The sequence below is a fragment of the Saimiri boliviensis genome, chromosome 14, assembly GCF_048565385.1.
Source record: "Saimiri boliviensis isolate mSaiBol1 chromosome 14, mSaiBol1.pri, whole genome shotgun sequence".
Lineage (NCBI taxonomy): Eukaryota > Metazoa > Chordata > Mammalia > Primates > Cebidae > Saimiri > Saimiri boliviensis.
In genome coordinates this window covers 50,613,983-50,683,613 of record NC_133462.1, presented here as the reverse complement: position 1 = coordinate 50,683,613, position 69,631 = coordinate 50,613,983, and the positions used below count along the sequence as shown (strand labels likewise).

Genomic DNA, 69,631 nt, shown 5'->3' with positions numbered 1-69,631 from the left:
ATGTAGTGAAAATTTGACCTGGCATTTTGGAAGGAAATACGTAGAATCATGAGACATGTTGAATATTATTTTTGGAGCTTGGAAAAGATTGAGCATTAAGAATAGCTCATACTTCCCAATTTGCTTTGATTTCCCTGAGGCACCTAGCAAGAGATTCAGTATCTTTTGGGCACAATTTTCCAAGTGCACTACTCATTAGATGCCAGTGAGGTGATCTAGATGACCTTGCAGAACCTCTCACCTTCTGTTTGTTTTTCATTCCTTCCTTCTGAGTTAACACCCTGTTGTGATGGTCACTTGCCAATTTTTCTTTGACCACTTCAGTGTAAAAGACTACATAAAACATCAAAAGAGTTTCATATTTCTAGAAATTCAGAAATGGATATAGCAAAAACTTAAATAGTTACGTTGTCTTATAGAAGTTAGCCTTGAATACTTTGTTTTTAGCTTTTTTCCTCAGAGGGAATCTCCTTATTTTATTTATTTTAATTTTTTTTTTTGAAACAGAGTCTCTGTGGTCCAGGCTAGAGTGCAGTGGGGTGTTCTTGGCTCACTGCAGCCTGGACCTCCTGGGCTCAGGCGATCTTCCCACCTCAGCCTCTTGAGCAGCTGGGACTATGGGTGTGCACCACCGCACCCAGCTAATTTTTGTAGTTTTTGTGGAGATGAAGTCTCTGTCCAGGCTGATCCTGATCTCCTGGGCTTAAGAGATCCTCCTGCCTCGGCCTCCCAAAGTGTTGGGATTACAGTTGTGAGCCACTGCACCCAGCTGGAATCTCCTTTTGAGTAATTAAAACTCAGCATTTATATAGCAACAGCTTAAAGAGGTGCATTTATTTTTAGACAGGAGATGTGTTTCTGAAGTCTGTGTAGGGGGCAAATCTTTGAAAAGTTAATTATATTTTTCCAAGGAAGTTACATGAAAAAGCTTTTAAAACAGTGGGAAAAGATTAGATAGAACTATGTTTAAATGGTAACAGTGGTTTTCTCCAGCTTATCCTTTTTACCCAGTATCTTCTCAATTTTTCTGTAATTAACAGATAACTGCATTTATAGTGAAATAAAAATATATGAGTGAAGCATTTTGAAAGCTTCAGAGAATTCTACCACTGCCCTCTTTCTCTCTTCCTTCCAGATGTTTTTTAGTCTACTTCAGTTTTTCTTATAGGAGAAAAGAGTGATTCATCCCATGAAAGTCTTTTTTTTTTTTTTTTTTTAAGCCACTTGTGTTTTTCAGTTCACAGGCTCTCCTATCCTTTGGAAATGAAAACTGCAAGACTTTGTTCTACAGCAAGCTGGGGAGGGGTGGGGGGATATTCTCATTTCAGATCTCTTTCCCTACTTAATTGGTTATATAAATTGGATTACCAGAGTCTCTTAAAACATGACTAAGATACTTACGTTTTGTGAAAATAATTTTAAATAGCTACTGAAAAATATGACAAGTGGGAGAAACTCTTCCAATCTTGATATATGGCAGCTTGTTACAGCAATTGCTTTAAAAACTTGAATTTTGCTTCTTGCTAAAACTAATCCGTCTGACTTTCCTAGCATAGTGTTTGAGAGCTGCTTATTCTGGAGCATAACAAGCCAGTCTGTCATATGTTACACCAAATTTGAAGGTTCTCCAGTACTCTTATGGGAATTAGGCAGATCTATAAAGAAATTAGGGTTGTAGCTTTAATTTAGCACTTTTTTTTAGTTGATTGATTTTATTTACTCTCTATAGAGACTTGTTCTTTTTAATTATGTAATATTCAGGTGATTTTTTTAAAAATCCTTTTTATTTCTCACTTGCAGGTCCTCAATTTGCGGAAGACCCCTCCCAGTTGCCTTCAACTCAGTTACCTTCCTCACCTTTTGGAGACTATCGACAATATCAGTAGGACTTCTTTCCTAGGATTTCTTTAACAGAATGAGTTGTAGTTCAAGAAGGATTTCAGAAGATCAAGTTACGGTCCGTTTTTAAAACCATGGGACAGCTATGGCCAATAGGCTATAAAGAGACATTTAGCACTTTTTTTCTATTTAAAGGAACAAGGAGGAAAGGGGGTGCTAAAAGATAATGCATTTATTTATTCACACTTGAATTGCATTTGTGATAAAAATAAATGTCTAAATCATTAAAGGAAAATACAGTAAGTGCTTGAAAGGTGAAGGACCAAAGCGCCAAAAAACAGTGGAGTATGATTATCATCTCCTTGGGGACTTCTCTGCCTGGTTTTGTGTGTTCTGCTATTCAAACAATAAAATGCTGGAACTTACTCTTTCTTTTAAGATAAGTTGTAGGCTTGGACGTTTCATGCTCACATACTTCAAATAATGCATGTTTTATAGTTAGTCCCTTATCTCACTTGAAGTGACTTATGTATGAGAATTATGCAGAGTCAACATGGATCATTTCACAGTGAAATGCTTTTTGGATTGAAGGATATGGTAAAATATTTATACTTTACTTTGAAAGTAAAATACACTATGTTTTGGTTTTGAGGATATTGGATACAAAACTCTCTTACTTTAGGGCTTCTGAGTCTTAACTCCTGACATCAGAAATTTCGCCAGGAACAACCTGCTTCCAATATACCCAGCTCTATATGAAGAATTCGTGAAGAGTGTTACTGGCACTGGAAGAGCTGGGAGTTTCTTGTATGCTTGAAAATAAAATACGTACTGTTTTGAATGTGTTCCAAGTCGTCTGAAGCTGATCTTCATAAAGGATATATTTAGGGGTCTGGTTGGACCTGGAAAATGGACGGGCACTTCAGAACAGGCCATTTTCCTGATAATATTGGAAGTGACATGTGGCCTATAGGAGGCATGATGTTAGTTAATTCCACATTTACCTGCATCTGTGGGAAGTGGAGAACAAATCCATGTGGGTACTGTAAACAGTTTATCTTTTGTCCCAATGCCGTACATACGGTAGGCATTAAATTGCTGATTGTGTTTGGGTAATTTGGGTTTTTTTACTGTGGTCAAATATACAAAAAATATTTATGAACTGTTGGTAAGTGTGTAATTCAGTGGCACTGAAACACAGTCACAATGTTGTATAACAGTCACCACTATGTATGCCCAAAATGTTCTCATTATCATCAATATAAACTTTTGTTTTAGAGACAGGGTCTTACTCTGTAACCCTAGGCTGGAATACAGTGGCACAATCATAGCTTACTGTAGCCTTGAACTCCTGGCCTCAAGCCATCCTCCTGCCTCAGCCTCCCACACCCCATCCTGAGATTACAGGCATGAGCCACCACGTCCAGCCTTTACAACATAAACTCTGTACCTTTAAACTTCCCATTTTCTGCCGGGCATGGTGGCTCACGCCTGTAATCCCAGCAGTTTGGGAGGCCAAGGCGGGCAGATCACCTGAGGTCGGGATTTCAAGACCAGCCTGACCAACATGGAGAAACCCTGTCTCTACTAAAAATACAAAAATTAGCTGGGCATGGTGGCCCTACTGTATAATCCTAGTTACTCAGGAGGCTGAGGCAGGTGAACGGCTTGAACTCGGGAGGTGGGGGTTGCAGTGAGCCAAGATTGTGCCATTGGACTCCAGCCTGGGTGACAAGCAAAACTCCATCTGAAAAAAAAGTACTTACCATTCTCTCTACTCCACAACTGCTAGTAACCACAATTCTGTTGTCTGAATTTGTCTTTTCTGAGGACCTTATATAAGTAGAATCATACAATATTTGTTTTTGTGTGTCTAAATGCACTTAGCATGTTTTGAGGTTATCCATGTTGTAGCATGTAGCAAAATTAATTTTTATGACAATATTCCATTGTGTGCATATGCCACATTTTGTTTATCTGTGATGATCAGCTGGGTTGTTTCTGCCTTTTGGCTGTTGTGAATTATGGTATCAACATTGGTGTACAACTGTTTCAATTTCTACTTTTGATTCTTTTGGATATATATGTAGGAATGGTGTTGCTGGGTCATATGATAGTTGTAGGTTTAACTTTTTTTTTTTTTTTAAAGACACACAGTCTTGCTCTGTTGCCCAGGCTGAGTGCAGTGGCATAATCATAGGTCACTGCAGCCTTGACCTCCTAGACTCAAGGGATCTTCCCGCCTCAGCCTCCCAAGCAGCTGGTACTACAGATGTGCATCACTGTGCCTGGCTGAGTTACATTTTGTAGAGATGAAGTCTCGCTCTGTTGCCCCGGCTAGTCTCCAACTCCTGGCCTCAAGCGATTTTCCTGCTGCAGCCTTCCAAAATGCTGGGATTATGGGTATTAGCCACCATCCCCAGCTGAATTTTTTTTTTTTTTTTTTTTTTTTTTTTGAGACAGAGTTTCGCTCTTGTTACCCAGGCTGGAGTGCAATGGTGCGATCTCGGCTCACCGCAACCTCCGCCTCCTGGGTTCAGGCAATTCTCCTGCCTCAGCCTCCTGAGTAGCTGGAATTACAGGCACCCGCCACCATGCCCAGCTAATTTTTTTGTATTTTAGTAGAGACGGGGTTTCACCATGTTGACCAGGATGGTCTCGATCTCTGGACCTGTGATCCACCCGCCTCGGCCTCCCAAAGTGCTGGGATTACAGGCTTGAGCCACCGCGCCCGGCCCTGAATTGTTTAATAAATATTCTAAAACTAAATTTGGTATACCAGTTGTTTTACTTGCTAAAATAAATAACTAGAGAAACAAGCAGATTAGGAAGGAGGTTTTCCCTACTGGAATAGTGAAGTTAGTTTCCCACTTTTAAGGTTGAAATGCCTGTCAGAAATATCCCATTTGTTTTTCCTTGTATCTGACACCTTGTGCCAAACTGGCATGCAATAGTGGATTACTTTTCTTTTTTAAATAGAGACAGGGTTTTGCTGCATTGCCCAGGCTGGTCTTGAACTTCTGGACTCAAATGATCCTCCCACCTTGGCCTCCCAAAGTGCTGGGATTACAGGCGTGAGCCACTGCGTCCGGCCACAATAGTGGATTTCTGAATCAGGGTTTGGATATGGATACAACTGCACCTGCTATTCAAAGTGCATCTGTTAATTAGCCGGGCAAGGTGGTGTGTGCCTGTGATCCCAGCTACTCAGGAGGGTGAGGCATGAGAATCACTTGAACATGGGAGGCAGAGGTTGCAGTGAGCTGAGATCGTGCCACTGCACTCCAGCATGGGTGACAGAGCCAGACTCCATCTCAAAAAAAAAAAAAAGTGCATCTGTTTTCAAATAGGAAATGTCTGCAAATTATGAAAGCATGGTCATAGCTCCACCCTGTGGCAGGTTATTTTTAGTTAAAACTCATTGTCCAAATTCTATCTAGGCTGGGCCCAGTGGCTTATACCTGCAATCCCAGCACTTTGGGAGGCCGAGGCAGGCGGGTCACTTGAGGTTAGCAGTTCGAGACCAGCCTGGCCAACATAGTGAAAACCCGTCTCTACTAAAAATACAAAAATTAGCTGCATGTAGTGGTGCGTGCCTGTAATCCCAGTTACACAGGAGGTGGAAGGCTGAAGGCAGGAGAATGACTTGAAATAATAAATGCTTTTTATTTTGAGACAGAGTCTTGCTCCGTCACCCAGGCTGGAGTGCAGTGGCACAATCTTGGCTCACTGCCACCTCCACCTCCTGGGTTCAAGCAATTCTTCTGCCTCAGCCTCCTGAGTAGCTGGGATTACAGATGCCAGCCACCACACCAAGCTAATTTTCGTATTTTTAGTAGAGACAGGGTTTCATCATGTCCAGGCTGGTCTCAAACTCCTGACCTTAGGTGATCCACCCACCTCAGCCTCCCAAAGTGCTTGGATTACAGGCATGAGCCACTGCGTCCAGCCTCAATAATAATAAATTCTATTCAATCTGTTGCATCATGGGTGAGACCCGGTCTTTATTAAATTCAAAAAAAATTAGCTGGACATAGTGGCGTATGCTTGTAGGCCCAGCCCTCAAGGGCTGAGGCAGGAAGATTCCTTGAACCTGGGAGTTGGAGGGAGTAGTAAGCCGAGATCGCACCAGTGCGCATGAGCCTGGTCAACAGAGCAAGACCCTGTCTCAAAAACAAGAAAATTGACAATGGCTAACACCTTTAGCTAAAAAGACAAAGAATTGTTGGCTATTTTCCCTCCTTTTCCCCATGTTTTGCATATTCTAGTTTCTGTCAGTGCATAAAGCTAGGTAACAGGCCGGGCGCGGTGGCTCAAGCCTGTAATCCCAGCACTTTGGGAGGCCGAGGCGGGTGGATCACAAGGTCAAGAGATCGAGACCATCCTGGTCAACATGGTGAAACCCCGGCTCTACTAAAAATACAAAAAAAAATTAGCTGGGCATGGTGGTGCGTGCCTGTAATCCCAGCTACTCAGGAGGCTGAGGCAGGAGAATTGCCTGAACGCAGGAGGCGGAGGTTGCGGTGAGCTGGGATCGTGCCATTGCACTCCAGCCTGGGTAACAAGAGCGAAACTCCGTCTCAAAAAAAAAAAAAAAAAAAAGCTAGGAAACATATGTAGTATATAATCTATGCACATAAACTTGTTTATTTCTGTATGTGTCCATGTGCTAAAAAAACTTAGTCCCTCCAACTCCCAATTTAGCACCACAGGATTCATTCTAGCTGTCTTAGTTGTAACAGCAAGAAACGTGGCTTCTCATAATAATTTGCTCATTTGTTCAATCCTGGTTACATATATTTTGGACTTACTAAACCATAGCTCTGTGAGAAATGGACTCGCCAACTAGAATAGTGTTTGCGCACGGTTGTTTTCAGTCTTCAGTATCTATTCAAAACATGTTCCAAAGCTATTTAAGTATACTTTCTTCCCTACTCCCTTCAGAGTGGTTATGCAATTCATTTGCAGTGCAATTGTATTCATTTCCCCAGTCTTCATTCCATATTTCTCTCCACGTCTTGGATGATTTTTAAATTACAATCAGTAAAATTCACTGTGGGGTACAGTTCAACTAATTTGGATAAATGCTGGGAGATGGCCACCCAACACAGTTTCACACAGATCTTAAACCACAATTACCTCGATCCCAAAATGTCATGCTGCCTTTTTCTTCTTTTCATTCTGTGACAGGGTCTTGCTCTGTTGGCCAAGCTGGAATGCAGTGGCATAATCAGGGCTCTCTTGATATTCCAGGCTTGAGCAATCCTCCTGCCTTAGCTCCTTGAGTAGCTGGCTACAAACGTGCCACCATGCCCAGCTAATTTTTTTTTTTTTTTTTTTTTTTAATTTTAGTAGAGACCAGGCCTCACTATATTGTCCAGACTGGTCTTGAACTCCAGAGCTCAAGCAATCCTCCTACTTCGGGCTCCCAAAATGCTGATATTTCTGGTGTGAGCCTCTGTGTCTGGCCCATGCTTCTTTTTTATAGTCAGCCCCTCCCCCTACTTCTTCCAACCCGTGGCAACTACTGGTGTATTTTTTGTCTATAGTTTTATCTTTTTGGTAGATAAATGCAATCTTACGATAGGTAGTATTTGGATCTGGTTTCTGTCATTGTATCAAAAGGCAATGACAGAATTAATCCATGATGGTATATGAATCAATCGTTTGTTCCTTTTTATTCTGTTGTGCAGATGTATCCTTTTTTGTTCATCTATTCACCAGTTGAAGGACGTTGGAGTTATTTCCAATTTTTCATGATTATTCATAAAGTTGCTATAAACATTTACTTACTGGTTTTTGTGTGAACATGTTTTCATTTATCTTGGGTGCATAAATACCTTGTATCACTGGGTCCTAAGGCAAGTATCTGTTTAACTTTATAAGAAAATGCCAGGGCCGGGCGCGGTGGCTCAAGCCTGTAATCCCAGCACTTTGGGAGGCCGAGGCGGGTGGATCACGAGGTCAAGAGATCGAGACCAACCTTGGTCAACATGGTGAAACCCCGTCTCTACTAAAAATACAAAAAAAAAAAAAAAAAGAAAGAAAATGCCAAATTGTCTCCCAAATTGTATCATTTTGACTCTCACCAGCAAACTGTGAGAGTTCTGGCTGCTGTGCATTTTTGGCACTTGGTAGTGCCATCAGTTTTATGTTAGCAATTCTGACAGGTACACAGTTGTTTTAATTTTCATTTCTCTAATGATTAATGATGTCCATTCTTTCATGTATTTGCCATCTGTGTGTCTTTTTTTTTTTTTTTTTTTTTTTTTTTTTTAGGGACCTAAAGTGTCCGTTCAAATCTTTCATGCTTTTTTTTTTTCTTGAGACAGGGTCTGGCTCTGTCACCCATGCTGAAGCACTGGTGCAGTGGCACAATCTTGGCTCTCGCCTGCAACTTCCACCTCCTGGCTCAAGCAATCCTTCCCTCTCAGCCTCCTGAGTAGCAGGACTACAGACGCATGCCACCACGCTTGGCTAATTTTTATATTTTTTGTAGAGACAGGTTTTCACTATGTTGCCCAGGCTGGTCTTAAACTCCTAAACTCAAGTGATCTACCCACCTTGGCCTCCCAGAGTGCTGGGATTACTGGCTGGGGGTGGTGGCTCATGCCTTTAATCCTAGCACTTTAGGAAGTCAAGGTGGGCAGATCACTTGAGGTCAGGAGTTTGAAACCAACCTGACCAACATGGTGAAACCCGGTCTTTACTAAAAATACAAAAAATTAGCCAGACGTGATGGTGGGCATCTATAATACCAGCTACTTGAAAGGCTGAGGAAGGAGAATTGCTTGAACCCGGAACATGGACATTGTCATGAGCTGAGATGGTGCCACTGTACTTCAGCCTGGGTGATAGAGTTGAGACTCCGTCTCAAAAAAAAAAAAAGTGCTGGGCTTATAGGTGTGAGCCACCACACCCAGCCACATTTTTAAACTGTTTGTTTTTCTTACTGTTTAGTTCTGAGAGTTCTTTATGTATTGTGATATAAGTCCACTGTAAGAAATGTGACCCATAATTATTTTTTGCACCTATGTCAAAAGTCTATTTCTGGGATCTCTATTCTGTCCCATTAATCTATGTGTCTGCCTTTCATCAGGATCACACTATTGCTTTATAGTAAGTTTTGAAATGAGAAAGTATGAGTCTCGGCCGGGCGCGGTGGCTCAAGCCTGTAATCCCAGCACTTTGGGAGGCCGAGGCGGGTGGATCACGAGGTCAAGAGATCGAGACCATCCTGGTCAACATGGTGAAACCCTGTCTCTACTAAAAATACAAAAAAACATTAGCTGGGCATGGTGGTGCGTGCCTGTAATCCCAGCTACTCAGGAGGCTGAGGCAGGAGAATTGCCTGAACCCAGGAGGCGGAGGTTGCGGTGAGCCGAGATCGCGCCATTGCACTCCAGCCTGGGTAACGAGTGAAACTCTGCCTCAAAAAAAAGAAAGTATGAGTCTTCTAATTTTGTTTATTTTTTTCAGTGTTTGGCTATTCTAGTTTCTTTGCCTGTCTCTATAAATTTTATGATGAGCTTGTTGTTATCTACCAAAAAGCCTGCTGGAGTGTTTATTGGGATTGAGTTTTATCTGTGTTTTGTAATTTTAGCATATTGTCTTGCATACAGTTTGTTATATTTAAACCTCGATATTTCATTTTAGGACATGCTTTGTAAATGGTATTGGTTTTTTGGTGTTTTGCTGTTGTTGTTGTTGTTGTGGAGTTTTTTTTTTTTTTTTTTTTTTTGAGATGGAATCTCACTCTGTCACCTAGGCTGGGGTGTGTGCAGTGGCACAATCTTGGCTCACTGCAACCTCTTCCTGCGTTCAAGCGATTCTCCTGCCTCAGCCTCCTGAGTAGCTGGGATTATAGGCACCTGCCACCGCATATGGCTAATTTTTGTATTTTTAGTAAAGATGGGGTTTCGCCATGTTGGCCAGGCTGGTCTCAAACTCCTGACCTCAGGTGATCCACCTGACTTGGTCTCCCAAAGTGCTGGGATTACAGGTGTGAGCCACTGTGCCTGGCCTGGTATTGGTTTTTAAATTTCAAATTTCATTGTTCATTACTAGTAAACAGAAATACAGGCTGGGTCTCACTTTGCTGGAGTGCAGTGACACGGTCTTGGCTCACTGCAACCTCCACCTCCTGGGTTCAAGAGATTCTCCTACCTCAGCCTCATGAGTAGCTGGGATTACAGGCACCTGCCACTGTACATGGCTAATTTTTGTATTTTTAGTAGAGACTGGGTTTCACCATGTTGGCCATCCTGGTCTTAAATTCCTGACCTCAGGTGATCCACCCGCTTAGGCTTCCCAAAGTGCTGGGATTGGAGGTGTGAGCCGCCTCGCCCAGCTCAGTTGGTTTTTTTTAAACTGTGTATTTCCCCATTTATTGATTTGTGAGTTATATACTGTCTTCAATTTATATTACTTAAGTGGTTTCCTTTAAAATTTAATACAGATACTTAAGATCTCACATTTATCCCTACTCTCCATCTAATAAATACAAGGAGCTTAGAATGCTTTAACTTCAATTACCCCTCTCTCATGTACTTGTAGTCTGTTATTTTAGTTTTATCCTGATTCCCTCACACAAACATTATTAGTATATTATTATTGTTGTTTTATAGAGTTGCTAGTTAAATTTATCTACATTTTGCTCACTGTTCCTTTTTGCATCTCATTCCTTCCTTCAGTGAGCATTTTCCTTCTTGAAATAATTCCTTTAGAATTTATTAGGGGGTCTATGGATGGTAAATACTCTCAATTTTAATCTAAAAACCTATTTTTCCCTTATTCTTTAATAATAGTTCATTTTTTATTTTATATATTTTATTTTTATAAAGACAGGGTCTCCCTACATTGTCCAGCGTGGTCTGGAACTCCTGGGCTAAAGTGATCTTCCTGCCTCAGCCTCCTAAAGTGCTGGGATTACAGGCTTGAGCCACTACACATGACCAAATAGTTTAGTTGGGTATACAATTCCAATTTGACAGTTGGCTTTTTTCTCAATATTTTGAAAATAATGTCTCTGGCTTGTATGTTTCTAATGAGAGGTCTGCCCTTGGTCCAATTTCTAATTGCCATTCTCTTGTAGATAACTCTGTTTTCTTTCACTGCTGTATGATCATCTTTATGTTTTGGTTTTCTTCAATTTAACTAAAATACGTCTATAGCTTTATTTTTATTTTTGCTTGGAATTTATTGTAAATTTTTATTTACCTATTTATTGTTTGAGACAGGGTCTCACTCTGTCACCCAGGCTGGAGTATAGTGACACAATGTCAGCTCACTGCAACCTCCGCTTCCTAGGCTCAAGTGATTCTCCTGCCTCAGCCTCCCTAGTAGCTGAGATTACAGGTGTGCACCACTACTGCCTAGCTAATTTTTTGTATTTTTAGTAGAAATGGTGTTTCACCATGTTGGCCAGGCTGGTCTGGAACTCCTGAGTTCAAATGATCCTCTAGCCTTGGCCTCCCAAAGTGCTGGGATTATACGTGTGAGCCACTGTGCCTGGCCCTGTAACTTTTAAATCTATAAAATTATGCCTTTCTGTAGAATGGACAATTGTGGCCATTATTTTGAAATGTCCAACATATATTGCATTCTAAGCATTCACAAATAAATAATTAAAATGAATTGGGGAAGACGTGGGTTGTGCCCACAGTTTCCCCTTTCTGCAAAGGAGAAGGCCTTCCTGAATCTGTCTGCTCTAAGTTATTACATTACCATCTACAGGCCAATTCTGAGGCAAACTAGACAGACACTGTGGGAGTCATGCAAGGAAGCAGAAGAAGAAATGAGGTTCCTGGTATTCCAGGAAGTGAGGCTATAAGGGAAAATAATAGAGTTCCTGCTGGACATGGTGGCTCACATCTGTAAACCCAGCACTTGGGAGGCCAAGGTGAGTGGATCACTTGAGGTCAGGAGTTTGAGACCAGCCTGACCAACATGGTGAAACTCCATCTCCACTAAAAATACAAAAATTAGCTGGGCATAGTGGCACACGCCAGTAGTCCTAGCTACTCAGGAAGCTGAGGCAGGAGAATTGCATAAACCTGGGAAGTGGAGATTGGAGTGAGCTGAGATTGTGCCACTGTAATCCAGCCTGGGTGACAGAGTGAGATTCCGTCTCAAAAAAAAAAAAAAAAAAAAAAAAAAAAAAAAATCTTTTTTTAAGACAGGATCTTGCTCTGTTGCCTGGCTGGAGTGCAGTGGTACAATCATGGCTCACTGCAGCCTTTACCTAGCGGGCCCAAGCAATACTCTTACCTCATCCTCCAAGTAGGCAGGGCCACAGATGTGGATCATCAACCCGGCTACTTTTTAAAAATTTTTTTTTGCTGAGAGGAGGATCTCCCTCTGTTGCCTTGCCTCATCTGGAACTCCTGGGCTCAAGTGATCCTCCTGTCTCAGCCTCCCAAAGTGTTGGGGTTATAGGCATGAGCCATTACACCTGGCCTAAAATCTTTTACCCTTTAGCCAAGGATGACATTCTCTTCCTCTGTCAATATTTAACTAGAAGGATCAGGCTAGGTGTCTCTCCATTGTGCTCCCCAGCATCCTTTTCTTCTCACATCTAGCACAGCATGTGGAAGTGTCATGACCTGTTTTCTTGTGTGTGTGCTAATATGTGAGTTAGGCTATGAGCGCCACAAGGAGAGGAATTGTGCCAGACTTATTCAAACAGCATCTCAGGCACTCAGATTAACAACTGGTGTCTAGTAGATACTCAACACAAGTGCATTGCATCAAAGACTGAATAATTTCAAGATAGGTGTACTGAATGTCTAATATGTACCAAGCACTGTTCTCAATGCTACAGAAAAGCAGGTTTCCAGAGTTAAACAATCAAAAACCCTGACATTGAACTTACATGGAATGTTAAAATAATTATCTACTATAAGCATTATTTCATGAAATAAAATAATTTCAACTCTATAAAACTAGGAAGCACAGAATAGAATACTACTTCCCTTAATGAAAAACTCACTACATTGTTCTTTTTAAAAATCTCATTTCCAGCTGGGCGCGGTGGCTCACGCCTGTAATCCCAGCACTTTGGGAGGCCGAGGCAGGTGGATCACGAGGTCAAGAGATCGAGACCATCCTGGTCAACATAGTGAAACCCCGTCTCTACTAAAAATACAAAAAATTAGCTGGGCATGGTGGCACGTGCCTGTAATCCCAGCTACTCAGGAGGCTGAGGCAGGAGAATTGCCTGAACCCAGGAGGCGGAGGTTGCGGTGAGCCGAGATCGCGCCATTGCACTCCAGCCTGGGTAACAAGAGCGAAACTCCGTCTCAGAAAAAAAAGAAAAAAAAAATCTCATTTTCTAGCTGAATGGTAAAAACATCATTGATTAGTTCCTATTCTTAGAAGGGCCATTGGAACCCACTGGTACAGAAGAGAAACAAAGTATTCATTCAGTGGAGATGTCTCTAGCTCAGTCAGCGGTACAATACAGTAAGGGAAATAGAAGTGACATGAGATGGACAGCCAAGCCTTAAATTGCTTGGTGCTGATTCCCGTTCCTTAGCCCAAGAATAGAAAGATAGGCGTGCCTGGAGTTGCTGGAGCACAAGCCTCGATGCGGGGTGAATTCCGTGAAGTGGTGCAGGGTTTTGCTGCTTGCCTAGTGTGTTAGAACACGTTACCTGGTAGAATTCTCACATTACCTCGTGAGATACATTGATATAATGACTCTATTTTACTGGTGCAGAAAGAGGCTCGGGAAGATTCACGTTTTTTGGGTGACTTGCCCAAGGTGACACAGTCCTAAAAACTGGCCTAGCGCAGGGTGTGATACCTCAAACTCAGACCTTCCCAGCCAGGGCTCGGTTCTCGCCGCTGCCTAGAAGATGAGGAAGCAGGGTCAGCAGAGAAGGGTGCTCCACCGGGACGACTAGAATACCTCAGTAGGATACAGATGGGCAAACGTGGGCTACACGATCCCACCGCCCTCTTTCGTCCGAAGTCCCGAGGCACGCGTGCAGCTTGAAGACTGGGCGCTGGAGCGAAGGTGGGGATTGCGGTAGGGCGCAGATTTCAGGGGCGGGGCCGCGCGGCGGGGGCGTGGCCGCGGCGCCCGGGGCGTGGCTTCCCGCGGGTTCGCTGCCCGGCGAGTGAACAACCGCGCTGCGGACGGACCATGGCGAGCGCCGGGCCTTTATCCGGCGGCGGCGCGGCCCGGCGGCAGCTGCACTCGGCGGAGGCGGTGGACGTGGCCTCGGCCTCTAACTTCCGGGCCTTCGAGCTGCTGCACTTGCACTTGGACCTGCGGGCTGAGTTCGGGCCGCCGGGGCCCGGCGCGGGGAGCCGGGGGCTAAGCGGCACCGCGGTCCTGGACCTGCGCTGCCTGGAGTCCGAGGGCGCCGCCGAGCTGCGGCTGGACTCGCATCCGTGCTTGGAGGTGACGGCGGCGGCGCTGCGGCGGGAGCGGCCCGGCTCCGAGGAGCCGCCCGCGGAGCCCGTGAGCTTCTACACGCGGCCCTTCTCGCACTACGGCCAGGCCCTGTGCGTGTCCTTTCCGCAGCCCTGCCGCGCCGCCGAGCGCCTCCAGGTGCTGCTCACCTACCGCGTCGGGGAGGGACCCGGGGTAAGTGCGCCCGGACCGCGCTGGCCGCTGCCTGCCCGCCCTAGCTGCCCCGAGCCGCCCTGCACCCGCACCCGCACCCACCCGGGAGGACGGACCGGGAGGACCCTTCCCGCGCGTCCCCGGAGGGGCCGAACTCCCCGCGCGCCGCCTCTCGGCCTCCTCCCGCTGCTGCCTCTTTTCCTCCCGGGCTGCCCGGTTTCTTTCTTCTGGGTTTGCTGCAGCCACTGGGCGGCGCACCCTTCGCCCTTTCCATCCTTTCTGCGTCTCCTCCCAGGCCTTGGCGGCTTGTCTAGATTGTGCCTCATTCCCGCTCCTCGCGCCCCGCCGTTTCTAAGACCTTCCGTGGCTTTCTGGATGACCGACTACTGTTCATGCACTTCATTTAGTCCTGCCTCGGACTTTGGGCCGAGGTCCCTGATTATCAGCCACTTTATCTCTGCCTTATGCTGGCTCTGGAAGTAGCCGGATGCTGATCTAGCTCCTTGTTTTGTGTGGCCTTCTAGTTACGAGGTTAAAGCTCATATCTTTTTGTTTCCTCCTGTGAAGTCCTGGATTTGATTAACGAAAGAATTTGAGTGAAAGTGAGAACTGGAATCAGGGTGCTATAGGCGTTATAATAATTTGGCCTCCTCACTGTTGGTTAACTCTTTTTTTCGGGGCAGAGGGCAAATATTGGAAATAAGAGGATGGAGTTACGTGGCTTAGGTCTCAAAGAGTCAGAAAATCGTTCCTGGAGAGTCCTTAGGCTGTGGCTGCCAGTTATCTCTCAGGCAGAGTGGGTTGCAAGTTTCACAGTAAACTGCTTGCTTACAGTTTAATTTTTCTTTTATTTGAGGCAGAGTATCGCTCTTGTCCAGGTTGGAGTGCAGTGGCAAGATCTTGGCTCACTGCAACCTCTGCCTCCCGGGTTCAAGCCATTCTCATGCCTCAGCCTCCCTAGTAGCTGGGACTACAGGCGTGCACCACCACACCCTGCTAATTCTTGTATTGTTTAATAGAGAGCGAGTTTTACCATGTTGGACAGGCTTGTCTCGAACTCCTGGCCTCAAGTAATCCACCCACCTCGGCCTCCCATCTAAATAAATAAATAAACCAACCCTGTGATAGAACTTGTTTAGAAAATTCAAGTCCAAAGCATGGGATGCAGACTAACCTCTAAGACAAAGGAAAATTCCAGTGCGTCATAGAGAAGCAACATCTGGAAATGTGTTTGGTTGCTCTGTTATATTCTGTTCCCCGATTTTTGGCAGGAATTAGAAATTAAACATAATGACTAGAAAAAAAATCAAGCCCTCCCTGAATTTGTCCACTAACAGTGGCACCTTAAATATCAAAACTGAATAGCTCTCATTTCAGGCGTGATGGCAGAGGCCTGTGCTTACAGAGAACTATCCTTTGCACTGTGAATGTCTTTACTGATGACAATTGTATTTATTCCTTCCTGTCCTTGCCACCGCGCTGGTGAGAGTTCTCCCTGTAGGTAGCACCCTCTTCATAACTTCAGACTCTTTATAAAGAGTATGTACTGCTGGGCTCTTTCATTCCGTTTTCTTTTTTTTTTTTTTCTTTTCTTTCTTTTTTTTTTTCTTTGAGACAGTTTCACTCTCTTGCCCAGGCTAGAGTGCAGTGGCACAAACTCGGCTCACTACAACCTCTGCCTCCCAAATTCAAGCAATTCTCCTGCTTTAGCCTCCTTTGCTGAGATTGCAGGTGTGTGCCGCTGTGCCCAGCTAATTTTCTTTTATTTTTATTTATTATTATTATTATTTTTTTTGAGATGGAGTTTTGCTCTTGTTACCCAGGCTGGAGTGCAATGGCGCGATCTCGGCTCACTGCAACCTCTGCATCCTGGGTTCAAGCAATTCTCCTGCCTCAGCCTCCTGAGTAGCTGGGATTACAGGCACACGCCACCATGCCCGGCTAATTTTCTGTTTCTAGTAGAGACAGGGTTTCTCCATGTTGGTCAGGCTGGCCTCCAACTCCCGACCTCATGTGATCCACCTGCCTCGGCCCCCCAAAGTTCTGGGATTATAGGCGTGAGCCACTGTGCCCGGCCCCAGCTAATTATTTTGTATTTTTAGCAGAGACGGGGATGCTGGGATTACACACATGAGCCACTGCGCTGGGCTCCATTTTCTTCACGTCATTTAAAATAACAATTACACGTCTGTAATCCCAGCACTTTGGGAGGCCCAGGCAGAGGGCTCAGTTGAGCCCAGGAGTTGGAGACCAGCCTGGGTAACATGATGAAAACCCTGTGTCCACTAAAAATACAAAAGTTAACTGGGTGTGGTAGTGGCACACCTGTGGTCCCAGCTACTCTGGAGTCTGAGGTGGGAGAATCCCTAGAGCCTGGAAGTCAAGCTGTAGTGAGCTGTGTGAATCCAGAAAATCAGAGACACGTATCAGTTAGTTTAGAAAGTTTATTTTGGCCGGGCGCGGTGGCTCAAGCCTGTAATCCCAGCACTTTGGGAGGCCGAGGCGGGTGGATCACGAGGTCGAGAGATCGAGACCATCCTGGTCAACATGGTGAAACCCCGTCTCTACTAAAAGTGCAAAAAATTAGCTGGGCATGGTGGCACGTGCCTGTAATCCCAGCTACTCAGGAAGCTGAGGCAGGAGAATTGCCTGAGCCCAGGAGGAGGAGGTTGCGGTGAGCCGAGATTGCGCCATTGCACTCCAGCCTGGGTAACAAGAGCGAAACTCCGTCTCAAAAAAAAAAAAAAAAAAGAAAGTTTATTTTGCCCAGGTTGAGGACGCGCCCATGACACAGCCTCAAGAAGTCCTGCTGACATGTGCCCAAGGTGTTCAGGGCACAGCTTGGTTTTATACATTTGGGGAGACAAGATACATCAATCAGTATGTGTAAGAAGTACCTTGGTTCTGTCTGGAGAGGCGGGACAACTCGAAGCAAAGGCAGGGAGACTAGATATGGGGAGGGAGCTTCCAGGTCACAGACAGGTGAGGCACAGTTACGTTCTTTTGAGTATCTGATTAGCCTTTCCAAGGAGGCACATCAGATCTGCATCTATCTCTGTGAGCAGAGGAGTGACTTTGAATAAAATGGGAGGCAGGTTTGCCCCAAGCAGTTCCTAGCTTGAGTTTTCCTTAGTGATTTTGGGGGCCCAAGACAATTTTTTCATAGCCTGATTACTCCAGCCTGAGCTTGACGTATGTTAAATGAGTTGTCTTTCCATAAGTGGCTAATACGGTGCATGGTACATGGTAAGCTGTGTTAGCTCTTATTGCTAACTCTTGTATTTATTTTCTTTCGTTCTTTTTTTTTTTTTTTTTTTTTTTTGAGACAGGTTCAAAAAACTCCCTACGTTGTTCTTTTAAAAACTCTCATTTCCAGGCTGGGCGTGGTGGCTCACATCTGTAATCTCAGCACTGGGCTGGCAGATCACCTGAGATCAGGAGTTTGAGACCAGCCTGGCCAACATGGTGGAACCCCATCTCCACTAAAAATACAAAAATTAGCTGGATGTGGTGGCTCATGCCTGTAACCCCAGCTACTCAGGAGGCTGAGGCAGGAGAATCGCTTGAACTTGGAAGGCGGAGGTTGCAGTAAGTCGAAATCATGTCATTGCATTCCAGCCTGGGTGAAGAGCAAAACTCTATGTCTAAAAAAAAAAAAAAAAATCTCATTTCCCAGCTGTTCAGTAAAAACATCACTGATTAATGGGGTTCAATAATCAGTCAACTGATCAATCATCATTGATTGCATGGTGGTACCATCTCAGCTTACTGCAGCCTTGACCTCAGCGGGCTCAAGTGATCCTCCCACCTTAGCCTCCTGAGTAGCTGGGACCACAGACCTGCCACCTCCACATCTGGCTTATTTTTGGTTTTTTGTTTTTTTGTAGAGATGGGGTTTCACTGTGTTGCCCAGGTTGGTCTTGAATGCCTGGGTTCAAGTGATCCGCCGGCTTTGGCATCCCAATTGCTGGGACTACAAGCATGAGCCAACATGCCTGGCCTAATTTTTTTTTTTTAATAGACTTTATTTATTTATTTATCTGAGATGGGGTCTCGCTCTGTTGCCCAGACTGGAGTACAGTGGCGCGATCTCGCCTCACTACAACCTCTGCCTCCTGGATTCAAGCAATTCTTCTGCCTCAGCCTCCAAAGTATCTGGAGTACAGGCACACACCACCACGCCTGGCTGATATTTGTATTTTTAGTAGAGATGGGGTTTCACCATGTTAGCCACGCTGGTCTTGAATTCCTAACCTCAGGTGATCTGCCTTCTTCGGCCTCCCAACGTGCTGGGATTACAGGTGTGAGCCACGGCGCCTGGCCAAAGTACCATTTTCATCAGGTATAGAGGGCGCATAGTATTCACATGATTTATCACTATCAGCGTTGACCTTGGTCCTCTGGCTGAAGCAGCGTTTGTCAGCTTTCTCCACTGTGAAGTTATTCTCTCAACCCTTTCTATACTGTGCTGTACCTGTTATAAGGAGACTAATTAAACTTTTCACACCCAAAATCTCAAAGAAAATTTCAGCATCCCAATGCAGCTTCCTTATGCCCCTTAAAATAGGTCTCAGGCAGAGACCTGTGTTCAGAGCCCTTCATTAAACTTGCCCAGGCCTGCCTCCCTGCTCTGCATCTGGAGCCTGCATCTGTTTATGCCTCTGCTCATGTTGCCATTCATCTCCTTGGGAATGTCTCCTCCTTTCCTTTCCAGCCATCTCAATCCTGCTTGTCTTTGAAGGTCCAGCCAGAAAGTTTTCTTCCCCTGTGAATCATCCTGGAGTAATCGAATCCATTTCTAAATTCTAAATGGTATTTGTTACTGACATGTTCCACCCTGTCCCCCTTCCCCGTTATATCTGTGTGGTAAATGAATGCCTGTTTGCTATAGGCAAAAACTGGGTTTTGTTGTAATCATTCAGATTTGTCCCCACTTTTTTTTTTTTGACACAGAGTCTTGCTCTGTTGCCCAGGCTGGAGTGCAGTGGTGTGATCTCAGCTTACCCCGGGTTCAAGCAATTCTCCTGCCTCAGCCTCCCATGTAGCTGGGATTACAGGCATGTGCCACCATGCCTGGCTAATTTTTGTATTTTTAGTAGAGATGGGGTTTCACCATGTTGGCCAGGCTGGTCATGAACCCCTGACCTCAAGTGATCCACCTGCCTTGGCCTCCCAAAGTGCTGGGATTATAGGCATGAGCCACTGTGCTCAGCCCAGATTTGCCCCTTTGTTTAAGAGCTAACAGAAAACAGATTATGAATAATGTAACCAGTACCTATCATATAAAATAAATTTCTTCTGGAAAGGTAAATTTTAGGAATAGAAAACATACTAGGCTGGGTGCGGTGGCTCACACCTGTAATCCCAGCACTTTGGGAGGCTGAAGCGGGCAGATCACCTGAGGTCAGGAGTTCAAGACCAGCCTGACCAACATGGTGAAACCCTGTATCTACTAAAAATAAAAAATTAGCTGGCTGTGGTGGTGCATGCCTGTAATCCCAGCTACCTGGGTGACTGAGGCAGGAGACTCACTTGAACCCGAGAGGCAGAGTTTGCAGTGAGCCGAGATCACATCATTGCACTCCACCCTGGGCGACGAGCGAAACTCTGTCTCAAAAGAAAATGGAAAACACATATTAGACTAGATGTGATGGCTTATGCCTGCAGTCTCAGCACTTTGGGAGGCTGAGGTGAGCAGATTGCTTGAGGCCAGGAGTTGGAGACCAGCCTGGCCAACATGACGAAACCCTCTTTCTACAATACAAAAATTAGCTGGGCTTGGTGATATACACCTGTGGTCCCAGCTACTTGGGAGGCTGAGGTATGAGAACCGCTTGAACCTGGGAAGTGGAGGTTTTAGTGAGCTGAGATTGCACCATTATACTCCAGCCTGGGTGACAGAATGATGCTCTGTCTCAAAAAAACAAAAAAAAAAAAAAAAAAAAAAAAGAAAATACTTAATTAATCACTGACTCCCAGTTGAGTTCTGCTTTTCTGTGTCTTATCACAAGTCCAAATACAGCTGCTTCAGCAGATTTTTGTTTGATGAGAAACCACTACAGTGAGAAGAGCATAGGTGGGGGACACATGACAGGGTCAGAGGCCAGGTCCCGGGTCCCTAAGATGACCCAGGGGATGCAGAGGAATGGACCCTTTCTGGTGGCTCTGCCCCATGAAGTGGATGTTATACCTTGGCTTAGATTCCAGGATGAACTAAATACGCAAGAGGAGAGCTTTCTGGTCCAAACCAGACTGTCTGGCAGAAAGGATTTAAGAATTACCTAAAATTCTCTCATTCCAGCCAGCTCCCTTCTCTGGCCAGACTGAGCTCGTGTGGGAGATGTCAGTTCTGAAATGTTCTTCTTTTTGCTTAGGTTTGCTGGTTGACTCCTGAGCAGACAGCAGGAAAGAAGAAGCCCTTTGTGTACACCCAGGGCCAGGCTGTCCTAAACCGGGCCTTCTTCCCTTGCTTCGACACTCCTGCCGTTAAATACAAATATTCAGCTCTTATTGAGGTAAGGAGACTAAGATTAGGTGCACCCACCCCTGGGCATAAGAAATAATTTCAGCTCTATCAATCAGGTCACATTTCAGTGGTAAATAATTATATCCCTTCAGTGGTATTTCTGAAAAATGGCTTATTTTTAAATTCTTGCACCTGCTGAAATTGTATGTAGCCCTCCTCGAAATTCCATCAGTTAAGCACAGATTTAGTTTCTTGAAACCTTGTGTTCTCCAAGATAGACTCTGGGCATTATCATCACACACATGTGGCTGGTCATGCTATTACTCAAACTAATCAAAAGGAGATTCCCTCCAGGTAAAATCTCCTAAGCTTTCTCTGTTGTCAGGTCCCAGATGGCTTCACAGCTGTGATGAGTGCTAGCACCTGGGAGAAGAGAGGTCCAAATAAGTTCTTCTTCCAGATGTGTCAGCCCATCCCCTCCTATCTGATAGCTTTGGCCATCGGAGATCTGGTTTCGGCTGAAGTTGGACCCAGGTAGGAGACAAAGACCCGACAGGCAAGGTTGGATTGACCTCAGAGGCGAGGAGGACTCTGACCAGTGGACCCACTGGGGTGGTTCTTGGGCAGTCTTGGATCCTCTCTCGGAGTCCAGAGCCTTTCTGCAGCTGAGAAGCATGCAGCGTGAACACAGCTGGAGGAAGTGCTGTTTTCTCCCTGCCTTTCTCACTCCCTGTCTCCAGTTGTAATCCTGCTTCCTGGAATGACGTCATCAGCCCTTCTAGCAGTAGCACTGCCCTGGGCTGCCTTGCCTGGGACAAGGATGTTGTCCATGGATGTTGGAATGTAGGCTGGAGTTTTTTGTTTTTTTGTTTTTTTTTTTTTGACATGGAGTCTCGCCGTGTTGCCCAGGCTGGACTGGAGTGCAGTGGCGTGATCTCAGCTCACTGCAAGCTCCACCTCCTGGGTTCAAGCGATTCTCCTGCCTCAGCCTCTTGAGTAACTGGGATTACAGGCATGCACCACACACTCAGCTAATTTTGGTACTTTTAGTAGAGATGGGGTTTCACCATGATGGCCAGGCTGCTCTCGAACTCTTGACCTGAGGTGATTCACCCGCCTCAGCCTCCCAAAGTGCTGGGATTACAAGTGTGAGTCACTGTACCCAACCTGGGAAATGGATCTTTATTAATATATTTAAGTTCTAAATGCCCTTCTAGCAACTATATTTACTTTCCTATCTTTGTACCAAATCTCCCCATTTTCTCTAGCACTTAATTCCTGGAAATATATAACTTTGGTGTCATTATTTCCTTCTAAGAGGGAAGCGTCCACAGCAGATGCATGAGTCTAAGCCTGTGGTGACAGCATTGCCTCCATGAAGTCAGATGGATCTTGTCAGGATCTTGTCAAGATAAAAAGGGATTTTGTAAGGTTATCTGAGAAAAGGGGTTTGACCAGGAGCACAAGTTTTTCCTGGCTCTCATATTTTCTGCCACCCTAGCTTGGCCCCGACGTGGGAGCATCAAAGGCTGGACAGTGAAACCGTGACCTTTTCCTGGCGCTGTTGCTGTTCTTTATCTCTGGCCCTGCTCCCAGCTCTGGAGGCATTGGTGTCCCTGACAAGATGAGTTACAAGCCTCAGACTTCATAACTTGGCTCAGTGGCGCTTGCTGGGATCATGAGTCTTGGTTTCTGGTTGTCAGATGGAATAATAGATGGGATTCCGTTGGCATCACCTCCCACTGCACACACTCAAAACATACCAATCTGGAAAGACAAAGTGCCCTCCTCTCACGAAGGGCTGTCTTTCTAATAGGGAGGGTAGGGAATAACCAAAGGATGTCATCTTTGTAATAGACAAGCAGATAGATAAGTAAAGGAATGTCGTTTTCAAGAATATCCTTACTAAGGTTCTATTTGTAACAGTTAATGGGAAATGAGAGAAAAATAGATTCTAAAGATATTGAATGGTAGAGTTTTTCTGTACTCCTGTAATAAAATGACATCATTGTATATCGAACCAGGTGACAGAATCCACTTAGCTGGTGGTAAAGACTTACTCCTTCCCTGATTAGATGGATAGTCGTTGTCTTCTGGATCACATCTTAGGGTGTTGTGGGGGTTTATTAAATGGGAGGGTCTTTTGACAAGGTTTGCCACCTATCCCAGTCCCTGTTACTGCAGGAAGAAAATCCTGGGCCAAGGGGAGTTATGACTATATCCCAGTAGGCCCTTTGATGTATAATCTTGTCTAATCCTTACACAGACTCAGTGAGGATGATACTTTCTACATTTTAAAAATAAGCAAACCGAGGCTGTGCTGAATGGCCTTGGTTTGCTTGTTTTTGCAGGACCATTAGTTGGCAAAGCTGCGATTAAAATACAGGTATTTCCATTGCAAACCTAGTGCCCTTTGCACTATACTCCTGATGATGAGATTGCGGCTTGACTGAGAGTGTCCTCATTTATTGATTTTTATTTTTATATTTATTTTTATTTTTTGAGACTGAGTTTTGCTCTTGTTGCCCAGGCTGGATTGCAATGGCATGATCTCAGCTCACTGCAACCTCTGCCTCTCAGGTTCAAGCGATTCTCCTGCCTTGGCCTCCCGAATAGCCGAGATTACAGGCACCCACCACAATGCCAGGCTAGTGTTTTGTATTTTTTAGTAGAGAAGGGGTTTTACCATGTTGGTCATGTTGGTCTCGAACTCCTGACCTCAGGTGATCCACCTGTCTCAGCCTCCCAAAGTACTGGGATTACAGGTATAAGCCACCGCGCCCAGCCGCATTCTCATTTATTTTGACGGAAATGTGTGTCCTGGCGGAGGTATCTTGGATGACCCAGGCTAGCCTGTTTTAACCCTTCTACTTTGTAGTAAGCGGAAGTCCACTGGGCTGAAGGACTGTGGTAATTTTGAAATCCAAGGTGGTGGTAGAACAGTTCACAAAGTAATTCCTTGAAGACACTGACTGCTGTCCCATGGTCTTTTTCTGTCTGGTGTCTTGTCGCATCATCTTTGGTGACTTTTCCCTTCTGTCTAATACCTAGGGTTAAGGGTGGCTACAGGGTTCTTTCTTCCCCTTCCTTCCTTCCTTTCTTCCTTCCTTTCTTCCTCCCTCCCTCCCTCCCCCCTCCCCTCCTCGTCCCTCCCCTCCCCTCCCCTCCCCTCCCCTCCCCTCCTTTCCTTTCCTTCCTTCCCTCCTTCCCTCCCTCTCTTTGTTTTCTTTTCTTTCTTCCCTTTCCCTTTCCTTTCTTGTCTGGCTGGAGTGCAAGTGTCAAAACAACAGCTCATTGCAACCTCAAGCTACTGGGTTCAAGCAGTTCTCCCACTTCAGTTTCCAGAGGAGCTGGGACCACAGGTGCATACCCCCATGCCCAGCTAATTTTGTTTATTTTTTGCAGAAACAAGGTCTTGCTTTGTTGCCCAGGCTGATCTTGAACTCCTGGACTCACAAGAACCTTCCCCCTCAGCTTCCCAAATTGTTGGGATTACAGGAATAAGCCACTGCACCAACCTTCAGGGTTTCTTGACCTCTACTCAAGGAGCCTTCTCCACTCTGTCAGCCACCCACATTCACAGCCATGCTCTGGAGTCTAGGGACTAGACATAGTCATTGTCATGAACTGTACCATATCTGAACTTTTAAGCACCGTATCCTCGTTCATTCTGACTCGCTAACCTTCCAGCTCTCTGATGGCCTCCCTCCCACTAGATCCCACCGTGTCTCCCCCTTGAACATATGGCAGCCTCCCTTCTGGAAAGCCATTCATTTCTCCTGGGCGGTCAGGTCCCTCCTGGCCGGGCTTCTCTCCCTGCCCAAGTATGTGGCTGATTACCTCTCACCAACACCCCAGACCCCCTTGCCCACTGTCCCGCTGCTATAATGTCCCAGTCCCTTGTTATACAATTCCTTTTCTCTACTTCTTTGAGTGGGTATTTGGGAGACGTAGAAAATAATGAGACTGCACTGTAATATCGCTATATATACCTTCTCATTTCTTCCTGAAACAGTCATACCACTGTACATACCCTTCTTATTTCTTCCTGAAACAGTCATACCGCTATACATACCCTTCTCTTTCTTCCTGAAAACTTGGAATTAAAGAAAAGTCGAAATAGACATTTGTGGGGTTTTCAAGAAAAGTGTAACAGATGTACAGTCTTCAGCAGCCAACGTGCTTTCGAGGTTGTTCAACAGTCCTTTTATTTATCTTTCCATCTCACTTCCTTTAAGCAATTCTAAGGCTCTACTCTTCTCTTCAAGTTTCTATCCAAATCCCGTCCCCTCACTTAAGCAGATGGTCTTGTCTCCTGCTTTACTGAGAATATTAAATTCATCAGATATGATTATGTCAGTTTCTTGTCCTCCATTTAAAAAGTCATTTCATCTGCTTTTACCCTTCCAGACTCTGACGAAGGTCCTTCCTTCTGTTGAAAGCCAAATCTCTTCCTTCCACATGCCCTCTGGGACTCCGCCTCATCATTTACCTCTTTTTTCAAATCTCCAGCCTCCCCCTCTAGACAAGTGCCAGTTTCTCTTAGATCTATAGCAAAGCAAAAAACAAACTCAAGGCTGGGTGCGGTGGCTCACGCCTGTAATCCCAGCACTTTGGGAGGTCGAGGTGGGTGGATCACCTGAGGTCAGGAGTTTGAGACCAGTCTAGCCAAAGTGGTAAAACCCCAACTGCACTAAAAATGCAAAAGTCATCCAGGCCCTGGTGGCGCATGCCTGTAATTCCAGCTACTTGGGAGGCCGAAACACAAGAATCACTTGAACTTGGGAGGTGGAGGTTGCAGTGAACCAAGACTGAACTACTACACTCCTGCCTTGCCGACAAAGTGAGACTCCACCTCAAAAACAAAACAAACTCAAAAAACCCTTGAGCGTATATTCTCTTCTGGCAAAAAACACTATCGTTTCCTCTGTATCCAGGTAGCTTGAGTGGCATGTATACTCACTGGCTGCACTTCTTGAAAACTCCCCCACCCCACAGTCATTTATTGCTACAACCTGTTGGAATCCAGGTCCCACCCCTGTCATGCCTTTGAAACTCTGTAGTAACAGAGGCCATTCGCCTCAGCACAGATGACACATGGGATGCTTTTTAGACCTCATCTTCAGGGTTCTGCTATTTTTCTTCTTCCCTGTTGGCCCTCTGGCTTCTGTGGCACCACCATGCCGGTCATAGGGCCTCCTGGTTAATCCTTTCTGGTCTCCTTCCTGGACTTCCCTGCCCAGCTCCTTGTGTGTCGGTGTTACCCCAAGCTTCTGTCCTTGACCCGTTCTTTTATCCTGCGTGCTTTTCTTGGAGAAGGTCACCCATTCTTGTAGTTTAACATATTTTCTGTGTCCTGCAGTCAGAATGATCTCTTAAAACTAAGTCTGGCCGGGCGCGGTGGCTCAAGCCTGTAATCCCAGCACTTTGGGAGGCCGAGGCAGGTGGATCACGAGGTCAAGAGATCGAGACCATCCTGGTCAACATGGTGAAACCCCGTCTCTACTAAAAATACAGAAAATTAGCTGGGCATGGTGGTGTGTGCCTGTAATCCCAGCTACTCAGGAGGCTGAGGCAGGAGAATTGCCTGAACCCAGGGGGCGGAGGTTGCGGTGAGCCGAGATCGCGCCATTGCACTCCAGCCTGGGCAACAAGAGCGAAACTCCGTCTCAAAAAAAAAAAAAAAAAAAAAAAAAACTAAGTCTGATCATGTCACTTGGCTTAAAATGCTCCTATGGCTCTGAAGGTCCAGTTCTAGTTTTTGTTTGTTTGTTTTTTGAGACAGAGTCTCGCTCTGTCATCAGGCTGGAGTGCAGTGGCGTGATCTTGGCTCACTGCAACCTCTGCCTCGCGGGTTCAAGTGATTCTCCTGCCTCAGCCTCTCGAGTACCTGGGATTACAGGCGTGTACCACCATGCCCTGCTAATTTTTTTTTTTTTTAAACTAAGAACGGGGTTTCACCATGTTGGCCAGGATGGTCTCAATCTCCCATCTTCAGGTCATCTGTCCCCCTCAGCCTCCCGAATTTTGGGGATTACAGACAGGAGCCGCCAGGCCTGGCCAGTCTCATTCATATGTCTGTGTGGGAAAGCAGCTCTATGGCCCAGCCAGGGGCTCTTGGCCAAGCAGAGCCTTTAGCTGCAGGAGCCCTGAGTCCACTGCATCTTTCCATTAGACTGGGTCTTGTTTTTGTTTTTGTTTCTTCCAAGTCACCTTTGTTTCCCTAACTTTTTATTACGAAAATTTCAAATATCTAGAAAATTGAAAGGATGATGCGTTGGTCACCTATAGAACTATCCACTTTGTCATATTAGTTCTGTTTATGAGTGGATTTGTTTCTGTTTTTGCTAGACCATTTAAAAGCAAGTATATGTGTGTGCCTCTCTGAAGAATAAAGGCATTCTCCCTTATAACCACAATCCCATTATTGTACTAAGGCAATTAACAAATTTCTCTTAACATTAATTGATTTAGGCTGGACGCAGTGGCTCACACCTGTAATCCCAACGCTTTGAGAGCCTGAGGCAGGTGGATCACTTGAGCCCAAGAGTTTGAGACCAGCCAGGGCAACATGGCGAAACCCTGCCTCTACAAAAAATAAAAAAAAATTAGCCAGGCATGACGGCATGCACCTGTAGTCCTAGCTACTGGGGTGAGGGAGCTGAGGTCGAAGGGTCACTTGAGCCCCGGGTGGCAGAGGTTGGATCATGCCACTGTACTCCAGCCTGGGCAACAGAGCAAGATCCTGTCTTTATAAAAAAAAAAAAAAAAAAGTTTTTCTCTTAAGGTTCTTTTCAATTCCAGATTCTATTATTAGAACCCTTTCTTCATCTCTTCTATAAGTAGGGAGAAGGAAACTAATTTACTGTATAAACCACTGTTAGAAGGGCTTTTGTAATGCTGTCTTATTTAATCTTCACTCATTTTACAGATGAGGAGACTGAGGCTCAGAGAAGTTAAATAACTTTTGCAAGATCGCATTCAGTAGAGAAGCTATAACCAGGTAGCACTGTGGGTTTAGATCCTGTTGTCTAAAAGAGGCAGCTTCCACCTCTGCGAGGCTGTCCTGGGTTCTTATTTCTCAGGGGTAGTGAGAGGTCTCTTGGATCTGTGTGGGTGATCTGTTCTTGCACCGCCTGTCACCGTGGTTGACTGCATTGTCACGTTCACTTGGCGGAGGCCGGTTTTCTCCAGATGCTTTCGGATCAGGTCTCTGCAGTGGTCTCTAATCACCATTACGCTTTCTTTGCTCTCCTGTCTCTAGGAGCCGGGTATGGGCCGAGCCCTGCCTAATTGATGATGCCAAGAAGGAGTACGACGGGGTGATAGAAGAATTTTTGGCAACAGGAGAGAAGCTTTTTGGACCTTATGTTTGGGGAAGGTGTGGTATTGCATTGACTCTAATGTCTCCAGTTAAGCTGAGTCCCTGGTTCCCATTCTACCTCCTGCTGTGGAGTCTCCTCCTTCTGCCTCCCAGAGCAAAGTTTCCCTGATCCCAGAAGTGAAGGAGAGGAGGGCGTGAGCCAGGCTTCTCACTGTTGCTGAACAGAGGACCTAGGAGACGGGGCCCTTTCATTTTCTTGAGACAGGAGTCTTGCTCTGTCGCCCAGGCTGGAGTGTAGTGGCACGATCTCCACCTCCCAAGTTCAAGTGATTCTCCTACCTGAGCCTCCAGAGTATGTTGGATTACAGACGCCTGCCACTACACCCAGCTAATTTTTTTTTTTTTTTTTTTTTTTTTTTGAAAGAGTCTTACTCTGTTGCCCAAGCTGGAGTGTAGTGGCACGATCTCAGCTCACTGAAACCTGTGCCTACGGGGTTTAAGCGATTCTCCTGCCTTAGCCTCCCCAGTAGCTGGGACTACAGGTGTGAGCCACCAAGCCTGGCTACTTTTTTTTTTTTTTTTTGGTGGGGGGAGGGGTTTGACACTGAATTTTGCTCTTTTGCCCAGGTTGGGGTGCAATGGTGCGATTTTGGCTCAATGCAACCTCCGCCTCCCGGGTTCAAGAGATTCTTCTGCCTCAGGCTCCCGAGTAGCTGAAATTACAGCTATCCACCACCACACCCAGCTAATTTTTTTGTATTTTTAGTAGAGACAGGGTTTCAACATGTTGGCCAGACTGGTCTCGAACTCCTGACCTTAAGAGATCTGCCTACCTCAGCCTCCCAAAATGCTGGGATTACAGGCATGAGCCACCGAGCCCAGCCAATTTTTTTGTATTTTTAATAGAGACGGGGTTTCATCATGTTAGCCAGGATGGTCTCGATCTCCTGATGTGATCCGCCTGCCTTGGCCTCCCAAAGTGCTGGGATTACAAGTGTGAGCCACTGTGCCCGGACTAATTTTTTTTTTTTAAGTAGAGACGGGGCTTCACCATGTTGGCCAGGCTGGTCTTGAACTCCTGACCTCAGGTGATCACCCACCTCTGCCTCCCAAAGTGCTGGAATTATAGGTGTGAGCAACCGTGCCCAGACGAAAAGAGGTTCTTGAGGTGATCAAAATGTGCCCTGCAGTTGCCAAGTTTGAGATGAGGCAGCACCTTCAAGGGCCGTTGTTAACCTGTGTTTTCCCATTGCTGGAAGTTTCCCCACACTCCATTTTTAACTTTGACATCTTCAGACTTAGGCTCCTTAGATAAAAGGCTCCATGTTGGTCTTTATGACGCCAGGTTGGCCGCCAGGGAACTCCTTGTGACGGAGCTGAGAGTATACTTACCACCTCCACACCTGCTTGGAAGGAGAGAGGGAAACAAGTGCCTGGCAAGTGAGCTCTGGGACAGCAGACACCACCTGGACGAGGGAAGTCCCAGGAAGGCAGGGCAGCCACGTGGGAGAAGCGCGGAGGAGCCTGGGCTGTATTTTCCACACTGGGCCTGAGATTGTCCTCTGCCTGTTTAGTGACTGCATCTCTTAGGGCTTGGAAATAGGCTGGAAAGCCATTGGTCAGGGAAGTGAGGTAGGGTCTGGTCCGGGAAGCCCGGGCCTCTCGGTGACCTCCCCGCTCCTTGGCAGGTATGACTTGCTCTTCATGCCACCGTCCTTTCCATTTGGAGGAATGGAGAACCCTTGTCTGACCTTCGTCACCCCCTGCCTGCTAGCTGGGGACCGCTCCTTGGCAGATGTCATCATCCACGAGATCTCCCACAGTTGGTTTGGGAACCTGGTCACCAATGCCAACTGGGGTGAATTCTGGCTCAATGAAGGTTTCACCATGTACGCCCAGAGGAGGATCTCCACCATCCTCTTTGGTAAAGTGCCCACCTCTCTCCTAGGGACTCCGCCTCCCATTCTTAACCTGTGGGGCCAGTGTGATCTCCTTACGGGATTTCAGAACACAAGTGGGAGTGAAGAGACGAGGCAGTACTGTATTCTTTCCAACATTTTCCTGTGTGTATGAATGGTCAAACCATAACCGATGTTTTTAAAACGTTTCCCCAGGTCATTAGATTTTCTTCTGTAGCTGCGTATATGGATGTTTCATAATTTACTGGTTGTATACAATTTCCCATTAAAATATATTGGCAAACTTCTTTACATATAGATGTCTATTTATATCAGATTATTTCAGTAAGGTTAAATTCTTAGAAACATGATTTCTGGATCAGAACTTTTTTTTTTTTTGAGACAGAGTCTCATTCTGTTGCCCAGGCTGGAATGCTGTGTTGCAATCTCAGCTCAAGCAATTCTCCTGCCTCAGCTCCCCTGCATCCCACCCCTTGTAGCTGGGATTACAGGCGTGCACCATCACACCTGGCTAATGTTTGTATTTTTAGTAGAGAAAGGATTTTGCTATGTTGGCCGGTCTGGTCTCGAACTCCTGGCCTTAAGTGACCTGCCTGCCTAAACTCCCAAAGTGCTGAGACAATAGGTGAGAGGCTCTGCACCTGGCCCTGAACAGTTAAAATTACTTAGTCTTTTTAGTACATATTGTCCACTGCTTTCCAGAAAGTTTGTACAAATCTATACTTTCATTCAGAATATATATAGCAAGAGCTATTTGTGAACATTTTAATCAGCCATTAGGAATCCTGCAAACAATTTTTTTAATTTTTAATTTTTTAATTTTTTTAATTTTTTTTTTTTTTTGAGACGGAGTTTCGCTCTTGTTACCCAGGCTGGAGTGCAATGGCACGATCTCGGCTCACCGCAACCTCCGCCTCCTGGGTTCAGGCAATTCTCCTGCCTCAGCCTCCTGAGTAGCTGGGATTACAGGCATGCACTACCATGCCCAGCTAATTTTTTGTATTTTTAGTAGAGACAGGGTTTCACCATGTTGACCAGGATGGTCTCAATCTCTTGACGTCGTGATCCACCTGCCTCGGCCTCCCAAAGTGCTGGGATTACAGGCTTGAGCCACCGCACCCGGCCTCAATTTTTTTTTATTTTTTATTTTTATTGTTTTTATTTTTTTAGGAGTCTCGCTCTGTCGCCAGGCTGGAGTGTAGTGGTGCTATCTTGGCTCACTGCAATCTCTACCTTCCGGGTTCAAGCAATTTCCCCTGTCTCAGCCTACCAAGTAGCTGGGACTACAGGCACATGCCACCACACCCAGCTAATTTTTGTATTTTTAGTAGAGACAGGTTTTCACCATGTTGGCCAGGATGGTCTCGATCTCTTGACCTCGTGATCCACCCGCCTCGGCCTCCCAAAATGCTGGGATTACAGGCGTGAGCCACTGCGCCCGGCCTCCAAGCAAATATTTTTTCCTATTGTACAGTTGAAGAAACTGAGGCTGAGAGAGGCTGAGTCACTTGCTCAGAGTCAGAACATCTAGGAAGGGGCAGAGTTGGCTGGTCTAAAAACCCTGTCCCCCTCCCCTTCACTCTTCTCTCAGTCCTTGTTTTTAATGCAGAGGAAGACTTAGAGATCCTTAAAAATTTGGGGGTGATAATTTTTTTTTATTTGACAGAAACAGTCATGAAAATAATTGTGACTTTCATAGAAGATCAAATTATTGCTGGGGGCAGTGGCCCACTCCTGTAATCCTAGCATTTTGGGAGGCTGACGCAGGTGGATCACCTGAGGTCAGGAGTTTGAGACCAGCCTGACCATATGGTAAAACCCCATCTCTACTTAAAATACAAAAATTAGGCCGGGCGCGGTGGCTCAAGCCTGTAATCCCAGCACTTTGGGAAGCCGAGGTGGGTGGATCACGAGGTCAAGAGATCGAGACCATCCTGGTCAACATGGTGAAACCCCATCTCTACTAAAAATGCAAAAAATTAGCTGGGCATGGTGGCGCGTGCCTATAATCCCAGCTACTCAGGAGGCTGAGGCAGGAGTATTGCCTGAACCCAGGAGGCGGAGGTTGCGGTGAGCCGAGATCGTGCCATTGCACTCCAGGCTGGGTAACAAGAGCGAAACTCCGTCTCAAAAAAAAAAAAAAAAAAATTAGCCAGGCATCGTGGTGTGCACCTGTAGTCCCAGCTACTCAGGAAGCTGAGATAGGAGAATTGCTTGAGTTGGGGAGGGAGGCAGAGGTTGCAGTGAGCTGAGATCATACCACTGCACTCCAGCCTAGGCAACAGAGCAAGACTCTGTCTCAAAAAAAACAAAGAAGAATATTAAATCATTATCTAAAAATATGGCTGAGCGTGTTGGCTCACACCTGTAATCCCAGTACTCTGGGATACAGGTGGAAGCTGAGGCGGGCAGATTACCTGAGGTCAGGAGTTTCAGACCAGCCTGGCCAACATGGTGAAACCCGCTCTCTACTGAAAATACAAAAATTAGCCAGGCGTGGTGGTTCACACCTGTAATCCCAGGTACTTACTTGGGAGGCTGAGGCAGGAGAATCTCTTGAACCTAGGAGGAGGCAGGGGTTGCAGTGAGCTGAGATCGTGCCATTGCACTCCAGCCTGGGTGATAGAGTGAGACTCTCTCAAAAAATAAAATAATAAAATAAAAATATAGTACTTTGATAAGCAAAGGTAACTATTAGGTGTGATTCCCCCAGTCCTCACTTAGGAGAGAGGCCAACAGCCTGAAATAACCAAGTCCTTTGTAACCCAGAGCAACAGGGAGCTAGGGACTAAGTCAGGCTTTCTGTAACTGTCCCTTTTGCCCCGGGTCCCCAGGAGGGTAATATTATTAACCTTCAGGTATCTATCGCTGTTCTTCTTGAGGCCACAAGGAGGCAGCACAGGAAAATACACTTGGATGTGGTGACAGACTTTCCTGGGGCTTATGTTTGATTTTGTACCAGGCGCTGCATACACCTGCTTGGAGGCTGCAACGGGGCGGGCTTTGCTGCGTCAGCACATGGACATCACTGGAGAGGACAACCCACTCAACAAGCTCCGTGTGAAGATTGAACCAGGTCCAGGAGGCTCCTCTGTCTGACACCCACTCCCCTCAGTTGAGCTTGGAGCCCCAAGTTAATTTGAGCTTCATGTTGATCAGTGCACACTTAGAATACCTTCTTCAGAGGGAGGAGTGCTCCAGAGCTCTTTCTAGCCAATTCTCTGGTCACTAGGCTGACTGAACCCAAGCCGTTGCAGCCAGATAGGAGTTCTGTCCAGTTCTGTGCGGTTCGTAATGACTTTACCATTGCTTTGTGTTTGTATAAGTCCATATCATTTTACCAGGCCTTTGAAACCAATCCTTCATCGTCATCAGGGCAGACCTGTGGGTTTTGTAGAGTAAAAGCATTACCGGCCGGGCGCGGTGGCTCAAGCCTGTAATCCCAGCACTTTGGGAGGCCGAGGCGGGTGGATCCGAGGTCGAGAGATCGAGACCATCCTGGTCAGCATGGTGAAACCCCGTCTCTACTAAAAATACAAAAAACTAGCTGGGCATGGTGGCGCGTGCCTGTAATCCCAGCTACTCAGGAGGCTGAGGCAGGAAAATTGCCTGAACCCAGGAGGCGGAGGTTGCGGTGAGCCGAGATCGCGCCATTGCACTCCAGCCTGGGTAACAAGAGCAAAACTCCGTCTCAAAAACAAAAAAAAAAACAAGAAAAACAAAACAAAACAAAAAGCATTACCCTTATTTTGCAGAGGACAGGTCTGAGTGCCAGACAAATTAAATGTCTTGCCCAGGTCATGTATCTAACCAGGGCATGACTACAGCTGAGATCCAGGCCCTCTCTCCAAGTTCAGAGCTTTTTACTTCCTAACATTTTCCTTCATTCCATGTGTGACGAATCTGAAACCTTTTTATGCAATTGAAGCTCATGTTCCTTGATGCTGTTAAGTGTGCAGATGGATTTCTTGGAGACTGGTAATTAGTTTTAGCCCGGAACAGTTGTAAAGACAACACAGTGGCTGCGTGCGGTGGCTCACACCTGTAATCCCAGCACTTTGGGAGGCTGCGGTGGGCGGATCATGGTTTGAGACCAGCCTAGCCACTAACATGGTGAAACCTGTCTCTACTAAAACTAACCAAATTAGCTGGGTGTGGTGGCATGCACCTGTAATCCCAGCTACTGGAGAGGCTAAAGCAGGAGAATCGCTTGAACCCAAGAGGCAGAGGTTGCAGTGAGCCGAGATCATGCCACTGCATTCCAGCCTGGGTGACAGAGCGAGACTCTTGTCTCAAACAAACAAACAAAAAAACCCACAATTGATCTGGGAGGGGAGGTTTGAGTGTTTAGGTGGTGACCAGTAGGGCTGGAAGTGACACATAGCCTAGTGCTCAGTGGGAAAAGTTGATGGAAACTACCCACACAAAGCGTATCCTGGGACTAAGGAAATGTGGCCGTTCCTCCGGAAAGCTGGTTTCTTTGTCCTCGTATTAGATCCACAGTGAGTGCCCTTCTGAGATCTTCTTGGAAGCACCTTGAGAGAAGCCAAGCTCTGGAGAGAGAGATCTTGGCCTTGAGAGGGGCCAGGATCTGGACACCTTCTTGGCCTTGTTGCTGGGGAAGCTGAATTCTGATCTCTTCCATTGCTAGTCTTTGACTTGAGCTGGAGAAGAATGTTAAGGGTGACAGGCTACAAAAGCTCAAATCTGTCTGCTTTCTCCTCTGCCAGGCGTTGACCCGGACGACACCTATAATGAGACTCCCTACGAGAAAGGTTTCTGCTTTGTCTCATACCTGGCCCACTTGGTGGGTGATCAGGATCAGTTTGACAATTTTCTCAAGGTACAGTCACATGAGGGGAGAAGGAAGAAGAGCGGATAAGCCACTGGGCCAGAGCAAGGGTAGAGGCAGGGGGCGAAAGAGGTAAGGGGTTGGAGGAGGACCCAGGACACAGAGGGACTCCACTCCCCACAGGGCCAGAGAGGGTCTGAAGAGTCTTCCCTCCTCACAGGCCTATGTCCATGAATTCAAATTCCAAAGCATCTTAGCCGATGATTTTCTGGACTTCTACTTGGAATATTTCCCTGAGCTTAAGAAAAAGAGAGTGGATACCATTCCAGGTAAGCAGAGAAACTGGCCCACAGGCTTCTTTAAAATAGTGGAGAATATCTATTTTTTTTTTTTTTTTTTTAAGACGGGGTTTCACCATGTTGGTCAGGCTGGTCTTGAACTCCTGACTTCCGGTGATCCGCCCGCCTTGGCCTCCCAAGTGCTTGGATTACAGGTGTGAGCCACTACGTCCGGCTAAGAATATCTAATTTACACTCAGAAAGATGGTGGTAGATGGGAAAACAGTAGAGTCGGCCAGGTAGGGGCACACTGGGGAGCAAACCCAGAATCCTGGGATTTATTTCACAAAAATGACTTCTTTTGGCTCCTCTCTGCCTCATTTTCTCCCAGTCTGTTTCCTTACTCTCTCCTCTGGTTTTCCTCCCACCCGGACACACATAGACCCTGAACTCGCCCGGAGAGCTGCTGCTGCCGCACCACTGCCCCAGGCCAAAACTCACATGGCAGGAGGGGTGGCAGCAGTCCCTCCTTCGGCCTTCTGAGTGAAGGCAACCCCGGTGGCTGTCCTGATTTCTGCCTGGGAGGTACCGCTTCCAAAGAAAGGACAAAAGATGTCCTGTCGCCGGGCGCGGTGGCTCAAGCCTGTAATCCCAGCACTTTGGGAGGCCGAGGCGGGTGGATCATGAGGCCAAGAGATCGAGACCATCCTGGTCAACATGGTGAAACCCCGTCTCTACTGAAAATACAAAAAATTAGCTGGGCATGGTGGCGCATGCCTGTAATCCCAGCTACTCAGGAGGCTGAGGCAGGAGAATTGCCTGAACCCACGAGGCGGAGGTTGCGGTCAACCGAGATTGCGCCATTGCACTCCAGCCTGGGTAACAAGAGCGAAACTCCGTCTCAAAAAAAAAAAAAAAAAACTGTAATCCCAGCACTGGGAAGCTGAGGTGGGCTGATCACAGGGTCAAGAGATTGAGATCATCCTGGCCAACATGGTGAAACCCCATCTCTACTAAAAATACAAAAGTTAGCTGGGCATGGTGTCATGTGCCTATAGTCCCAGCTACTCAGGAGGCTGAGGCAGGAGAATTGCTTGAACCCAGGAGGTGGAGGCTGCAGTGAGCTGAGATCCTGCCACTGCACTCTAACCTGATGCCTGGTGACAGAGCAAGACTCTTTCTCAGGAAAAGAAAAAGAGAATGTGCACTTGAATATAGCATCCGTCAACTTGGCTCTGACAACACAGTGCTAATTTGGAGCAAAAAGCACTTTTTCCCCCCAAAAAGCACTTACACTATAGAAACAGCATAATCTCTAGGATAACTAGGACCCTGTGGGAGCAAGTGATTATATGGGAAAGTAATGTTAAATGCTGGGAAAAGAGTTTGGGATGGAGAGGGGAGAAACTTGAGGCCTCTGGGAGTTGCCTGAACCAGCTGACCGTAACCTGGCCAAAGAATTCTGATAGTATCTTCTCTCCTTCTACCAAACAGGTTTTGAGTTTGATCGATGGCTCAGTACCCCTGGCTGGCCCCCTTACCTCCCTGATCTCTCTCCTGGGGACTCACTCATGAAACCTGCTGAAGAGCTAGCCCAGCTGTGGGCAGCGGAGGAGCTGGACGTGAAGGCTATTGAAGCCGTGGCCATCTCTCCCTGGAAGACCTACCAGCTGGTCTACTTCCTGGATAAGATCCTCCAGAAATCCCCTCTCCCTCCTGGTAAGAAAATATGGTGAGCCAAGACTCTGTGTGCAGAGCTTTATGTCAGGGGCTAGAGGGAGATTTATAAAAAGTAGTCTCCTGGCTGGGCACAGCGGCTCATGCCTGTAATCCCAGCACTTTGGGAGGCCGAGGCGGGCAGATCAGGAGGTCAGGAGTTCAAGACCAGCCTGGCCAACATGATGAAACCCCATCTCTACTGAAAATACAAAAATTAGCCTGGTGTGGTGGTGCACATCTGTAGTCCCTGCTACTCGGGAGGCTAGGGCAGGAGAATTGCTTGAATCTGGGAGGCGGAGGTTGCAGTGAGCCAAGATCCCTCTGCTGCACTCCAGCCTGGGTGACAGAGTGAGATTCCGTCTCAAAAAAAAGGCAAAACGTAATGATGTTTGCCCCTAGGGGACTGCCATATACAGTAGGGAGGGTGGAACTCCACAAAGAATGTGCCATCTGGAGGTTATAGGTTCTACTTACAAGTACCACAGGGACCAAGTAGTAAAGCCTGGCATTCCTCAAGTCTGAAGCTTCTGCAGGCGACTCTTGGAAGCCCTTCGTATCTATTAAGTCATTTAATTCTCACAACGCCTCTGGGAAGCAGGCGCTGTGATGTTAATGGCCAGGTAACAGAGAATGAACTTGAGGTACAAACAGGTCACGGAGAACCCAGTCATCCAAAGCTCTCAACCACATGCTTTGTGGCTGCTCAGTCAAAATAATATTCACCAGGGGGTGAAAGAGTTAGAGCCAAGATGACTTTTAGCAGGTGAGTGGTGGGAGGAAAAGTGGAACGGGATATTTTGGGGAAATGTGTCTGCTTTAATCTCGCCCTGTGGACCAGGCTGGAGTGCAGTGGTGCTGTTGGCTCACTGCGACCTCCCGCTTCTGAGTTCAAGTGATTCTTGATTCTAGCGCCTCAGCCTCCAAGTAGCTGGGATTACAGGCATGCACCACTACACCCCGTGAATTTTTTTTTTTTGGTATTTTTAGTAGAGACGGGGTTTCGCCATGTTGGCCAGGCTGGTCTCACACTCCTAACCTCAAGTGATCCACCCCCCTCAGCCTCCTGAAGTGCTGGGGTTACAGGCATGAGCCACCGTGCCCAGCCACAAACCATTTCTTTCTCTTCTCCAGGGAATGTGAAAAAACTTGGAGAGACATACCCAAATATCTCAAATGCCCGGAATGCAGAGCTGCGGCTACGATGGGGCCAAATTGTCCTTAAGAACGACCACCAGGAAGATTTCTGGAAAGTGAAGGAGTTCCTGCAGGACCAGGTGGGAGACCCCTGCCTAGCTGTTCCCGTGAGCACCCCGGGACCCACTCAGCCACACGCGCAGGAGTCACGTGGGCAGCGCTCATGGAGGACTCATCGGAGGCACTGAGGGAGGGGCAGTGACCTGAGGACCCTACGCCTCAGCCTCTTTACTAGTGTGGCTTTGGAGGCATTGCCCTAGGGACAAAAGGAGTCCTGCAGGCTTGCAGAGCTTTTTGCAGTTTAGCTGGTGAGACCCCAGGGAAAAAAGCTGCTCAGAGCCAGCCCACAGGTGGGAAAGAGGGTGACGGCATCTTGTGGGAAACTCAAGAGGGAACGGGGCCGGGGGATGAGCAAGAGGAGCGAAGGCTGGGAGGATAGGTCCCCTCTGCCCTGTGACTTGGGCACGGCTGGGAGCCCAACCAGACCCTCCATCACCATGTGAAAGTTGCCCTGGTGGGGAAGGGCCCAGGGCTCTCAGGATGAACTGAATGTCCTCAGATTCCGGAGCAGGGAGGGGGCTGGGCTGGATGGGAAGCAATGCTCAGATTCCCTGGTCTGCATGGAGTCAGGGCTTCGGGCCTCTTTGGGGATATTCTGAGCCCTCTCACGGCTTCCTCAAGGCTCCAGATTTTAGGAAGTTGTGATGTCGCTGGCTTACATTTGCGTGAGTTTGACCTGTGGGTTTTCCTTTGTTTGACTGCAGTTGGACCATCTGCAGCCACAAGCTTTAATGTGCTGCAGCCATCGATACCTGCTGTTCACTTGGTGGCTTACCACTTACGCCTTTCCAAAAGTCTGGAGTCCCATTGTGTCAACCCACCTCATTCGTTTTGTTGAGCATAGACATCCCCATGTTAGCATGGGTTGGGATGCATACTGAGATCCATCTCCATGGGTGTTTAGCCCCCAGGATGCCTGAATTAGAGCACTTGTGATGGAAAACTCCTCATTCAGCTGTGATACCCACGTCCCTTTTAGCACCTAGCCATGGCTGCTGTTAGACTGGGACTGGGGGCAGGAGGGCTGGACACACCCACCGGCAAGCTGCTTAGGCACGTGTGTTTCTTGCAGGGGAAGCAGAAGTACACACTTCCGCTGTACCATGCAATGATGGGTGGCAGCGAGGTGGCCCAGACCCTCGCCAAGGAGACCTTCGCATCCACCGCCTCCCAGCTCCACAGCAATGTTGTCAACTACGTCCAGCAGATCGTGGCACCCAAGCGCAGTTAGAAGCTCGTGTGCATGGCCCTGCCTCTTCTCTAGGCTTCCAGAATAATTGTTTGTTCCCAAATGCCAGTTCTCTGATCAACTTTCTGGAGTTTATATCCCTTTGGGATAATCTGTTCTCTAGGCTTAGGTATCTGTGGCTCTTGGGCCTCTGCTCTGGTGGGAACTTACTTCTCTAGGCCACTGAGCCCTGAGACAGAGAACCTGGCCACAGCTCTCCCCACTACAGGCTGCAGGCGCTGAGGGCAGGGGGCTTCCCCTCCCCTTCTAAGTCTCCAGGGAGGAGTGAAGAGGACTGATCTCCCCTTCCCTCCTTCCCTCCCTCCCTCCCTTCCTTCCTTCCTTCCTTTCCTCTCTTCCTCTCCCTGTTTCCTTTTTCTTGCTGATTTTATGCAAAGGGCTAGCATTCTCATCGCTCTTTTTTTCAGGTTTAATCCTTATTTTAATAAAGTTTTCAAGCAAAAAGTAAGAGTTACGGATTAAGTGACTATTAAATTTCTTTCACCGGGAGTCCTCACTGTGTTTGTTCAGGAAAGGTCACTGGGGGAGGCCCAGAGAATGACAGTGTTTCCCTGTCCTCAGGGAACAGCCAGGGCGAAGGAGGTGGGTGTCCCACACATGCATAGGAAAAAAATATATGGCAAAATGGCACAGCTGGTGCAGGAAAATGAAAAAGGAATAGCATTTCAGTTCTCCATGAAGCAGCTGAATTCTCTATCTACAGCAGCATTCCTATTTTCCATCACTGAAAAGAACAAACCGGCCAGGCATGTAGTGGGGAGATCCCGTAAGCACAGAGGCAGGAGGAAAAAGCCTCCACCTATTTCCATATAAATAATGAAGAAGAAAGTAACTAGAAATACAAGCGTCCGTAATTATTACTTATTCATATGTGATCTTAATTCTTTTACTAATGCCTCTCAGGTGAACCTGGGGTGACATTGTGAAGTGAATGACACTCAGGCAAGATGCTCTAGGCCCTCTGTCACGCCCGCATAAGGGCTGCTGGAGGGCGCCCCGGCTGTGTGGCAGTGCCAGCGCTGGGAAAGCACCCGCGGTTTAGCTAGGGAAGGAGACGTCCAAAATAGCTGAGACGTCTCCTTCCCCGGAGGAGTGAGGAGAAAACTCCGCTTCTCCAAGCTCTTGCGGTAGGGCTGTCGGGCAGGCCCGCAGACATCCGCGGGCTTAACTGTCTCTATGTGACGCTGCGCTTCAGTGCTCATGTTCCATGTCCACTCTCATTTCTGCTTCTGCACCTGGTTCCTTTTTTCTTAGAAAAGATAATCAGTAATAGTAATAGAAATCTTAATGTTGTCATTCTTTCTTGATAAGTTTGGAAAAAGTACTGATATATTATGCTCCTTACCTCACTTTGGGTGCCAGAAGTAGCCGAGCCCCTACCTGAATAGCAGGTGACCTGCTTGACACTATCACTGCCACACCCTATCTACCCTGCCCCCAGTCTCTGGCCAAGACCACGCCCTACCCACCCTGCCCCCAGATTTGCAACTCAAGAAAAGTGAGAGCTTCCCGTCTTGGCTTTCAGGGCCACTGCTGGTCTCCTGCAATTTGGGTAGCAGAGGACGTCTGGGCCCAAATTCTCTTTTCTGTGTGTCTTGTGTCTTCTTTTTTTTTAATTATTATTATTTTTTTTTTGAGACGGAGTTTCGCTCTTGTTACCCAGGCTGGAGTGCAATGGTGCGATCTCGGCTCACCGCAACCTCCGCCTCCTGGGTTCAGGCAATTCTCCTGCCTCAGCCTCCTGAGTAGCTGGGATTACAGGCACGCGCCACCATGCCCAGCTAATTTTTTGTATCTTTAGTAGAGACGGGCTTTCACCATGATGACCAGGATGGTCTCGATCTCCTGACCTCGTGATCCACCCGCCTCGGCCTCCCAAAGTGCTGGGATTACAGGCGTGAGCCACCGCGCCCGGCCTTGCAGTGAGTCTTGATTGTGCCACTGAACTCCAGCCTGAGTGACAGAGCGAGACACTATTTCAAAAATAAAAATTAGCCGGGCATGGTGGCTCAAGCCTGTAATCCCAGCACTTTGGGAGGCTGAGGCGGGTGGATCACGAGGTCAAGAGATCGAGACCATCCTGGTCAACATGGTGAAACCCCATCTCTACTAAAAATACAAAAAATTAGCTGGGCATGGTGGCGCGTGCCTGTAATCCCAGCTACTCAGGAGGCTGAGGCAGGAGAATTGCCTGAACCCAGGAGGTGGAGGTTGTGGTGAGCTGAGATCGTGCCATTGCACTCCAGCCTGGGTAACAAGAGTGAAACTCCGTCTCAAAAAATAAATAAATAAATAAATAAATAAATAAAATAAAAACTAAAAATGTCTGCAAGGCATTAGTGGTGACCAAGTGGTAGACTGGAGAAGCCTCTGCCCCATGGCACACTCGGCTCCACCCTCAGAGACGGTGATGTGGGTCACAGGAGAGGGATCTGGAGGCCCCGGATCGGAAGAGCTACTCCAGGCACTGGCATTTTGATAGCAAACTGCTTCTGTGGCTCTTTCAGGACTGTTCCTGGCAGTATGTTACCGGCAAGGACTATTTTAGGGCTATCCAGTTGCCTCCCCCTCTCCCCGACCTGTTACCTAGCTTATCAGTAGCTACGTTTCTTTGCTCTACAAAACCTATCGCACCAATAGGCCCAGTAATCAAGAAGGCTCATCGGAAGCCAAGGCTGGAAGCCCTTGTACAGCTGTTTTGTGACTCCGCTAACTTTGTGGGAACTCCCATTTCTTAGCATGAGCATCCTGAGCTGTGTAGCCTGCCTCACTTTGGCACCTGACAGGTCTACCAGATGTGCCTGTCCTTTTATAGGACATCCTTCCATCCCAAAGATGAGGCTGTGCTGCCATGTGCGCAAGCTCTGTAGGGAGAGGGGAGGCCATCGGGCTGTTCCTGCCACCTCAGAATACCAGGAAGGCCCTGGCGTCCTGCTCCGTAGCTCCCTAGAACACTATCCCAGAACCTTGTCCCCACCCGCATCCCATGCCTCCAAGGTACTGACCTCAAATCCAAGTATTTCCCACTTATCTCAAGGTGCTAGCCAATAGGGATTCCTTATCTCAGCTCCGTGTCACCCTTGAGGAAGCCCCAACAAGTCAAGGGAGCTGACAGCCCTCTCATTTTTCTCGTACATCCTCCCCTTCACCCCGCCATCCCCGGGAGCCCCAGCCAGGTGCTCTTCAGGGGAGGGAGCACGTGAGCAGCCCTGGGGCTAGAAGCCGGTTCTTCCACATTCCTGGGGGAGGGACTGGGTGGATGGAGGATGTGTCTGCCTCAGGCTCCCTGGGGGAGGCCCCCTGAAGGGCTGGGGAAAATCCTCTTGAGCCCCAGGCTCTCCGGCCTGCACTGGCCCGGGGATGGGGGGGTGGGGATCCTGGACTTTAACTCTCCTAGGCACCCAGGAGCTTCAGAGAGGAGGAAGGCAAGAAGCAGCTTCTCCGGCCATGACTTTCCTAGTCCTCTGGCTATAGAGTTAACGAAAGGAGTATCTCTGGAGGTGGAGTCACCTTTTGTTTGAGTAACTATTTCACCCACCCTGGCTGAGGGTGGCCAGGAACTCCCCAAGTTGTGGCATTAATGGAGGTGGGTCGCACAGATCCTACCTTTTTTTCTTTTTTTTGAGATGGAGTCTGACTCTGTCGCCAGGCGGGAGTTCAGTGGCGCAATCTTGGCCCACTGCAACCGTCTCCTGGGTTCAAGTGATTCTCCTGCCTCAGCCTTCAGAGTAGATGGGATTACATGCACGCGCCGCCACGCCCAGCTAATTTTTGTACTTTTATTAGAGATGGGGCTTCACCATGTTGTCCAGGCTGGCCTCAATTCCTGATCCGCCCTCCTCGGCCTCCCAAAGTGCTGGAATTACAGGTGTGAGCCACTGGATCCTACATTTTAGATACATAAAAAACTGGATCTGAAATTAACTGGGCATGGTGGCACATACCTGTAGTCCCAGCTACTCGGGAGGCTGAGGCAGAATTGCTTGTACTTGGGAGGCAGAGGTTGCAATGAGCCAAGATCATGCCACTGCACTCCAGCCTGGGTGAAAGAGTGAGACACTGTCTCCAAAAAAAGAAAGAAAAAAACAAAAACAAACAAACAAAAAAACTAAATCTGGAAGAGATCTTATGGATTATTAAATTCAGACAACTTCATTTGTTTTTTTTTTTTTAAGACGGGGTTTCACCATGTTGGTCAGGCTGGTCTCCAGAGTGCTTGGATTACAGGCATGAGCCACTACGCTCGGCTGACAACTTCGTTTTTTACAGAGTGGGAAACAAGTGCAGACTCCAAGGGTCTCACCCAAGATCACACAATTACAGACAATGGCTACAAGTCCTCTGCCTCTGCCATCCTGTATTACCCCATTCAGGGTCTCAAGGAGGCTCTATAGGACACTGTCCATTGTGTTTCGGGCTGAGTCCATAGAGACAGCCACAGACATGGGGGTCTCTGCTCACAGGGAAGGCAAGGGCTCTGGCCATGGAGCTGGGTGGGAAGACTCTGAAGCCCGAAGACACTGGGTCCTGCTCAGGGAAAGATCGAGGGTTTCATGTACAACGCACCTGGATACCTGGATGCGACTCTCAGCCTCACCCCTTCGCCAACTCTGTGTAGCCTGGCAAGCCATTCAACCCTCCACGATGCAACTTTCTTGTTTATAAAATGGGAATAACCATGCATTCCTCATAGGGCCTCTTCGGTGTGAGAATCAAATGAAAGAACATGCTGAAATGTGCTTGGTAAATACATTAATATTCTGCGTTCCCTCTTTGAATGACATGACCCAGGTAGTCAGGCTTCTGACCGCTAGAGGGCAGCAGAAGGTACTGGAAAACTGGGCCAAGTGAACCAGAGATTAAATGAGGTCCGGAGAGCAGGGATGAATTTATCAGTGTGGATTCTGGCAACTCTGGGAGGGAGGGCTTCAGCAGGTGCTGAGGGAAGAACTTTCAAGCAAAGCTGGGTCCTTCAGGAATGATTGTGGCAACCCTGATGCTCAGATGGAGTCCAGGCAGTTGACGGGAGTGAAGACCTTGCCAATAAGAGTGGATGCTGGAGAAGGAGCTCTTTGGTGGGGACCCGGGGCCGAGGCTGAGCTGGCACGCCCGGCCACCACCAATTAATCCATGGGTATTGCCCAGCCTTGAGCCTGGAGCGTCTCCCAGCTCCTGGCCAGAGTCCTGTGTGTTCTGGGAACAATCCCTACACCGAGTAACTCCTCTCCCTATTAGACCTCTTCGTCACCGAACCTCTGGAATTTAGGGGCCAGCAGCTTTCTTACCCAGGTCAGCCAGGGGTTCACGTTCTTCCCTCACTTGCCCTCCCCCTGTCTGGTATATCTCTAGCCTGACCCCTGGGAGGAATTTCCTGGGCCACAGGGCAGCCGAAAGCACAGACACCCACCCCAGCAACGTTCCCACCACCTGCCCAGGCCAGTGCCCTGTGCCCAACCCCAGAGGGTGCGGGATGACAGACTCCGACAATCATTAAACCAGCCGGGCCTGATTTCCCAGCACCGCCTGCTAAGATCCGGGCCAAGTGGCACTGAATATGCAAATCACCTGGGGCCAGGAGCCCAGTCTAAAGGCCAGGAAATCCCCTCTGTCCAATGAGCCACCAGCTCAGGTTACTGAAGAGGACGCACTATAAAGGCCTGAGCTCAGGGAGGAGCTCCCTCCAGGCTCTATTTAGAGCTGGGTAGGGGAGCGCAGCGGCCATACACCTCAGCGCTACCTGGCGGAACTGGATTTCTCTCCCGCCTGCGGCGTAAGCCTGCCTGCCGGCCTGCCTGCCACAGCCGGACTCCGCCACTCCGGTAGGATTCCCTGCTTGTCATTCCCTTGCCCAGCTCTTGGGAAAGTGCGGAGGGGTTCAGAGGATTTGCGGTTCTGAACCTGCGCACTCCAGTCTAGGATCTCGGAGCAGGAGCGTAGGTGTCCTGAGGGTTGAGGAACAGAGGGAGATTGTCTCTGGGAGGGCAGAATGGCCATGACGCTGCCAGCCTGTCTCCAGGGCCCCAGAGATCTGAAGAAGCAGGAAGGCCAGCAGCAGGCTCCTGCTGTCCTGCCCTGGTCTGAGATCTTGGAGCACTTCTTGAAGAGAGAGTGTCCGCAGAGTTACTCATCTTCCTGCCCCTTGGGGCTACTCTTGCCCAGAGTTGGGCAGAGCAGAGCAGCTGGGAGTGTAAGGAGAGGACCCTCGTCCCCTCACCAACATCATCCCCTCTCCCCCTACCCACAGGTAGCCTCATGGCTGCAACCTGTGACATTAGCAACATTTTCAGCAACTACTTCAGTGCTATGTACAGCTCGGATGACTCCACCCTGGCCTCTGTTCCCCCTGCTGCCACCTTTGGGGCCGATGACTTGGTGCTGACCCTGAGCAACCCCCAGATGTCATTGGAGGGTACAGGTGGGTCTCAGTGTGGTGGGATGGGGCATGGAGGGGGAGACAGATCCATCTAAGGGCCTGTTAGACAGTTGGGGGAATGGGTGGGGAGAAGGGTCTCTAGGCGAATTCCAGGGCTAGAGGCTGAGACTTAGTATTGAGGTGCTGGGATTTGTGGGGCTGTGACAGGCAGAGGGAGGTGTCGGATACCAGGACTAGGGTGTTGTGAATGCTACCTCCTGCCCCTACTCCAGGGAGAGCTCTGAGGGCTGAAGCGGGAATCCGCAGTGTGCACCAGGAATGGGGCTTTGTGGGTTGGGAGTGGTGGCTCACACCTGTAATCCCAGCACTCTGGGAGGCCCAAGTGATTGGATCATTTGAGTCAGGAGTTCGAGACCAGCCTGGCCAACATGGTGAAACCCCATCTCTACTAAAAATACAAAAATTAGCTGGTCGTGATGGCCTGTAATCCCAGCTACTTGGGAGGCTGAGGCAGGAGAATCTCTTGAGCCTGGGAGGTGGAGGTTGTCATGAGCTGAGATTTCACCATTGCACTCCAGCCTGGGCCACAGAGTGAGACCCTATTAAAAAAAAAAAAAAAAAGGGGGGGGGGCCGGGCACGGTGGCTCAAGCCTGTAATCCCAGCACTTTGGGAGGCCGAGGCGGGTGGATCACGAGGTCGAGAGATCGAGACCATCCTGGTCAACATGGTGAAACCCCGTCTCTACTAAAAATACAAAAAATTAGCTGGGCATGGTGGCATGTGCCTGTAATCCCAGCTACTCAGGAGGCTGAGGCAGGAGAATTGCTTGAACCCAGGAGGTGGAGGTTGCGGTGAGCCAAGATTGTGCCATTGCACTCCAGCCTGGGTAACAAGAGCGAAACTCTGTCTCAAAAAAAAAAAAAGGAACGGGGCTGTGAGGTCTGCCTCGCAGCCTGAGCTGAGCCTGTTGCCATGCTGGTTCTTGCAGAGAAGGCCAGCTGGTCGGGGGAACAGCCCCAGTTCTGGTCGAAGACGCAGGTTCTGGACTGGATCAGCTACCAAGTGGAGAAGAACAAGTACGATGCCAGCGCCATCGACTTCTCACGGTGTGACATGGACGGGGCCACCCTCTGCAGTTGTGCCCTTGAGGAGCTGCGTCTGGTCTTTGGGCCTCTAGGGGACCAACTCCATGCCCAGCTGCGAGACCTCAGTGAGTCCAGGCCCCTGGAGGCGGGGGAGCGGCTCCATATGTTGAGCCCAGTTGAGTTCAGTGTGGCTGTGGGCAGCCGGGAGCTCTGGGCCAGAGGCACAGCCCTAAAGAGCCCTTGAGGGAGGGATGAGGGGAGTGTGACGCTGTCTTCCTTCCTTCCTTGTCAGCTTCCAGCTCTTCTGATGAGCTCAGTTGGATCATTGAGCTGCTGGAGAAGGACGGCATGGCCTTCCAGGAGACCCTAGACCCAGTCCCTTTTGGTGAGAACCTGTTTTCTCCTTCCTTCCCCAGCCTGTCTTGTCCCATCCCTGCCCCTCCACAGAGTGCTAGAGATGACCTCCTCCCCAGACTTCTTCCTCCCTCAACTAGAAAAATCCAGCAGGTCATCAGACCCATGGGCAGCCTCACCCGTCCTAGTCCGGTCCCTTGAGCCCTCTCTGAGTTCTCACCTCCTTTTCCTAGACCAGGGCAGCCCCTTCGCCCAGGAGCTGCTGGACGACGGTCAGCAGGCCAGCCCCTACCATCCCAGCAGCTGTGGCGCAGGAGCCCCCTCCCCTGGGAGCTCTGATGTCTCCACCACAGGTGAGAGCCCCCTCTGGGTCAAAACTTCCCTTCCCCCAAGCGTCCCTGGTTCCCTCTGGCTCCCGGCACCAGTACTCGGACCCTCTGGCAGGAACAGGAACAGGCTGGGAAGGGTGTCCTGAGAGGCAGCAGCCTGGTTCAGCAGAGGGACTCACTGGCAAGGGACTCACTCTGACGCCACCCCCCAGGGACTGGTACTTGTCGGAGCTCCCACTCGTCAGACTCCGGTGGAAGCGACGTGGACCTGGATCCCACTGACAGCAAGCTCTTCCCCAGTGGTGAGTCGTGGGAGGTCACCAAGAGGGCGTCCCATTTGGGGGGACGCCCAGAGGGCCCAGCTCTTCCTGCAGGCTTTTCCTATAGAGGGGCTGCTCCCCCTAATTTCCCCCCTTGCCCTCCTTGACCTTCCACCCTGTCCCCACAGATGGCTTTCCTGACTGCCAGAAGGGGGATCCTAAGCACGGGAAGCGGAAACGAGGCCGGCCCCGCAAGCTGAGCAAGGAGTACTGGGACTGTCTCGAGGGCAAGAAGAGCAAGCACGGTGAGCTCCGGGGGCGCCTGGGTCTGCCCTGCGCTGAGGCTGAGCGGCTCCCTGGGGCACTGCGGGGCATCGTGGGTATTCCTTCCCCCGTTCTCTCTGGTCTCCCGCACGGCGTTGGTTAAGGCTGTGCACATGCTGGGGGCTCTATGGTATTGGTCACCACCTGATTGCAGAGCCTGGCTTGGTGGTCCTGGAGAGGAGGGGAAATAGGGTCCCTGTGGAGGCGCCTGGTACCAGAGTCCAGGTGTCCCGTCCACTGACTCTAGCTCTCTCTGCACTTGGCCACTGCCTGCCTTCTGGGACGCCTCAGTGATCTGAGGGAGCCGCTGGTGGGTGCTTAGGTGGGCTGAAGAGAAAGGCAGCCACTACAGTCCCCGCACAGAGGGCACGGCAGGTTCTCTGGAGGGGCCTGCTCCATGCCTGTGGCCAAGTCAGCGGTGCGCCGGGGCGGGCAGGGCCGGCTGGCCTTGGGTAAGAGGGGACACTGGACGGAAACTGATGGAAGCTGGCTTTGCAGCACCCAGAGGCACCCACCTATGGGAGTTCATCCGGGACATCCTCATCCACCCGGAGCTCAACGAGGGCCTCATGAAATGGGAGAATCGGCACGAAGGCGTTTTCAAGTTCCTGCGCTCCGAGGCTGTGGCCCAGCTGTGGGGCCAGAAGAAAAAGAACAGCAACATGACTTACGAGAAGCTGAGCCGGGCCATGAGGTGAGCTGCTGGCCAGGACCCTTGCGATGCGGCCGGACACGGGACAGGCGCTTACGGGCCCATCTCCCTCTTTCTGACTGCTCCTTGGCTTCATGCAGCAGGCTTGAGTCTGTGGAGTGAGGACAGCAGCAGAGTTGGCCTACTTTGTGGATTAAATGACAACACGGAGAAAGTATTAGCCTGGCAGACAGCAGACACAGTGCACTTGAGGGGGCGGGAGCTGTGCCCACCCCAGGGCCTGCCTTTCTCCTCGTTGAAGGAATTAAGTTGCTCTTCTCTGGCCTCAGTTTCGTCTAATGGCCAGGGGGAGACTAGGTCATCTTCAGCTCCCGTCCAGCCCTAAAATCATGTACTTTCTTCTTTTTTTTTCTTTTTACTTTCTTTTTTTTTTTTTTTTTTTTGAGACGGACTTTCGCTCTTATTACCCAGGCTGGAGTGCAATGGCGCGATCTCGGCTCACCGCAACCTCCGACTCCCGGGTTCAGGCAATTCTCCTGCCTCAGCCTCCTGAGTAGCTGGGATTACAGGCACGTGCCACCATGCCCAGCTAATTTTTTGTCTTTTTAGTAGAGACGGGGTTTCACCATGTTGACCAGAATGATCTCGATCTCTTGACCTCGTGATCCACCCGCCTCGGCCTCCCAAAGTGCTGGGATTACAGGCTTGAGCCACCGCGCCAGGCCTTTTTTTTTTTTTTTCTTTTTCTTTTTAAAATAGAGACAAGGGTCTCTATGTTGGCCGGCCAGTCTCAAATTCCTGGTCTCAAATGACTCCTACTTCGTCCTCCCAAAGTGCTGGGATTACAGGCATGAGCCACTGTGCCTGGCCTTTTTTCTTTTTTGAAAGAGGGTCTTGCTGCAGTGGTGCAATTTCAGCTTACCGCTACCTCCACCTCCCAGGTTCAAGTGATTCTCCTGCCTTAGCCTCCTGAGTAGCTAGGACTACAGGCTTGTGCCACCATGCCCAGCTAATTTTGTATTTTTAATAGAGATGGGGTTTCACCATGTTGGCCAGGCTGGTCTCAAACTCCTCACCTCAGGTGATCCGCCCGCTGTGGCCTTCCAAGGTGCTGGGATTATAGGCATGAGCCTTCGCGTCCAGCAGCCTGGCCTTAAAAATCATGTAATTTAATGATCAGACCCAAGTCATAGCCATAGGATACAAAGAACAAAGATACAAGGGCAGAGAGCCATGCATCCTGGCCACAGTTACAGGCCAGTGTAAGAACAGAGCAGACAGCTTCTGCTTGCGGGTGGGAAGAACAGAGGAGTTGAGTAAGTGTGAGTCAGACTCAGGTTAGTCAGGCTGAGACCCGTGGGCACGGGTCACCTAGGGGTAACGCGGGTCATGCGGGAGGGCTGGCCGTCTGGGGCCCGTTTCCTGCCGAAGCACCTCTGACCATCCTTCTCCCCACCCAGGTACTACTACAAACGGGAGATCCTGGAACGGGTGGATGGCCGTCGACTCGTCTACAAGTTTGGCAAAAACTCCAGTGGCTGGAAGGAGGAAGAGGTTCTCCAGAGTCGGAACTGAGGGTCGGAACTATAGCCGGGACCAAACTCATGGGCCACTCGAGGCCTGCAACCCCTCCCGGGAGGACAGGCAGGCCAGATGGCCCCTCCACTGGGGAATGCTCCCAGCTGTGCTGTGGAGAGAAGCTGAAGTTTCGGTGTACTGTCTGCCATCGTCCTGGGACTTGGAGACTGTGGCCTCAACTCCCCGACCTCCTCTTGGAATTACAAGCCCTGGGGTTTGAAGCTGACTCTATAGCTGCAAGCGTGTCTCCTTTTATCTGGTGCCTCCTCAAACCCAGACTAAACAGGGACGACACCTTCCTCCTGCAGACACCTGGACTGAGCCAGGGAGGCCTGGGGAGGCCCTAGGGGAGTACCGTGGTGGAGAAGACAGAGCAGGGGCTCCAGCACCTTCTTTCCGGACTAGCGTTCACCTCCCTGCTTGGTGCTTGGGCTCCACGGGCAGGGATCAGAGCACTCCCTAATTTATGTGCTATAAATATGTCAGATGTACATAGAGATCTATTTTTTCTAAAACATTCCCTTCCCACTCCTCTCCCACAGAGTGCTGGACTGTTCCAGGCCCTCCGGTGGGCTGATGCCGGGACCCTGAGGATGGGGATCCCGGCTCCTTTCTCCTGTGAATGGAGGCAGAGACCTCCAATAAAGTGCCTTCTGGGCTTTTTCTAACCTTTGTTTTAGCTACCTGTGTACTGAAATTTGGGCCTTTGGATGGAATATGGTCAAGAGGTTGGAGGGGAGGTGGATGAGGGTCTACCAGGCTGAGGGGGAGGGCACAGGCTGACGAAGAGGGGAGTAGCAGGTTCGGGCTTCCAGACAGGTGGGCTGGGGGCTGGGAGGCGAGCAAAGGAAGCAGGTGACGCTGCTGGAGAGCACCCACAAGACTTCATGCAAGGACATAAACTCAGGGAGTGGAGGTCAGGAGCATCCTGATGTCATAGCACTGCTCGGGTGACCTTGACCTTGATCAAGTCTGTCCTCTTTAGGACTGATTCTTCCTGTAAGGCTAGGGTTTGGACCTGATGTTCCCAAGATGTCTAGAATTGCATGGCTGTCCTTGTGGAACGGATGCTTTTACATTCCAGCCAAATGGGCTGTAAGCTGCATATCTGTCATATGAATCCCAGTATTTGAGTCTGACAAAATCAGAATTAGGATCTTGTAAAGGGGGAAAAAAATGGAGATAAGTACTTGTTGAGAAAGAATGAGAGAAGGAGTTATGTTTGGTGAAAGTACAGTCTTTCTCTCTCTCTCTTTTTTTTTTTTTTTTTTTTGAGACGGAGTTTCACTCATGTTACCCAGGCTGGAGTGCAATGACACGATCTCGGCTCACCACAACCTCCGCCTCCTGGGCTCAGGCAATTCTCCTGCCTCAGCCTCCTGAGTAGCTGGGATTACAGGCACGCACCACCATGCCCAGCTAATTTTTTGTATTTTTAGTAGAGACGGGATTTCACCTTGTTGACCAAGATGGTCTCGATCTCTTGACCTTGTGATCCACCCGCCTCGGCCTCCCAAAGTGCTGGGATTACAGGCTTGAGCCACCATGCCCGGCCCGTCTCTCTTTTTTAATAATTGCAACATTTACTCTAGATTTAGGAGGTACATACACAGGTTTATTGCATGGGTATAGTGTGTGGTGCTGAGCTTGGGATGCGAATGATCCTGTGGCGCAGGTATTGAGTATAGCACCCAGGGACAGTGTAGTCTCATGCCAGGCACTGTGCTGGCCCACGCTGCCTCGTTTAATCCTCCTCCGAGAAGAGAGGAGACACAGTATTCCCATTTGACATGTGGAAAGAGGTTCCAGGTGTGCCTTGATTCTGTCCTAAGATCTTCTCCTGGGAGCCTTTCCTGGTGTAGGGGTTCTATCCTCAATAGATGCCAGAACTGTTATTCTGTTTCCACAGTGATAATGCGTCTAGGTTTTAAGGAGAACAGTTCATTGTTGTTACTTATGAAGAATGCCTTCCAGGTGGAAAGTTCCTTGAGTCTGAGGCTTCACACTCCACAGAGCACATTCAAATCCCATTGGTGAGTTTGAAATACTGCTCCGTCATCTTGGCAATACCGACCGGATTATTGGCTGAAGTGATGTGGGTAAAGAAGGGATCTTAGGGAAATGAAAGCTTGTGTGTGGATGTCTGGAAATGTGGCTTGCTCTGGAGGAGCAAGAAATGGTGGGAAGGAGAGTGGAGAAATTGGCTGCAGAGAAAAGTAGGGTCATGAGAGAACCCGGAATCCTGGAGTCATTTTGGAAAAAGACTATTACTTACATTTCCCTTCTGAAGCGTGAGCCAGTTAGACAAAGTGGGTACAGGAAGGGGGTAGGTTTAGCCTCAGAAGCTGGGGAGGCTTTCACAACCACTTAGTCTAAAAATGACCCCATTCCTTGAAAATCATACATTAGACTCGGGGCTAATTTCCCTTGCCACAATACCTTGGGTCCTTGCACCCTTAAGAGAGGTGGCCCAGTGTGGCCTGAAGTCACCTAGCCAAGAAGTGTTGGAGGAGCCTCTGGAGGCCAGGCCAGCTGGTTTGGCCTCCCTCGACCCCCAGCCTCTTCAGCTCCTAACGGAGATCCTAGCAGGGAAGAGGGCTGGGAATGTGGCGCTCAGCCCCTTTATCCTCTTCTGGAGGGCTGGGGGCAGGCGCTGCCCACTGCGCGCTGACCTTTGTCCTGCCATTTGCAGTTTATGAGGCGCTTTCCTCATCCCATTATCTCATTTGATCCGCCCCACAGCTCTCTGAGGAGACTGGGCGTCCCCGTTTTACTGACGAGGCTATTGGCGGGCCGAGGTCACCGGCTGGGCTGGGTGAGAGCGGGGACCAGCTCGCTGCCCGCCTGCCCCCACGCTGCAGCTCGATGGGGCCGTCCGGGCAGGTGGCCTCTGCAGGGCAGCGCTGGACAGCCTGGGAGAGGGCAGCTCTGGGGGGGGGACGTCTTTCTCCCCAACGGTTCTCTCCCCTCTCACCTCTCAGGATGCTGCAGAGTCCTGGCACAGACCCCTGGGCTGGCCTCTGTGCTGCCCTCTCTGTCGGGCACCAGGCACTCTTCCCCTGACTCTCACCGGTCCAGGGCCCTCTGAGTGGACTCCTCCTAGCAGGAGATGGGCCCCGTCTCTCACCCACCTATGGTCAGGGTCCCCTCAGGTGCGTCCTGGTTGGGGGGTGGGGTTGGGGAGGAAGCCACAGGGCCAGGCTGTTTATATCCTGCCCTGCCGGAGCTGCTGGTCACCTCTTATCTGCTTCTGCGGGGTTGGGTGTGTCGCTGTGCAGGTCAGAGGGAGGTCACCCCTCCCGTGGTGTTTGGGTGTGCCTGAGGAGGGGCTGGGGTCAGCCTCCCGGGACAGTTCTGGCTTTTCCAACAGCCCCACCTGTCCCACCAATTCTTGGGAAATCTGGCTTCTCCTGGGGGAAGTAGGTGAAGGGGCCGCCTTTCTGCGGAGTCTGGTTTCAATCTGCCCTCGCACTGCAATTGTGTGTTTACACATCCCTCTCCCTCCGGGGCTGCGAGCACCTCTGGGCAAGCGCTGGGCTTACTCACCTGAGCACCTCGCACAGCGCCTGGCACAGAGGAGGTGCTCGATAAATATTTGTTAAATGGCCCCGTGACTCTCCCTGCCCTGGCCACCACCTCCCTCACATACCACGCACACACTCACACATGGGAACTAAAGTCACACACACACACACTTGCAAAGATAAATATTCACAAGTCCTCACACATGCCCCTGCACGCTCTGCAGACACCGCCTGCTCTCATGCACTCGCATGGACCCTATTCACAGCCTCACACACTTGCACACGCCGGCACACACGACACACTCCCACCTCAGTCTCACACAGCCAGCCACATCCTGGCCTGTTGTTTGCGCTACTCACCTCCGCCCTGGGGGCCCTTCTATGAAGCATTTCCTCACCTCCTCTTTGGCCCTTTTCCCCCACTGCCAGCGGGGTTCAGCCCTTGCCTCCAGTCAGGACAGGCCTCGTAATTTGCAGAGCCCAGTGCAAAGTGAAAGCTTGGGCCCTTTAAATAATTATTAGGCTGGGCATGGTGGCTCACACTTGTATTCCAGCACTTTGGGAGGCTGTGGCTGGTGTACCACCTGAGGTCAGGAGTTCGAGAACAGCCTGGCCAACATGTTGAAATCCCATCTCTACTAAAAATATAAAAATTAGCCAGGCGTGGTGGCATGTGCCTGTAATTCCAGCTACTCGGGAGGCTGATGCAGGAGAATCACTTGAACCTGGGAAGCAGAAGTTGCAGTGTGCGGAGATCACGCCATCGCCCTCCGGCCTGGGCAACAAGAGCAAAACTCCACCTCAAAAAAAAAATTTTTTTTTTGAAATGGCAACAACAGAGCACGCATCATGGAGGTGCGGTCCTCCTAGCGCGGGGCCTATAAGATCACTGCACAGGCCACACTTAGGAAGCCAGCCCTGCCTCCGTGTGCCGATGGCCTGTGACGGCTCCACTGAGCTACCCACCATCCTTCTACTGCAGATATGTTTGCCACAGTCACCAAAAAATCAACAAGTTGTCAAGTTTTTAAAAGCAGGAAAATTTTCACAGGAAAAAGTGTATTTGTGGCTTGTCCTTTAAAAAAATTGGCCGGGCAAGATAACTCACGCCTGAAATCCCAACACCAGCAGGCCAAGGCAGGAGGATCACTTGAGCCCAAGAGTTTAAGACCAGCCTGGGCAGCATAGGGAGACCCTGTCTCTACAAATAATTTTAAAAAATTAGCTAGGAGTGGTGGTGCATACCAGCTACTCAGGATCTGAGGCCCGAGGATCGCCTGAGCCTGGGAAGTCAAGGCTGCAGGAAGCTGTAGTCGCACGACCCCGCCTGGGCGTGATCGGTAACTCTGAGCAAGTTACCTTGTTTTTCTGAGCCTCAGTTTCCTCATCTACAGAATGAAGATTGTTCTACATCGAGTGCTTTGTCTTACAACTCACCAGTGAGACCTGGTCTAAAAAAAAATTAAAAATAGAAATAAATGTGAAAAACAGAATGAGACGATTTGGCGCAGTGAGTTGGCTCTCCCCGGACCACTGTCTGTCACGGCGGAGTCAGGCTGCTCCACGGAGTCTTGACTTTACCACCATGCCCACCATGCAGTACCTGTGTGACTCCAAAGGCACTCAGTTTTCAACGCCTGGTGGAACAAAATCTATGCCTCCCTCACCTACTGCTCCCAGACTGGGACCACGTTTTATATCCCCTCTACCTGGCAAAAGGATGGCTCGTTGAGCATGTTAGCAAGTGAATGAATGAAGTGGGTTGGGGGGACAGGAGAATGCTCGTGAGTAGGAACACCCAGCCAGCCCCTTCTACTATGAGGGCCTGGGATAGACACCAGAGTCCCCTGATACTTACGGGGAAGTACTGAGTTGTCTAACCTCCAAGACCATTGACTTTTAACCCAATTCAGTGCATGGCGTATCATGGGCCCTCATGCACACTGGACTATATCTGCATGGTCTTCTGGGCTGTGCATGGCTGCTGAACCTGGAGTGCCCAAAGATGCCACCACTGCCCAGCAGTCTTGTCCCATCCTCTCTCTCTGCTGAGGGAGGAGAGTTGGCAGAACTTCATTCTTCCATGAAATAGCTCTGCATGTATTTCCCTCTCAACCCGTCTTTTTACAAGAACAAGCACTTAAAATTAGCCCCTATACATAACTACCAGTGATCTGAGCACTCAATGCAGAACACTCTTTTTTTTTTTTTCTTTTTTGAGACGGAATCTCACTCTGTGGCACAGGCTGGAGTGCACTGGTGTATTCTCAGCTCACCACAACTTCCACCTCCTGGGATCAAGAGATTCTCCTGCCTCAGCCTCCTGAGTAGCTGGGACTACAGGTGCATGCCACCATGTCCAGCTAATTTTTGTATCTTTAGTAGAGATGGGGTTTCACTATGTTGGCCAGTCTGGTCTCAAAATCCTGACCTTGTGATCTGTCTGCCTCGGCCTCCCAAAGTGCTGGGATTACAGGTGTGAGCCACCGCATCCAGCTTATAACACTCTTCATTTCTTAGATGAGGAAACCGAAGCTCAGAAAAGGAAGGTAACTTGTTCAAAGTCACAAATCATGCTGACTTGGAGTCTGAGCTTCATGTTGACAGCTGACTGCTTACTGAGTACCTATTAGGTGCCAGGCAATGTGTCAAGTTATTGCTTTAGATACATCGTTTGTTCTCTCTGTGTTTCTTAACCATCTGCTGTGTGCCTGACTCCATGCAGGGTGCCGAAGACCCAGGAGGGAGAGTAGAAACCCTAGGCTAGGGCTGGGCGCAGTGGCTCAGGCCTGTAATCCCAGCACTTTGGGAGGCCCAGGTGGGTGCGTTACCCGAAGGCAGGAATTTAAGACCAGCCTGGCCAACATGGTGAAACCCTGGCTCTACTAAAAATACAAAAATCAGCTGGGCGTGGTGGCACGCACCTGTAGTCCCAGTTACCTGGGAGGCTGAGGCAGGAGAATCGCTTAAACCTGGGAGGCGGAGGTTGCAGTGAGCCAAGATTGTGCCACTGCATTCCAGCCTGGGCAACAGAGTAAGACTCCATCTCAAAAAAAGAAAAAAAGAGAGAAAGAAAGCCTAGGCTAGAGCCTAGGAAATTTCAAAGACAGCTATATAAATCTCTCAACAATGTAGAGGATGAGTGTCTCATTTCATAGATGAGCAAACTAAGGCTTCAGAGAGGTTAAGAAACAGGTTAAGCTCTCAGAGATAGTAGTAAGTTTAGGAAACCAGAGCTTGAAACCTGGCTTCGTTCTTCAGTTCCACAATTGATACTGCTTTGAGAGGTTCTGAGCAACCCAAATGTCTCTGCTACATGGATGCCTGAAATTCCATCATTAGATGTACAGCTTGGGAAATGCCCCATAGATATACAAGGTTGCCTGGGGTGGAGGGTGGATTCAATGAGCCTCGCTTTCCAGGGACCCTTGGATCCTGCAGTGAAGATGGGAAGTAAGTTTTCAGTTCTTGAGAACCTCATGGTGGCCAACCCTTTGGAGTGTTGCCCTCTCATTCTTATTCTTATCCTCCTTCTCCTCCTCCTCCTCCTCCTCCTCCTCCTCCTCCTCCTCCTCCTCTTCCTCCTCCTCCTCCTCCTCCTCCTCCTCCTCCTCCTCCTCCTCCTCCTCCTCCTCCTCCTCCTGCTACGTGCAGGGCTGGGCTGGGGCACTAGCAGCAGCAATTAGCCCAGCTCAGCCGCCCGTTACTGGAACCTGCATGTCAACTCTGGAGCTGATCCAGGAAACCACACCCAGTGTCCTGCATGACTCAACCTCACCTGCCCCCTCCACACCTGCCAGCCTTAGTGACCCAGGCCACAGTGCCAGGGGAAAGTCCCAGCATCCTTTGGTCGATCTTCATCTACTCCATGTGTTTGTAAGGCAAGCTGGGATTTAGAGTCTTTGTATCATAGACTTGATTCTGGGCTCATTTCTAGCCAGAAGAGAAGAGTCTAGTTTTCCAATCCCTAGCATGTTTCCAATCCCTGGAATGTTCCAGGCAGAGCAAATGCTAGGGATTGGAAAGCTAGACTCTATGGCAAATGCAGACAGATGTACCTCCTCTTCACTATCATCACTTGAAATGTGAGCAGCTTAAGGCCATGGGAGACATTATTTTTCATGCATCAAATTGGCAAAAGCTTTAAAAATGCCCCTGATGTCTAGAGCTGGTGAGGATATGAAGAAACTCCAGCTTGACATAAACCACTGGTCAAGGTGTGAATTGAGACACATTTCCTTTTTTTTTTTTTTTTTTTTTTGTTTGAGATGGAGTCTTGCTCTGTCGCCCGGGCTGGAGTGCAGTGATGCAATCTCAACTTACTATAACCTCTACCTTCCAGGTTCAAGCAACGCTCCTGCCTCAGCCTCTTGAGTAGCTGGGATTACAGGCACACCACCACAATGGCTGATTATTTTTTTCTTTTCTTTTTTTTTTTTTTTTGAGACGGAGTTTCGCTCTTGTTACCCAGGCTGGAGTGCAATGGCGCGATCTCGGCTCACCGCAACCTCCACCTCCTGGGTTCAGGCAATTCTCCTGTCTCAGCTTCCTGAGTAGCTGGGATTACAGGCACACGCCACCATGCCCAGCTAATTTTTTGTATTTTTAGTAGAGACGGGGTTTCACCATGTTGACCAGGTTCTGATTATTTTTTTCTTTTTTTGAGACAGAGTCTCACTCTGTCACCCAGGTTACAGTGCAATGGCTTGGTCTCAGCTCACTGCACCCTCTGCCTCCCAGGTTTAAGCGATTCTCCTGCCTCAGCCTCCAGAGTAGCTGGGACTAAAGGTGTGTGTCACCACACTCGGCTAATTTTTGTATTTTTAGTGGAGAAGAGGGTTTCACCATGTTGGCCAGACTGGTCTCAAACTTCTGACCCCAGGTGACCTGCCTTCCTCGGCCTCCCAAAGTGCTAGGGTTATAGATATGAGCCACCATGCCTGGCCGAGAAACGCTTTCTTTCTTTTTAACTTTTATTTTTATATATTTTTAAACAATTTTTTTTGAGATAGGTTCTCACGCTATCACCGAGGCTGGAGTGTAGTGGCATGATCATAGGTCACTGTAACTTTGAGCACCCCACAACCCCAGGGCCCAAGTAGTCCTCCCACCTTAGCCTCCCAAGTAGTCAGGACCACAGGCATGTGCCACCACACCCAGGTAATTTTTAAATTTTATATATATATATATATATATATATATTTTTTTTTTTTTTTTTTTTGAGATGGAGTTTCACTTTTGTTACCCAGGCTGGAGTGCAATGGCGCGATCTCGGCTCACAACAACCTCCGCCTTCTGGGTTCAGGCAATTCTCCTGCCTCAGCCTCCTGAGTAGCTGGGATTACAGGCACGAGCCACCATGCCCAGCTAATTTTTTGTGTTTTTAGTAGAGACGGGGGTTTCACCATGTTGATCAGGATGGTCTCGATCTCTTGACCTCGTGATCCACCCGCCTCGGCCTCCCAAAGTGCTGGGATTACAGGCTTGAGCCACCACGCCCGGCCTAATTTTTTTTTTAGGAGACAGGGTCTCGCTATGTTGCCCGGGCTGGAGTTCAGTGGCTATTCACAGGTGCGATCCCACTACTGATCAGCACAGGAGTTTTGACCTGCTCTGTTTCTGACCTGGGCCAGTTACCCCTCCTTAGGCAATCTGGTGGTCCCCCACTCCCAGGAGGTCACCATATTGATGCCAAACTTAGCGGGGACACCTAATCAGCATAATGTACTACAGCCCAGAACTCCCACGCTCAAGCGATCCTCCCACCTCAGCCTCCCGAGTAGCTGTGACTACAGGCATGTTCCACTGAGCCCGGCAATTTTATTTTATTTTTTAGAGACAGGAATCTCACTGTGTTGCCCGGGCTGGTCTTGAAATCCTGAACTCAAGCAATCCTCCTGCCTCAGCCTTCCAACGTGCTGGGATGACAAGTGCAAATGGGAGATACTTTCTAGAGAATGATTTCACAGATTTTTAAAAGCCTTAAAAAACATGCATATGTTGAGGTAGCAGCGATCTCCTCGGCATTATGGCTGCCCTTAGATCCCTTGTGAAACCCAAGATCGTCAAAAAGAGAACCAAGAAGTTCATCCGGCACCAGTCAGACTGATATGTCAAAATTAAGCGTAACTGGCAGAAACCCAGAGGTATTGACAACAGGGTTCATAGAAGGTTCAAGGGCCAGATCTTGATGCCTAACATTGGTTATGGGAGCAACAAGAAAACAAAGCACATGCTGCCCAGTGGCTTCCGGAAGTTCCTGGTCCACAACGTCAGGAAGCTGGAAGTGCTACTGATGTGCAACAAACCTTACTGTGCTGAGATTGCTCACAGTGTTTCCTCCAAGAACCGCAAAGCCATCGTGGAAAGAGCTGCCCAGCTGGCCATCAGAGTCACCAACCCCAATGCCAGGCTGCGCAGCAAAGAAAATGAGTAGACAGCTTATGTGCACATTTTGTGTTTAAATAAAACTGGCATCTTCCTTTAAAAAAATGCATATGTTTTTACACAGCAATTTAATGTCTAAGAATTTTTCCAAGAAAAATAATTGGGAAAGTGCACAAAGATATATGTACAAGGATGCTCATTGTGGTGGTGTTATAGTTGCAGACAAAATCTAGCAACCCAGTGTCAACCAAAAGGGGATTGGTGGCTGCTCTACCTATGGAGTAGCCATTCTTTTATTTCTTTACTTTCTTAATAAACTTCCTTTCACTTAAAAAAACAAAATGCCGGGTGCGGTGGCTCACACCCCTAATCCCAGCACTTTGGGAGGCCGAGGCAGGCAGATCACAAGGTCGAGAGATGGAAACCATCTTGGCCAACATGGGGAAACTCCATCTCTACTAAAAATACAAAAATTGGGCCGGGCGCGGTGGCTCAAGCCTGTAATCCCAGCACTTTGGGAGGCCGAGGTGGGTAGATCACGAGGTCAAGAGATCGAGACCGTCCTGGTCAACATTGTGAAACCCCGTCTCTACTAAAAATACAAAAAATTAGCTGGGCATGGTGGTGCATGCTTGTAATCCCAGCTACTCAGGAGGCTGAGGCAGGAGAATTGCCTGAACCCAGGAGGCGGAGGTTGCGGTGAGCCGAGATCGCGCCATTGCACTCCAGCCTGGGTAACAAGAGCGAAACTCCATCTCAAAAATATAAATAAATAAATAAATAAATAAATAAATAGGGTTGTGGTGGCTCAAGGCTGTAATCTCAGTTCTTTGGGAGGTTGAGGCAGGAGGATCACTTGAGCCCAGTTTGAGACCAGTCTGGGTACATAGCAAGACACCATTTATAAAAATATAAATACATACAAATCTATAAGTACATTTTTAAAGAGAAGATTGTTGAAATAAACTACAATAGAGATATTTATTCAAATACTAGGCAGTCATTAAAGTGATGCTGTGGAGCTATATTTATTGACAGGTAGCATTGTCCATGATATATTATTAAGTGAAAAAGGGTAGGTTTGTACTCATGATTCTACTTGGTAAAATGTTAGTGGTTATCTCTGGGTGGTATATATTTTCTGAGAAAAGTTAAACAGGGCATATGTTATCATAAAAAAATGAGCTATTTTCCATTTTGGAAAAAAATAAAGCATCAGTGGGACAGAAGAAAAGCTTCCAAAGGCTGTTACTTACGTCTCTACAACACCTTAAAAAGTGTCTCCAGGGCCAGGCTTGGTGGCTTATACCTGTCATTCCAACACTTTGAGAGGCCAAGTGAGAGCCAGGAGTTCAAGACCAGCCTAAGCAACAAAGTGAGACCCTATCTCTACAGAATAAAAAAAAAATTAATGTTTCCGGAGACATTTCTTCCTCTTAGTTACTCAGAGAAAAGAATTATTCCTTTCAATTTGGCAAGAAACTTGTGACTCTGAAAGATTAAAACTTTGTCCAAATATTCACAGCAAACTGTAGTGTTTTTTAAATTTATTCCTTCTTTTCTCAGCTGTTTTCAGTCTACTAGTGAGCCCATTGAAGACAGCCTTTATCTCATTTCCATTTGTTTGTTGTTGTTTTTTATTTTAAATTTTTGACAGTGTCTCGCTCTGTTGCCTAAGCCGGAGTGCAGTGGCACAATCTCAGCCAACTGCAACCTCTGCCTCCCGTATTCAAGCAATTCTCATGCCTCATCTTCCTGAGTAGCTGGGATTACAGGCACCCACACCATGTCCAGCTAATTTTTGTATTTTTATTTTATTTTATTTTATGTTGAGACAGAGTCTCACTGTGTCACCCATGCTCCAATGCAGTGGTGCGATCTTAGCCCTCTGCAGCCTTCACTTCCCAGGTTCAAGTGATTCTCCTGCCTCAGTTTGCAGAGTAGCTGGGATTACAGGCATGCACCACCACGCCCAACTAATTTTTGTATTTTTTAGTGGACGTGGGATTTCATCATGTTCATCAGACTGGTCTCAAACTCCTGACCTTAAGTGATCCACCCTCCTTGGCCTCCCAAAGTGCTGGGATTACAGGCATGAGCCACCTGTACCCAGCCATCTTTGAATTTTTGTGTGTGTCTCAGAATTTTTTATTAAGTGTTAGACTTTTTTTTTTTTTTTTTTTTAAGACAGTGTCTCACTTTGTTGCCCAGGCTGGAGTGCAGTGGTGTGCAATCTTGGCTCACTGCAACCTCTGCCTCCCAGCCTCAAGCAATCCTCCCACTTCAGCCTCAGTAGTGGAAATCACAGACATGCACCACCATGCCCAGCTAATTTTTTGTATTTTTGGTAGAGGCAGGGTTTTGGCATGTTGCCCGGGCTGGTCTTAAACTCCTGAGCTCAGGAAATCCACTGGCCTTGCCTCCCAAAGTGCTGGGATTACAGTCATGAGTCACCAAGCCAGGCCAGATGCTGGAGATTTTATGTAGAACAGAAACTATTTAATTTCTAGTGACGTATTCTCCAGATATACTTTCATATTGGTACAAGGATAGTCATTGCAGTATTTTTCAGAAAATATTTATTTGTATTTGATACAAATAAAAAATAAGACATTTGGCCAGGTGTGGTGTCTCATGACTGTAATACCAGCACTTTGAGAGTCTGAGGTAGAGGATTACTTGAGGCCAGAAGTTCGAGACCAGTCTGGCCAACATTGCAAAACCTGCCTCTACAAAAAATACACAAAATTAGCCAGGCATAGTGGCATGAGCCTATGGTCCCAGCTACTTGGGAGGCTGAGTGAGAGGATCACTTGAGCCCAGGAGGCAGAGGTTGTCGTGAGCCAAGATCACATACTGCACTCCAGCTTGTGTGACAGAGCCAGACCCTGTTCCAAAAAAAAAAAAAAAAGAGAGAGAAGAAGAAATCATTCTAGGCCAGGCGTGGTGACTCATGCCTGTAATCCCAGCACTTTGGGAGGCTGAGGCAGGCAGATCACCTGAAGTTGGAAGTTCAAGACCAGCCTGACAAACATGGAGAAACCCCGTCTCTACCAAAAATACAAAATTAGCCAGGTGTCGTGGCACGTGCCTGTAATCCTAGCTACTTGGAAGCCTGAGGCAGAATTGCTTGAACCTGGGAGGCAGAGGTTGCAGTGGGCTGAGATCACACCACTGTACTCCAGCCTGGGCAACAGAGGGAGACTCCCTCTCAAAAAAAAAAAAAAAAAAAAAAAAAAAGTCATTCTATTAAGTTGTCCTAGGTGTCAGATGTTGTTAGTGTTTTACAGATGCAAACTGAATCCTCACAACTGCCTTTTGATATGGGTCTATGTCATTTCCATTTTGTTGATGAGAAAACTAAGGCACAAAGAATGTCAGTCAGTTGCTCAAGATTTCACAGCTAGTAAATTGTGAGCCAGTACTCAGATTCAAGCAGTCTGATTTCAGAGCTTATGCCTCAATCTTATGCACGATGCCTAAATCTCTGCTAATAGAGAAGTAGTTAAAAAATTACAGTGCACTGAAAAAAATAGGTGATTCTGCATGAATTTATGTGGATTAATCTCCAAAACAGAGTAAGTGAAAAAAGGAGATGTAGAGCAGTGTACATAGTTTACTGTGTGTGTATGTGTGAGTGACAAAAAGGAGAGAATCTCTGGAAGGAAACAAAAAAAAACCTGTTGAATTGCGTTACTTCTGGAATAGAAATGGAAGTCAGAGGAGCGCTGAACGTGAGTGAGTCTCCTTCTCACTAGAAGGAGACTTTTTATAATAGAACCTATGGGACTATTTGAATTTTTTGCCATAGAAAAGTATTTTTAATGGTTTTAGCATTTTTGGAAGTTTTTTTGAGATGGAGTTTCACTCTTGTTGCCCAGGCTGGAGTGCAATTGTGCGATCTTGGCTGGTTACAACCTCCACCTACTGGGTTCAAGCAATTCGCCTTCCTCAGCCTCCTGAGTAGCTGGAATTACAGGCATGTGCCACCATGCCTGGCTAATTCTGTGTCTTTAGTAGAGGTGGGGTTTCACCATGTTGGTCAGGCTGGCCTCAAACTCCCAACCTCAGGTAATTTGCCCACCTTGGCCACCCAAAGTGCTGGGATTACAGGCGTGAGCCACCGTGCCCAGCGCTTTTAGCAATTTTTAAGACAGTATTCAGGCCAGGTGCGGTGACTCACACCTTTAATCCCAGCACTTTGGGGAGCTGAGGTGGGCGGATCACAAGGTCAGGAGTTCGAGACCAGCGTGGCCAACAGGGTGAAAACAAAAATACAAATATTAACTGGATGTGGCGGCACATGCCTGTAGTCCCAGCTACTCAGGAGGCTGAGGCGGGAGAATGGATTGAACCCAGGAGGCGTAGGCTGTAGTGAGCTGAAATCGTGCCACTGCACTCCAGCCTGGGTGACAGAGCAAGACTCTGCCTCAAAATAAATAAACAAATATAAAACAGTATTTCATTAACCTCACAACAATTGTATGAGGTAGAAATGCTGATCTTCAATACACAACTGAGTAAAAGAAAATTTAATAAAGTTACATGACTTTTCTACAAGGGTACAAACTTTAGGTGATAGAACCAGGATTTGAAGCTAGTATCTGACCCAAGTCCAGAGTTTATCCCAAATGCTGCGTTATCTTGATGCGTTTGTCTTCACTCATCCATTCCTTCATTCAAAAAACACCTATTACACAACTATCCTGTGATTATCTTTGGAGACCTTAAAGTTACTTAACATTCTCTCAAAGGGTATGAACACATGACCATTTCTCTCTCATCCCACACTAACAAAAATGAAATATTTATTAACAATATTGACAAGGGTGTGGGGAGATTGGCACCATCTTCCATTGCTAGTAGACGATGGCACGTTCAGCGCTCCTAGAGAATAAGTGGCCGAAGCTTTAAAAATGTACAAGTCCCCAACCCAAGTATTCAACATTAGGGATATATTTTAAGCAGATAATCAGATAAGTGTACAGAGGTGTATCTACATGGAGAGTCATAGCATCTTGGTAACAATCAAAATGTCTCCCAGTGCTTTGGGAGCTCAAGGTGAGAGGATTGCTTGAGCCCTGGAGTCTGAGACCAGCCTGGACAAAGTGTATGACCCCATTTCCATTTTTAAAAAATCTAGCCAGGCGCGGTGGCTCAAGCCTGTAATCCCAGCACTTTGGGAGGCCGAGGCGGGTGGATCACGAGGTCGAAAGATCGAGACTATCCTGGTCAACATGGTGAAACCCCGTCTCTACTAAAAATACAAAAAAACTAGCTGGGCGTGGTGGTGCATGCCTGTAATCCCAGCTACTTAGGAGGCTGAGGCAGGAGAATTGCCTGAGCCCAGGAGGTGGAGGTTGCGGTGAGCTGAGATCGCGCCATTGCACTCCAGCCTGGGTAACAAGAGCGAAACTCCGTCTCAACAACAAAAAAAAAAAAAAAAAAAAAAATCTAAAGAAAGGGAATCTGTTGAATAAATTGTCCTAGCCATAAAATGAAACACTATTCAGTCATTATAAATAATGATCTGTGAGTAATGAATGACATGGGATATTGTTAATGACATTCCATACTGTCAAGTGAAAAAGGCTGATTGCAAAACACCATGCACAGTATTTCTCAATTTTGATTTTAAAATGTAGAAATAGGCCGGGTGGGGTGGCTCAAGCCTGTAATCCCAGCACTTTGGGAGGCCGAGGCAGGTGGATCACAAGGTCAAGAGATCGAGACCATCCTGGTCAACATGGTGAAATGCCGTCTCTACTAAAAATACAAAACATTAGATGGGCATGGTGGCGTGTGCCTGTAATCCCAGCTACCCAGGAGGCTGAGGCAGGAGAATTGCCTGAACCCAGGAGGCGGAGGTTGTGGTGAGCCGAGATCGCGCCATTGCACTGCAGCCTGGGTAACAAGAGTGAAACTCCGTCTCAAAAAAAAAAAAAATAAAAAATAAAAAATAAATAAAATAAAATGTAGAAATAACTATGGGTATATGAGTGCATAGAAAATAGTCTGGGGTTAGGCAAGGTGGCTCAAGCCTGTAATTGTAGCATTTGGGGAGGCCAAGGAAGGCAGTCAAGAGTTCGAGACCAGCCTGGCCAACGAGGTGAAACCTCATCTCTACTAAAAATACAAAAATTAGCTGGGTATGTGATGTATACCTGAAATCCCAGCTACTCTGGAGGCTGAGGCAGGAGAATGGCTTAAACCTGGGAGGCAGAGTGGGTGGAGATTGCAACACCGCACTCCAGCCTGGACAACAGAGCGAGACTCCATCTCAAAGAAAAAAAAAAAGAAAAAGAAAGTCAGGGAGGATGTATATCAGCTTAATAACAACAACTACATTTGGACAATGACATGATGCATAATTTTTACTTTTGTTTTTATGTCTTTCCATGTTGACTAAATTTTCTTTTACAAAAAGCCTGTATTTCTGTTAAAATAAAAAAGAGGACATCGCGTAGGATGTAGTCAGAAGGGAAAAAAAGAAGAAGGAAATGCTTCCAGGCTGGGCGTGGTGGCTCACGTTTGTAATCCCAGCACTTTGGGAGGCCGAGGCAGGCAGATCACGAGGTCAGGAGTTCTAGACCAGCCTGTCCAATATGGTGAAACCCCATTTCAGTTAAAAAAAAACACCACAAAACTTGGCCAGGCGTGGTGGCTCACACCTGTAACCCAAGCACTTTGGAGGCCAAGCTGGGCGGATCACCTGAGGTCGGGAGTTCAAGACCAGCCTGACCAACATGGTGAAAGCCTGTCTTTATTAAAAAAAAAAAAAAAAAAAATACAAAACTTAGCCAGACATGGTGGCTCATGCCTATAGTACCAGCTACTTGGGAGGCTGAGGCAGGAGAATCGCTTGAACCCAGGAAGTGGAGGTTGCAGTGAGCCGAGATCGTGCAATTGCACTCCAGTCTGGGTGACAGAGTGAGACTCTGTCTCAAAAAAAAAAAAAAAAAAGGAAAAGGCTTTCTTCTTTTTGAAAAATAAACAGTAAATTCAAAAAAAGTGAAATAAACAACATATCTATATTTGGAACAAGTTAACCAAAGTATGACTCATCTATTTCCAATATGGAATACTATGCCTTCATTAAGAATGATGATTCATTGAAGAATCTGCTTTGTGCCAGGCATTGATGATATAAAAGAAACCAAGACAAGGACTCTCCCCTCTTGAAGTTATATGAGTAAACAGACGCTTAACACATAATGGGAATAATTGTATGACAAAGTATATATAGTGACATTGAAACCACAGAGAAGAACACAGACTCTGGAAGCAGGTGCGTGTGTGTTCCAGGAAGATGAGGAACTCACTGGGGCACAGAGATGGGGGTCACCTAGGCAGAAAGAACATCACGTGCAAAGGTCAAGATGCATGAAATGTTACGAATTAAACAGAGGACGGTAAGAAATTGAATAGGATAGGAGCCTAGCATTCCGGGCAAGCGTGGCCAGAAATGAGGCTGAGAGATTTGTAGATCATGAAATGTAGGGTAAAAGAGTCTAATGTCTCACTGATGGCAACGTGGAGGGTAGCATGATGGGAGAGTATTGAAGAAAGGGTTTCACCCAGAAAGCTGTTACAGTTCCCATGAAAAGGGGATGAGTAGCAGTGGTGACAGAGGAGATGAGGACTGGGGTGGAGCAAGGGGTCAGGAGACATTACAGTCCTAAGGGCAGGACTTGTGAGAGGTGAAGGGGAGGGCAGAGTCAAGGTAACAGAGAGTCTGACGTGTGGCTGGGTGGACCAGCTCCCGTCTTCAGGAGGAATTGCAGCTTAGGGGCTGGAGATGCTGATCTGATCACTGCACTTTGAGGGGCCTGAGATGTTCTGTAGGCACATGTTCAGGAGGGAGGCTTGGATCAACAAGTAGATTTTAGGGTCATAAAGCATTTAAATGATGGCTGACTTCAATAGTTTGAACTTAAAGTCTACACATGGGAAAAATGTGTAGAAAAATACAATGGAGGCCGGGGCGGTAGCTCACACCTGTAATCCCAGCACTTTGGGAGGCCAAAGTGGGCGTTCTACCTGAGGTAGGGAGTTCAAGACCAGCCTGCCCAACATGGAGAAACCTCGTCTCTACTAAAAATACAAAATTATTGGGGCAGAGAGAAAGTGACGATTTCTACACTCAGTGCTCCGGGGCCAGTGAGCACTGGGAATGGTTTATAGCCTGACATTACAAAAAAACAAACAAACAAACAAAAATACAAAATTAGCCAGGCATGGTGGTGCATGCCTATAATCCCAGCTACTTGGGAGGCTGAGGCAGGAGAATTACTTGAACCTGGAGGCAGAGGTTGCCGTGAGCTGAGATGGTGCCATTGCATTCTGAGAGGAGTGATGCAACAAGACCGAAACTCCATCTCAAAAAAAAAAAACGAAAACAAAAAACAGGGGAAAACAGTGCAGGGAGAGAGCTTCTGTATGTTTAGGGGCTAAATGGAGAAAGAAGGGCTAGTCGATTGAGAAGATGAGATCAGCTAGGTAGGGAGAAAACATAAACGAGGGAGATGGTGTCAGAGAGACCCAAGAAGCAGAAATCTCAAGGTAGAAGTAGTCAATAGTATCAAATGTCCAAAGATGCTTATGGTGGGACATTGTCCTACACCTGTAATCCCAGGTGTGATTTGGGGAGGCTGACGCAGGAGGATCAATTGAGCCAGGAAGTTAAGGCTGCAGTGAGACATGACTGTACTCCAGCATGGGTGACAGAGCAAGACCTTGTCTCAAAAAAAAAAAAAAAAAAAAAAAAAAAACCTATAGACTTGAAATACAACAAAACAAAAGAAATCATTTCCAGGCAAAGAGAAGATCTATGAAATCAAGGATGTGACTGAAAAAACCATTTGTTAAGACTTCGGTGGGGCTTGTCCTCCACATAGACTACAGATTCCATTGGTCATGTCTTAAACCTTGTCATTACCAAACACTGAACACCTTAATATTCTCAGTTTCACTCTGGCCACCACCTCTCATTTTCATAGCTCACCTCTTGCAGAATTATAATTCCAGCAACCCACTGGGCACGGTGGCTCACACCTGTAATCCCAGCACTTTGGGAGGCCGAGGCACGTGGATCACGAGGTCAAGAGATCAAGACCATCCTGGTCAACATGGTGAAACCCCGTCTCTCCTAAAAATACAAAAAATTAGCTGGACATGGTGGCGCGTGCCTGTAATCCCAGCTACTCAGGAGGCTGAGGCAGCAGAATTGCCTGAACCCAGGAGGCGGAGGTTGCGGTGAGTCAAGATCACGCCATTGCACTCCAGCCTGGGTAACAAGGGTGAAACTCTGTCTCAAAAAAAAATAATAATTCCAGCAACCCTTCAGTTTC

The 69,631-nt window shown here is 48.0% G+C and overlaps 3 protein-coding genes, 1 non-coding gene and 1 pseudogene across 6 annotated transcripts in view; all 5 read left to right on the top strand.

Moving 5' to 3' along the window:
* Positions 1–3,001, top strand: part of TIMM17A (translocase of inner mitochondrial membrane 17A) — a 13,685-nt gene extending 10,684 nt beyond the window's left edge. The window contains exon 6 of the mRNA XM_003938281.4: positions 1,801–3,001. Within this exon, the coding sequence (XP_003938330.1) occupies positions 1,801–1,886 (86 nt within the window). The 3' untranslated portion in view covers positions 1,887–3,001. The remainder of the gene's footprint in view (positions 1–1,800) is intronic.
* Positions 3,002–13,935: 10,934 nt separating this feature from the next.
* RNPEP (arginyl aminopeptidase) lies at positions 13,936–39,753 on the top strand. 2 transcript variants are annotated; one of them, XM_039465683.2, is made up of 11 exons: positions 13,936–14,434; positions 20,788–20,928; positions 21,265–21,413; positions 28,144–28,260; positions 29,892–30,127; positions 33,085–33,198; positions 34,853–34,965; positions 35,135–35,243; positions 36,687–36,911; positions 38,043–38,185; positions 39,238–39,753. In XM_039465683.2, exons 1-11 carry the CDS (start codon positions 13,988–13,990, stop codon positions 39,394–39,396), a joined length of 1,953 nt encoding a protein of 650 aa, XP_039321617.1. In that variant the 5' UTR covers positions 13,936–13,987; the 3' UTR covers positions 39,397–39,753. The 2 variants fall into 2 exon arrangements, with proteins under 2 accessions (XP_039321617.1, XP_074241142.1); XM_074385041.1 differs by lacking the exon at positions 28,144–28,260 and having other exon boundaries at positions 13,937–14,434.
* Positions 39,754–45,082: 5,329 nt separating this feature from the next.
* ELF3 (E74 like ETS transcription factor 3) lies at positions 45,083–50,450 on the top strand. Of its 2 annotated transcripts, none has more exons than XM_010348866.3 (9): positions 45,083–45,233; positions 45,702–45,829; positions 46,777–46,998; positions 47,166–47,258; positions 47,461–47,580; positions 47,769–47,858; positions 48,005–48,121; positions 48,639–48,834; positions 50,253–50,450. In XM_010348866.3, exons 2-9 carry the CDS (start codon positions 45,718–45,720, stop codon positions 50,365–50,367), a joined length of 1,065 nt encoding a protein of 354 aa, XP_010347168.1. In that variant the 5' UTR covers positions 45,083–45,233; positions 45,702–45,717; the 3' UTR covers positions 50,368–50,450. The 2 variants fall into 2 exon arrangements, with proteins under 2 accessions (XP_010347168.1, XP_003938327.1); XM_003938278.4 differs by having other exon boundaries at positions 45,659–45,829.
* A 9,472-nt stretch (positions 50,451–59,922) lies between these two features.
* On the top strand, positions 59,923–60,335 carry LOC101051012 (large ribosomal subunit protein eL32-like; annotated as a pseudogene).
* Positions 60,336–68,345: 8,010 nt separating this feature from the next.
* On the top strand, positions 68,346–68,474 carry LOC120362892 (small nucleolar RNA SNORA17). The gene has a single exon (XR_005578684.1). It is a non-coding gene; the product is annotated as a small nucleolar RNA SNORA17 (small nucleolar RNA).
* The last annotated feature ends 1,157 nt before the right edge of the window (positions 68,475–69,631 follow it).

Bases quoted from the DNA above. Each gene is read 5' to 3' on its own strand.
- RNPEP (XM_039465683.2), top strand. From the start codon at position 13,988: ATGGCGAGCGCCGGGCCTTTATCCGGCGGCGGCGCGGCCCGGCGGCAG. The intron at 21,414-28,143 runs GTAGGAGACAAA...TCCTGTCTCTAG, and splicing joins TCGGCTGAAGTTGGACCCAG to GAGCCGGGTATGGGCCGAGC. The intron at 38,186-39,237 runs GTGGGAGACCCC...TGTTTCTTGCAG, and splicing joins AGGAGTTCCTGCAGGACCAG to GGGAAGCAGAAGTACACACT.
- ELF3 (XM_003938278.4), top strand. From the start codon at position 45,667: ATGGCTGCAACCTGTGACATTAGCAACATTTTCAGCAACTACTTCAGT. The intron at 46,999-47,165 runs GTGAGTCCAGGC...CTTCCTTGTCAG, and splicing joins TGCCCAGCTGCGAGACCTCA to CTTCCAGCTCTTCTGATGAG. The intron at 48,122-48,638 runs GTGAGCTCCGGG...CTGGCTTTGCAG, and splicing joins GGGCAAGAAGAGCAAGCACG to CACCCAGAGGCACCCACCTA.